This window comes from Sinocyclocheilus anshuiensis, unplaced genomic scaffold (assembly GCF_001515605.1).
Source record: "Sinocyclocheilus anshuiensis isolate Anshui unplaced genomic scaffold, SAMN03320099.WGS_v1.1 scaffold1293, whole genome shotgun sequence".
Taxonomy (NCBI): Eukaryota; Metazoa; Chordata; class Actinopteri; order Cypriniformes; family Cyprinidae; genus Sinocyclocheilus; species Sinocyclocheilus anshuiensis.
In genome coordinates this window covers 160,777-232,865 of record NW_015552632.1, presented here as the reverse complement: position 1 = coordinate 232,865, position 72,089 = coordinate 160,777, and the positions used below count along the sequence as shown (strand labels likewise).

Here is a 72,089-nt window from a genome sequence, read left to right as displayed (position 1 = left end):
TACTAACTTCTAGAAAATACCTGATGTCTGCAGCAAATCCAGCACACTCAAGTGTCTAAATTCACTCACTTGGTTTTTATTCACTCATTCAGTGAACTATATTAGTAGGAGTAATGTAGGATGTAGTGAATTTTTGGATACAGCCCAGTTTTTTATGACAGTTCTTGAGTTGAGCAAACTGATCTGGTGGCAGTGCTTAATGGTGGGGAAAATATAGGTGAATAATGACTTAAATTTCCCCCTGTTGGAAGACTTGGAAGTTGTATAGGCTACTTTTTTTTACATTATTTTTTGCCATTCAGAGCATGATAGCTTTTCTATCCACCCACCACTATCAAAGTCTTCAGCACAGAAGAAAGACAAATTGACATGAGGATAAATAAATAATAGAATAATTTGGGGGGAACTATTCATAAATTAAAAAAAAAAAACTTCTGTTTATAATGTAGCCAAGATTTTTATATCTGCATGGTGACATTAACAAAGCATAAAAGTGTGATATTGTCTCTCCTTGGTAAATGGCTATTTGGTGCTTTCTGTCTTTTTTTACCTCATCTCTCTTTCAAGACATCTAAAACGTCCAGAGAAACATCAGAACATGAGGTTAATGAAAAACAGACAAACAAACATTTTTTGGGGGAAAAAGGCAAAAATATATAGGACTATTTAGAAGAAAAACAAATCTGAGGAGGCTACAGAGGCAGGAATTGGATCATGTTGTTCTTGCACATTATCCAGAAGCTTTCATCACCGGAGAAGTCACATGTACCTGCTGTATTTTCATTTTGTACAGCAGTTATAGAAAAACACACGATACTAGTGCAAATATGTAGTCTACAGCATTAACAAATGAAACATAACTTTCCATAATGTAGATATAATGTTACATTCAGAGTAAACGAGTTGTTTATCTTCATGATAACTACTAGGCTACTAACGATCTGTTATGTTTTAATTGTTCCTAAAACTTATAAAACTGTAAAAATACATGTAGCCTACTCACCTTGATTTTCAGTGACAGTCCTTTGTATTTCGCAGATCTTGTTGCAGTAGTAAACAGTAGCGTTGATATTACAACACTGAGCACGCCGAGTGTGTTTGTTGCGACTTAGATGCGCGCAGAAGTTTATGGAAATTGATCGCCAGATCCTCAATCCTCAATCCTCATGTGCATTTTCATTCGCTTTGAACAAAGCAATAAACACGCGCGAATACAGTCGGCTCTGTGTTGACAGCTTCCTTACTGTAACAATCAAGTCTGAACGACGCGCTTGACGCTACACCTCCTATTCCACGGGCTCCACACACAACTACTCCCCACGGACACGTGACCATCCCACGGGAATAGCTCTCATCCCTCCCTCACCGGCGGCTGGTATCGGTTACACCGGCATCGCTTCGGCAGGACACGTCCTTGAGTTCGGCTTTGTCGATTCCGTTGCGTCCTTCTTAATGTCATGTGCACAGAATGTATTGGACAATGGAAACAAGTTGACAAGCATCGACAATCAAATCAGTCTGAGCTGAATACATATTGATATCGACCTGGTTATATAAACATATCGACTAAATATACATTCAGCGTGAGAACCCTACTTCAGACTTGCGTCCGTCAAAATCCCATAGCTTACAGGGGGGGTTTTCTTAAAACGTATGAGGTGTATGGAATCTTAAACAGAAGCGCACATATCCCTTTCAAACAGTTCAGTAACCACAAAAGTTAGATTACAAGTTAGTCAAAGCTGGTATTTTCACCTGATAAAAAAAATGGTAACCATGGCAACAGTAGGCTGCTCTAGCATTTTTGTTCATTTCAGGATGGCACAAAACTGTCATTAAATATATCGCAGTAAAAGACAAAAAAATTGGGATTGTGTGAAACAAACAGATTGTTTCACAAAAAAAAAAAAAAAATCCTACAGAAATTCCATTAACCCACAAGTCACTGTATTAGCCTTCTGGATAGACAATGGGTCTATTTTACACATTACACCCTAATGGGAACTTACCCAGGTAACCATAATTTATTACAGTACCAATAACCAATAACTTTAGCTGGGTGGAAGCTGATGTTCTATCTATCTATCTATCTATCTATCTATCTATCTATCTATCTGTCTATCTGTCTATCTGTCTATCTGTCTGTCTGTCTGTCTGTCTGTCTGTCTGTCTCTCCATCTGTCCGTCCGTCCGTCCATCCATCCATCCATCTATCTATCTAAAGATGTTGCTGGTATTATTGCACATTAATTTCACATATAATAACAAAAAAGTAACACACTGAATTAAACATGAAATTTTAGAAAGACTGAAATAGTTTTACTTGTAAAACATACTCCAGTTATCTTTATTTACAACCGTCAACTATGACTGTAATAATAATAATAATAATAATAATAATAACTTTAAAAATATATATAAATTATTATTATACTGTTTATTTATTTAACATTGATGGAATATCAAACTTTGGTCTGTCTCCTTACCTTCTCCATACAGATTGTGAGTTGTGAGGGCTGAGGAAGACAACTCAAGTCACTTTCTGGCACTTCATCACACTGGGCCTCCTCCACACGTGGATTTCCATGTGGAAAATCTTTGCTTGGAACACAGGTTTCTGCCAGAGTTCAGTGAGTATTCAGCATTACATAACAAGGCAGAAAAGAAAAATATGCACATGTTAGTTTATACCGTGAACTGTTATTGTCTGAAGTCAAACAAACAACTAAAGTGAAATAAACTACAGAGGAGTAGATGTACTCAAAGTAGATGCAACATTTGTGGAGCCTGAGATTTGCTCCTGGTAAATTTGAATGATGACAGAGCGAAAGCAAAACATGGAATTGCAATTATTACCGTATGACTATAGAGGTTAATGCTTTGTAAAATCCTTCATGACAGGGATGCTTTGATGTTCTACTTCTTTCTGCTAAACATTAATTCTGTTCCACATATCTGAACTTCCATTCACATTTGCTCACATCAGCATGCTTATCTAACTGTTTGACACACGTATTAAGTGCCCTGCTGTAAACAGCTGACGTGAAAACAAAAATGACGTTGTGACTAAGAAGGGTTTGGACGGCAAACAAAATGAGATCCCTTAAGGGAGCCTGCTTTTGAGAAGAAATCTCAATTCATTCACTTGCTCGGGACCCTCATGGAGAGCAGCTGTAGGGAGCGGATGGATCTTTGTAGTGCTGTCATGAATCGCCTCCAAGTTGTCATGGCGTTTTAGTAATGAATTCTTCAGCAGCCATTTTTACCTTGAGCTCAAGGACACATTTGGGAAGTTTAAAGAGTCCAATGGTTCTCTGCTAAAATATTTATACACGATTTAAATGAGAGCCCATTTACTGTATTAAGTGAGGGGCCTTTTCTGTTTCATTTCATTTTGCGTCTAATGCCAAACTCTTCTTAAACACCTTATTAAATCTTAAAATGTATTTGTGCTTCCACATTAAGGGATTGAGCCTATCATGCAAAGAGTGTCAAGAGTAGTTCTATGTAGTATGGGTAAACAAGAGCTTTGCGGTTGTGTTGTACTGAAGAAAACTCAAGGCAAAGCCTGCATATTGGATGTAGCATCCTGTTCTGATTGCTTATGTTGAATTTTGAGCAGGTACCCCATGAGCCACAGGCCCTCAAAACACTAGAAAATCTCATTGTTTCACGGCAACTGCATCTGCAAATGACTACTGTGGGCGAACTGCTTACTACCTAGCATTATAATGTAGTGTAATGGAGCCTACCATGAAAATAGCCACGGTTGGTATATAATTGCCAGTTGGACTCTTACGATAAAGGCTTTTATTCCAGATGAGCCAAAGGAGTGGCGTTTTCCCAGGGAACTCATTATCATTGAGCTGTTGACAGTAAAAGCCTGACAAATATCAAGCTTCACGATCGTTTCCCTTGCAGACAAGGACAGAAACTTTTTTAGGAGACACTCAGGAGTCTGAGGGAGCTGTGGAGAAAAACTAATGATCCAGTTATTGGATTATGCACCCTTGTGCTGATGCTTAAATAAATAAAAACACATTTATCATGTGTCACACATTGTAAACACCTTTAGGGACTGATTGCAAACCTCAGCCTGCAAGTGCATGATGAAATTGATCTAATGTTCCATTTCTTTGCTACTCGTCATCACAAATTGGCCAGCAAAAGTGAATTTAGGACAAGTGTATGTTTCATTGAAAGAAAAAAAAATCCTCTAAAAGCGGATAATAGTAATCTCAGATAAGACTGGGGTTGATGAAATACTCTGTTGAGTTGGCACTCTAGGCCGTACGCCTTGCCGGTTTACCAAAGCAATCCTATCAAGCTTTCTTCCTCCATGCTCCTAAGCAAATATACAACAGTGTGATCCAAGCTGAACAAAGGCTTGGATTTCAAATCCCACAAAACTCATAGTCAGGGTTTTTCGACCATATCGCAATCCTAGATTGTAATTTGAACAAGCTTCTTAAGTGCCTCTAAACTGTAGCCCTGGAAAAAGATTATTTCAGCAAACCTATGACACTAAATCAGCTCTTTATTCATAATTGTGCTATGCAAGTTGTGTTTTATACCATACTCCTTCTGTTCGGAATTGGAGATTACAGATTACAGCTTCAATATCGAAAAGGAAATGACATATTTTCAGAGTGGAGTGAGATAAGATCACATAATATCTGATGAATCACGCCTCTCATAGCGTGAATCATTAAAGGTTTATAAATAGTTCATCGGATAATGGGGGACTCAGGCAGGTTCTGAGCAATAATTGATGAGACACAGTGCAGATGGGCCACGCTGCCTAATTAAGTTCTGTAACTGATAACCCTGTGCTTTATTAATGGCCCAAAACTTTTTTAGAGCACTAGGCAAACTTAAGACCACTTAAACAATTAGAAACTGTGGTCACATTAGAGGACATGATGTATGCAAATGTACTAAAAAAATTGATTTTAATTGTCTCATGGTTTCTCTACAGTTCGCCTTTGTCGAGTCCAACTTCTGCTTTTTCATTTTGCTCACATTTAAGCCTGGCTGGCCCAAGGAAAAAGGCGGAAAAACGTTTCCACCTGGGATTTGTTTTTGATCGTAAAGCAATGAAAAATGTTGAAACGTTTTCTGCCATGCTTCTCTCATCTCATCATCAAAGAGCCCAAAGCTCAGTTTCAATACAACCTCCAGAGAGCACAAGTTGATTATTGCTTTTTGAATTTTGCTAATTAAAAAGTGAGAACATCACATTTTTGTATAGCTAAAGTAAGCAGATTTTGTATAGCTTCCACAGAGCAGGGTAGAAATATATAGATGATTTTTTTAGCACTAAGTGAATCTTTGATAAATCCCAGATGAGGCAATTTAATGGATTCATTTAGGCAAATATAACATTATTATTCTTTTGAAATACTATATTAATCTTATTAGGCTTTCTTGCTGTATTGCAACTTCCAAGGAAATGCATCCTTCTTAACTTGACCTTCAGATAATTCCGAGGTTCAGAGTAATTACAAATGCTGAGCTCGGCATCCCTAACCTTTCTCACATACTTCTCCAAAAGCTGGTTATTTTGAATCACATTTGGGGTCTTCTCTCAGCCGTGCATCTGCTGGTATTGGAAATGGCCCCCTCCAGCTATCATTAGCCATATCCATGTGCAGCACATGACACTGTCAGCCTCTGCGATTCAGATGGGTGCATTTATTGGATGCCAAGTTTGTGAGATTCATGCAGTTATGAGCCTGCTGCTGAATTGCTTATCACACTGGGAAATCTGTCCTTTGAAATACGAAGCGTGTAAAGTGCTGGATGGGAGCATAATTTCATTACAACAAAATGGAAATGTATGACTCAAACTCTTTTTTTTTTTTTTTGGTCTGAGAGACCGTGGAATGTATTTTTAATCCTGTATGATGAGAAACTACACTAAAAGCATCGGTTTAGTTCTTATACTCAGGGTAGTGTTTATGGACAACATTCAGTCTGACTTGACAGCATAACTAAGCAGCTGCTGTCGGTCTTGGCCAGGAGGCAGAATAGAAATCGCTGGAAAGGCCACTGATTATCTGGCCAGGTCTAGTATCACATTTTAGAAATCCAACTGGGCTGTGTTCTAACAGCATGCAGTCCTGCAAATAGAGTGACAGAATCAGAAAAGGGGTCTACTGTCAGGAAGGTAGCAGATTTGGGCATAGTTAAGGAAGACAGATAGTGACCAGTCATTTCACTGATTGGCTGCTGGCCTTCAAGGTCACCTTTTGAATGGCTGGAAATTGCTCCGACCACATCTGACCCGACGGGAAAATGGTTTTGGGAGGTGATCACTGCTTCCAGTGTCTAGAGTTGGGCTCTTTTGATGTAGGCCAGTAAAATTGCCTTCAAATTGTAAAAAATGTTTGTAATTTGTACAGAAAATTAATGTCAAAATGCTATAAAACCTTTAAATTGGAAAACTGGTTTAACATTGCATTTCATGCAGTTTTACAGAAAAATATGCAAATAAAGTAAACATAATCGGAGTATGTTTAACAAAATATTCTTTCAGTTTCAGTTCTTCTACTTCAAAATTTCACATTTAAGTAAGTGTGTTCTTTGCCATTTCTTTGTAATTGTTTCTGAAATGTATGTGCAGTTCCTGAATTAGGAATTTCTTTCATTGCATATAATTTATTGTTTGAAAAAGTCACTATATGTTTGTTTTTAGTAATGTTTTATGTTACATTTGCTTAATATTTCCATTGTTTTAGTGTGCATATATTTTGTGGACAGGCCTTTCCTAACCTGTATTGTCATGGTGGTTATCAGTACATTTTAAGTTAAACAAACAAACATACATATTTTGTTAGTTCAAGTAGCTTAGTATATTAAAATTGAAATATACATATATTTACAATATACTTTATTGTAAATTTAACATGATATTTCTTAGAGTTTCGAAACCACTCAAAATACCCTAGCAAACATTGCAACACCCTTGCGTTGTGGTGTTGAGTTGCATTCAGAATGTGAACAAATCTAGCTCATTTATTTTATTTGTTTGTTTAACAGAAAGCATTATTGTGTTACATGACAGTTGCCTACAGAAACAGAACTGTTGCTGTCTGGTGGTCATCATGACATATTTCAGTGTCTCATCCTGTCCCAGCACCATATGTTCTGGTATGAAACTCATCATGTCCAGCAGTTACCTGTAGAGCTCAAACAGATATTATATCCAACATGCCTTACAGGCACATCCTGTCTAGAAACTTTAAAACCAATCTCATCTTTAAATACACTGGAGCTCAGTCACTGAATAAATGAAGGGAAGAATCAGACTGCCGGCAGTTACGAGCAGAGCAGATATATACAGTATAAGTGGAAGCCATACTTCATTGCCTCATGAATAATTACTGTCAGGAACTGCACTGTTTTTACAAACTGGTGCTTTATCTAATATAAAGCCTAGCACTGATTCTGAGCTGTACTGTAGATGTTTGAGTGTGGCAGTGATGGACGAACAATGTGGCACACAGAGGACGATGGTAGGGCAATAAATGTACAGTATTTCTCATAGATTTATGACACATCTGTGAATAGGAAGCAATGGAATGTCAGATGACTTTTAAGGTTTAAAATAGGGAGCAATTATATCACGCTATCTTTCTGATGTATGAAATTGACAGACTCTTTGTAGTGGAGTCTTGTGGAACTTTTGGAGGTCTTAGATATTATGTGAGTTTGATATGAAAGCCTCTACAAATCTTTTGCAATCTAGAGATGAAAAGAAAGCTGAAAATGGGCTTTCTCGAGTCACAACACTGAACAAAAGCCACATTTATACCACAAAATGGTGTTGCACAGACTTTATAATGCTTGCATCATATTTACACATGAATCAGAATCACAGGAAACAGTGCATCACACACTAAATAGTAGATTTGAATTCAGATTTTGATTTAGATATTTATTCTCACGAACAACCAAGAGAATACAAGAAAATGCACAAATTTTTTGTTTGTTTGTTTTAAGAGTTAAGACATTAGTTTATTTTTTAAGCCTTTTGTTTTACGGGGACACAGGAAGTGTCCTCATAAACCATGTTTACGTTGTAGTACCCATGTCATTATACACATGTGTCCTCATAAACCATATATACTTGTACACACACACACACACACATGCACATACATATATGCTTTTATTTTAGTGTTTTGTTTTTAATTTCAGTATCAGCTTTCCCTCAGTTAATGGTGATTATAAAAATATGATATATAATAGAAGTGAGTTATAAAAAATGTATGTTCATTTTGAGATTATGCTAAAGATTACATTTAACAGTGTTATTAAATGTTTAGTTTTAAAGGCTAATTTTTGCAAGAGTTTTGTAGAAAGGCAGATGTAATCTTAACGCAAAAACAGGGGAAATGAGTATCCACAGTTAAATATCCAGTATTGGCTGATACTGATATATTACAATTTTGTAACTGATACAGTACAGATATTTTGTGCATTCCTAATAATCCGTTTCATGCACAATCTAAAACAATTTGTCTTCATAGGGCCCCCACTGGCACCCCTCAAACTCTCTCCCAGTGTCTGCACTGTTAAGCTTCTCATGAGGCAAAAAAACTTAAGACTATAAATAGACGGATGCAGGAAGCGGGGCCAAATATACCCAATTGTTTAGTGTTGTCACTTCTCTCACCAAAGCACACCAAAAGAGAGGAATGCATTTAGACTAGTCTTCCAGGAAGAAGCAGGGAAAGGCCTGTTCTAGCACTGAAAGGCTCATGGCATGATATCTTGAACAGTTGGGCTTTACAGTCGTGTGAGTGCTTTCATATGCAGGTACAAACATGGTGCCATGACCCTCTGTTCTAGTATGCTGTTATCACTGTGCTGTGATGTTGCTTAGCTGGCCTATGGGCATATCATATTGTATTAGGCAAAATAAAACCCTCACTTCACAAACTTAGGGGCAAAACTGTATACAGAGAAACAAGGAGACATTCATACATATCCAAAGGTGCAAAAGCATATCTCACCAACAAGCCAATAGAACCAAAGATGGGAAATTGTTGACAGAAATGACCCTCAAGTCTAAATAAAGTAACACTGATTCTTGAAAACTCCTAAGAGAATCACATCAAAGGCTGCATGACTCACAGAAACGCTGTGCTTCACTTCCAATAACATTAGAGAGCAAACTGGAGAATCCTCCTCAGACCGAAGCAGATGTTTAGGGCCTCTCAGCATCTGAACACACACTTCAAGCTCCAGTCAGGGAAAATAAATGATCAAAATAAAGCTGAAAGCTGATTAAACTTACAATGGAAGGTATGTAAAATTTATATGTGTTGATACTGATATTTACAGCCTTAGGCCCTGTTCCAAATTGCTCACTTTTGTGGTCTTTGTTCGCTGACATTTAACATACAAGTAAAGTCAAAATTACTAGCATTCAAAGGTTTGTGGTTGGTAAAATTATTTTGATGTTTATGACAGAAGTCTCTTATGCCCATCAAGACTGCATTTATTTGATCAAAAACACAAAAAAGCTAATATTTATAATCTAATATTGTGAAATATTATTGCTAATTTGATATATTTTAAAATGTGATTTATTTCATGCAAAGTTAATTTTGTAGCTTGCAAAATAATTTTTCAGTCTTCACTGTCACACGATCATTCAGAAATCATTCTAACATGCTAATATGCTTTTATTATTATCAGTTTTGAAATCAGTTGTGTAGCTTTATATATTCAGGGTATTTTGATGAATAGAAAGCACAAATTAACAGCATTTATTTGAAATAGAAATCTCTTGTATTAGTGTAAAAGTTTCTACTGTCACTTTTAATCAATTCAATGGGTCCATGCTGAATTAAAAGAAAAAAGTTTGACCCCAAACTTTTGAACAGTAGTGTGTTAATGATTCAGTGTTTTGCACTGTTTGGCACTATGGATTTAAATAAAAACAGCAGATTGAATTTTGTGTATAATAGTTTGCATTCATACATCTTGTGCAGTGCACTTGCCAGATTTTGTGTTTTAATTTTTTAAGAAGCACTAAATGCAAGGAATACTTCACAAAATTGTCATATCTGTCATGCTTTTGACAATCCGCAAATATGAGCTAGCAGCGTGTAAACAATCTTTTCATTTCTATGCAAATAATCTTCCTCCAAATGACAAGCATCTGCTCAGACAGACTACGCAGAGTGACAGTCACTAAAAAAATAATGCTAAGCCAAAGCAAAAGAGAGTGATGCTAATTAACTTTATTTACAACACTGGGGGTGTAACAACAGTAGGTCACAGCGTGTCCACACAGCCTTCAGTTGACATACTGTTTTTGGGACACCTTTGCCCTGAAAACACACTCCAGCCGCACTAGTACACCAACATGATGTCTGTTCATGTTGGCTAAGCATGCCATTCACACATACCAGAGGATTGTCGTCATAACTAAATCCGTCTAGAGTTAGCGGCACCATTAGCAGTTTCACCGCTGACCTAATTAGAGCGTCCTCTCATAATGTGACAGAAGAGCACATGCAGCAGCTGTGACCCTCAGAGCGTCTGTCCCCTCGTCAAACTCTCGTCTCGTGTCTAGAATGTCACCAATGCTAATAAAGAAGCAGACCCTCAGCGGGGAGCTAAGAGGATTGTCTTGACTGACCTCCGGTCAGATCGGTTGCAGCTATGAACACGCCACACAGGCTCACAGCTAAAGTTAGCTCTCGGAGGAGACGCGCACCCCTCTTACCTCAGTGAGGGGCTCTGTGTTTCTCTAGCTTACATTCCTTTGCATAACTCTATCGTGCAAAAAAGAAACTGAGCAAAACAAAGGTGTAGGTTAAATAAGAATTACGACTAAAAAAGCATTGGTAAAATCAAATGAAGTGTGATGCATGTTTGCATGGGTTCACTTTACTCTTTCCATGTTACATGGATTTGTCCCTGATGGGAAGTCTGCACCGTTTGCGTGGGCTTTGAGATACAGCTAGATATATGTGACCCATGCTAAGCTTTTTAGTAGAACCAAGTGCAGCAGAAGCCCTTAGACCTCTAAGGAAATGTTCATTCGCTCACAGCAAACAAACCATTACTGTGCTATAAACAGGAAACTTTTTCTTTGCGCAACTGAAGAGATATTGAGCGTGAAAGAGCTAAAGTGCTATGGATACTGAGCAAATGGCAAACATTGTGTAACACATTAATATCATATCATATTATATCATATTGTCATATCATATTATATATCATATGTGCCTCTACTATTTTGCTATTTTCTTATAACATAACATAACATAACATAACATAACATAACATAACATAACATAACGATAATGTAATAATATAAAAAATGTTAATACTAAAATAAAATAACCTTTACTGCTTTGCTATTTTCTTCAGCAATAATAATATTATACAGACAAATATAATAATATATTTTAATAATATAATACAAAAAATGTTAATGCCAAAAATATTAATAATGACCTCTACTGCTTTGCTATTTTCGTATAATAATAGTAATCTAATCTAATCTAATATAATATAATGCAATATAATATTAATAATAAAAATGCCAAAACTAAAAATATTAATACTGACCCCTACAGCTCTGCTCTTTTTTTTTATTTTTATCTATCAACACTCATGAGAGCTATGAGAATGATGAATACCCACATCTCCAAACAAACTTCCACACATAGTAAAGAACAAACAAAAGAAAAGCAGTAAATAAACACAAGGCATTGTGCTGTGCTAGTGTTAGTTTTGCTATTATTAGCAACCAGCTGTAAACACAAAATCAAGAATCAATGGCTCAGGCCAGAAAGAATTACAGCTGAGACTTTTTTTCCTTTTCAGTAAGACAAGAGAATTGCAGGATACTCCCTAACAGTCCGGATCCCTGGATGCTGTCTAGCACACATGCAGCTTGAAGAGGAAACACAAACAAAAAGTGAATTTGCTGAGAATGATAGTTTGCCTCTGAATGAAAGACGTAAACTAAACTCGCATCAAATGACAGTTCATTTCAAATGATTTCTGAATAACCTCTTTCTAAGCATTATTGATAAATGTAGTGAATGTGCCAATGTACTGACTTGACATTAGAGTAGCGACAGAGACTGACAAATAATAGCGCATGCTTATGTCTCTGTAACATTTTTGCTTGCATATTATACTTCATTTGAAAATAGCACCAGTTTTGCTGTGGAATCTGAAACCAGTGATTTAGGAAAGAGAAAGTAAACATATAGTGCTCTGGGCTGGAGAAGATGGCCTGGAATCAAATGAGGTGGAAATGCAGTAACAAAAATAGGACAACAGTTCCTCATAGATCTGGAAAAACCCAAAGAATGCCAACAGTAACAGCCATTGTTAAAGCAAAAACCCACAACACATCTATGTAACATTCAATAATAAGCAGATTTTGAATTATGAAACACTGTCCAGATATTAAAAGCATCAAATGCAACAATGAGAACAGTGTTTCATTGTTTTATGTCACCATTTGCGAGTTGATTTTGATCATTTGTACATATGAACAAACACATCTTACAATATAGTCAGATTGTAAAATACTCAAGTTCTTGATTTGAAATGATAATTTAACATTTTATTATACAATTCTATTATTATTATTATTATTATAGATTTCAACATAAAAGGCAAACACTAACTCACATATATTATTCTTTTTTTAATCAAACTTTATTATAATTAGGATAAAAGGGAATTGTACATTCTGAAGTAATTTACAATGCATACATAAAGTGAATGATTTCCATGATGCAATATAACAAAGATTTTATTCATGCATTCATCCTTCCCTTGACAACCATAGACAAAGTCTCAACAATAAAATGTTTTATTCTTCCATCCATCCTGTTTCATTTAGGAAATGTTTCCTAAAGATGCAATTAAAATTCAATCATATAATAAGGTGTTCCAGTATAAACAAAGCGGCTTTGAGAATTCAGAGTCCTGTCTGTTGGCATAACCACTTTTCGCCACATAATTTAGAATATAATTTAAACAAAGACTAGGCAATGAGAACCTGGTTAATGAAGAGCATAAATATAAATATCCAGCTCCTAACCGTCACGTGTTTAGGCATAAGACACATTCTTTTCTCTCTCAGTATTTCCTTTGAGAAAACATTGGATTTCAAAGCCGCTAACAGCGCTTTACTGATTTCCTACAAAGGAATGCTAAGCCTTTTTCTTGCAATGAAAGAAAAATACAAAAAACTTTATGTCATGCAGGGAGTCTTGGAACAGATGGAGATGTAGAGGTTTGGACAAATCAAACCGCAACTCTCATTTAACCACGTGTACCATAAAGTAACAAGAGCAGAGTGTTGCTCTGCATCCCACCATCAGCGTAATGATAGCTGGATTTATAATGAGGCCTACGGGGAAATGATTGAAGATGTCTTCTATTCTGAGCAGAAGAAAAAGTGAACACTTCAAAGCGTGCTGCTGCCAGAAGAATTCTTCATGAACCTTGTATGAGTGGAGCGTAAAACCTAAGAAGTGTGTGGAACAGAGGGACCTCAATACACCAGCTTAGATCTGGTTTACAAGCAGCAGAGCAGAGAAATTGTTGAGTGCCTATGGCCATAATAACAAAAAAACAAACATATCACTTGTATCTTAAAATTAAGCACTGGAACCTCTTGTATCCACACCACTCTTTTAAAGTAGATTCAAAATTGTCTTTAAATTGACTTTTGGTCTTTAAAGTGCCCCTATTATGGATTTTTGAAAAGTACCTTTAATGCAGTGTGTAACACAGCTCTAAGTGAATGAAAACACCCTGCAAAGTTTTAAATCTGAAAGTGCACCGTGTATAAAGTTATTGTCTCTCAAAAGAAAGAGTCGACTGAATCATTGAAACGAGTCGTTTTTAAACATTAGCATATTGACAGTGCACCGTGTATAAAGTCATTGTCTCTCAAAAGAAAGAGTCGACTCTGAATCATTTAAACGTGTCGTTTTTAAAACCAATCCCAAGCCGTTTCAACTTGATGTCAACATGAAACATTAGCATATTGCCCACCCACTTGTTGGTCTTTTCGTGTTGGTCTGAATGAAAATGCAAAGTCATTCTTTGCCACTAGGTGCCGCTTTTGGAGCGGTAAAAATAGCGGTTTCCCCGGTAACACTTTACACAAAGCAGCACTGCTCTCACAAACGCTGCTTTATCAGGCATTACAGGCATGATGACATGAAAATGAGACCAATCGGACCAATCACCGCAGATTAGCATCACGCATAGGAGGGGCTTGGAAAAATGAATCGTTGAGCGAATTGTTTGAGAGTCGTTGAGCAAGTAATGTAAAAACAAATGCATATTATAAGACAATAAAAGTGTTTTTTGACCTTGCGTGCATGTCAACCTGTTGTTGGGGACTCCCAAAACCAAAATATGAACCTTTCATTACCCATAATAGGGGCACTTTAAACGAACCAAACATGAATGTTGTCCAGAACAACACTGGACCCCATTGACTTTCATTGTATGGGAAGGGGGAAAATAGACTGTAAAAATAGATTTTTCGAAGTTGTAAATAAAACAAATATTATTGGAGCATGCTTTCATGAGTGAAATTTGTTTCTGCACCCTTTTTTAATATCCTATTTTTGTGAATTCCCTTTTTTGGTGAACTATTCCTTTAACTCTTTGCATGTTGTGTGATGACAGATTGATGTGGATTGGGCTTTATTTTCCAGGGTGTCATTGAGAATCATCAATGACGGGCCTTAAACGTGTCAAAGAATATGTGGAGTCTGAAGGCTCAGATCACACGGACGCTCAGATCTGACAGGAACTTTGACCTCAGTCAGATGCTTGACAGCGGCTTGACTTTGAGAAGACATAGCAGGTTCCCCTGAAGCATGTCCACTGACTGAGCTAAAATCACTCTTCTGTCTTGCTTTTAAGATCTGACTCAAACGCTGAGCTTCAGGTGCGAAAGCCTGAACAATCCTCAAGCTGTGCTCGCCAGGCCTGAAAACAAGCAGCGGGCAAGAGTGAATTCATATACTATATGCTCTAATCGGAACATATGGTCTATGAAAGCCATTAGAAAATCTGGATGATGGCATGTGATATCTCTTTGCCGCTACAGAGTTTTCATGAATGTTAACCCTGTAAAGCCTACTGTCTCATACTTGATAGCCTACACACATTTCCAAGGTCTCTAAATTATTAACATGAACAAAACCTTTGATGAAAAACCTATTGTACACAATCTACTACATGCTTTCTGTCATCTGATTGATAATTTACACTTTTTTAGCAAGTAAAACGCATTTTAGTATAATTGTAAAAAAAAAAAATGTTCACCAAAAAAAATGTGTCGTGGAACTTTACAGACTTTCATCATGTAAATGTAAGAATACATTTTATAGTGTCAGTAATATTTCAAGATGAACTGATGCAACTTGATTATCCATACATCACAACAACAACAAAAAAAAATCAAATAAAAAATGTTAATATTTGAGTATTTACTGTACCAGTAAACATGGTACATCTCACATCATCATTGTACTGTATTTCACTGCACCATTGCATTATATGTTTTGCCCCTCGCAAAAAAAAACAAAAAACTACAGAGCTTTGATCATAAAACTAAGCAATTTAAATATAATCTTACAACGCAGATATATAATGATGATCAGAAACTGCACCAAATTGCATTTTTGTTGCTCAGTTTATAGTTTTTCTCTTATATCATACTATATGAGATGATACTATATCAAGATGTGTTTTTGTGTGTATATATATATATATACATACATACTCATACACACATGCGCGTGCAGGCAGTATATATATTGTTTTCGACTTATGTCAAGGCTTAATGCTAGAGTTTTTTAGCATTTCGTAATGTCTTAACTAATAAAGTTGCAATGTAACGGAAATAGCAAGAGATCTTTTCTTCCATATTGTGATGTACATCTGAGATTCCAAGAGAAAAAGATAACGATTTACCTGATAAGACAAGGGATGAAGCCGCATAAATTGGGTCTAATATCAGGACTGAAAGAATAATGACTGATTTTAAACAAGCTTGGATAAATTAAGATGGGATATTATAAAGCGTTTTAATACTGAACAGCTTTAAGAACAAATGATCCAGTAAGCACACATATGTTGCCAAAGTGTAAGTGACAAAGCAAATCATTTGAAAATCACTGTGTGCTATTTTAAAAAATAATATTTTGGGTCAAGAATTCTTAAAAAGAGTGGATTCTCATATATTCAGAATCACAAACACCATAAAACAGCTGGATGTTGATTGTTCTAGCATGCGATTTTGCACATTTAACATTTTAGCATTTTTAAAATGACTTATTTAAGATGAAAACACCCAGATGTCTTGGTGATGTGCTATCATTATGAAGGTCAAATCGGACGTTTCAAACATTGTTACAACAACATGATGGAAATGACTGGTGTTATGTTTGTATGGATGGACCACATAAATCTGCAAACTTTAACAGATGCTTTATGTCTCCGAGGACTCAATCCACATTTGCTCCTCTACTGGAGATGGCCTACCAAGACTTGGTGGAGAATTAATCACTTGCTTTCAGCCTGAGGCAAATCCATCAGCGCATGGGAATACTGTGGTGTGTTCCTTTGTTAGAAGGTATTTTTGATTTCCCTGAACAGGCTCATATCTATTTAGCCTTAAAGATGTATGCATTAAACTAGGGCTGCACGATAAATCGCATGCGATATTTAATGCGCATCTTAGTGAAGGTTTTGCGCAGCTCGTCAGTGAACAACGGCTCTGTGTAGTTAATGCTGCTCAATGTGAAAGCCCACAGGTAATGGAGATTTACCGCTGATTACAGAACCGGCTTTACCGATAAGATGCGCGTTAAATATCGCATGCGATTTATCGTGCAGCCCTACATTAAACTATAGGACACCGAAAACTAACCTTGAATCGCATTTCTTCCTCTGTCAGCTGGGAAACATTTGTGGAAGACATGCTGTATGGAGAGCCAGGCTCACTCCCTCATCAATATCAGAGGAGAGAGCGACATCTAGCGTTTGATTTGACAAGTGCAACCAAACTGGAGCAACGTGTTTCTACATTATGATTTACTGCAAACCTTCTTCAAACGTAACACAAATGCTTGAGAATATCAATGAACTATTTGCTTTTCTGTCATTTGTTCATGAACGGAAATATTAGTGTTCAGTTATAATCATGGAAATGAGTACTCTTGGCACTCCAAATAAGTTGTATCCCGAGGAAAGGATCAGAAGGAGGAAGCTGGCATGTTTGTGTTTGTTGTGGTGTTGTGTATGCCACATAATCAGTGTTGGGAAGGTTACTTTGGAAATGTAATAGGTTACACATTACAAGTTTACCCTACTTAAAATGTAATAAGTAGTGTAACTTTTTAATTAATTTGGCCAAGGAATGCTGTGCAAAGCATTTGGCTCTGTTGTAAGAGCTCTGAACTATGAACAGGGAGATCTGAAACCAAACACTGTTTTAGGAACTTTGACTGTTTGTGATGAGTACATTTTGCACCAGGCAGCCTTCCCATCTCTGTCCTGACTCTTTCTGTCCATGTCCCAAATCATAAACACACAAAACTATTATATACAAGGGTTAATTATTCCTAAATAAACTTTCAGTCCAAAAGGTGGCAGCAAAACTTCAGTTTTCACAGCATGGCTTCCAGCTTTAAGCCTGCAGATAAAAAAAAGTAAAAGAAATTTGAGTATAAATGCATTAATTATTAATGTCTTAAATGACTGCCTTCTGACATTTAAGCAATACTGGGTGAGTGGTAGTGCTATATTATGAATATGAGTATTCAGTATATATTCAATTATTATTATTATATATTACAGTTTTTCTCAATTGCTTTGGCTCAATTCTCGAATGACGATAACTAGGTTTTGAAGCATGAATTAAATGTTTTGGGTGAGTAACTACATTTTGCAGACATGCATAAAGTTCTGAAGTTCCAGCAAACAGTTGTGACATTTGCACTCACAGTTTAGAGAATGTTAAGATTGTTTCGAAAAATGTGCCAAAGCAATTGAGAAAAACTGTATTATTAAAACAGTAATTTTAATTATGAACCTACCTGAATTTGGATAGATTTACGGCTTAAAAGAAAATCAATTTACCAATAGGGTAACAAAAATAAACATAGTTCAAGATATATTATCTAAAAATGTCAAGCAACTGCTTTTCAAGGAAATGTATCTTGTTTGAAAGATAATTAGTTTTTTTTTTTTCCTGGAAAACATGAAAAAATACTTTTTTTTGTGGGGTGCCTTATTGTTTTTCAAAATTACAAAGTTACATATTAAAAATGATTAAAGATTGCAATATTCATTCAAGAATATTTCATTAGTAATGTTCATTAAGTGGCACATTTCTGCTAAAGGATAGAGTCCCGGACAGGTGAACAGGTGTTTTGTGTATTTTGGGACAGGAACACTGTATTGACCAATCAGCATTCAGGACAGGCACCATATGTTTTTATACTGACTGCAGAAAAAAAAAAACAGTTAGTCAGTAGATATCGAACAAAAAATATCACTCACTTTAGAACTTACTGACCTATCATGTGCCATTTACATGCTGAAAAGCAAATTATTTGGACATTTTAGGCTGAGAAGAGTGCACTATTTTAAACATAAATGTCTAGATATGGAAGTGATAATTGACTTTTGATAATTGGGGAAGTCGTGGCCTAATGGTTAGAGAGTTGGAGTGAATGCAATACCGCGCTCTCTCCCACTTTCAATACCACGACTGAGGTGCCCTTGAGCAAACCCCCAACTGCTCCCCGGGCGCCGCAGCATAAATGGCTGCCCACTGCTCTGGGTGTGTGTTCACGGTGTGTGAGTGTGTTCACTGCTGTGTGTGTATTCACTGCTGTGTGTGTGCACTTTGGATGGGTTAAATGCAGAGCACTAATTCCAAGTATGGTGACCCATACACCATACGTCCCCCTTTTTTTTTTTTTTTGACTGCTGACCTGTATTGTGTGCTTGGATTGATCACTGCAAGATTGTGGTTTTACCTAAACATGTTTACATCTCTGCAAGCCGTGTTTTGGAACAAGACAGTTCCACAGTTTCATTTGATTTAATTCTTATCTAGGCAGTGATAATGACAATAAATCAATAATAACAAGCAAAGGCCTGCTTTCCAAGCAGAACACAGCATGTTAGCCTGGATAACAGTCACTGTTTGTCTTTGCATGCATAGAATCAAAGTATCAAGGTAAAGCTTTGGTGTACTGTACACATTAGGTAACATTCAAAGAGAGCATTTGTATTACACATTCTCCAGCCTCAGGCACCTGCTGTATATGCAACCCGTCAGTGTCACATTATTCACCCCAGGTTCAGTGTAACAGTACAGCAGGGAAGGACTGGGACTACTGGGACTGGGAAAAAAGCCCAGGACCTTTTCCGGCCCAACGCCACCCACAGTGAAACATTTTCCACCGTATGTATTCTGTGTGCACATAAGGCAAACCATTGCTTGCTGCATTATATATAGGCAGCACAATAGCACATTTAAATTGCAGAAAAATATAAATGATTATATATAGTGGAAAATTGGTATACATACAGTATATACATATATATATATTCCACCATATCTTCTACATACATAATAAAATGTATTTTGTGTGAAAACCATTTCTTGATGCCTTATCTACATCTATAGCTTTCTATCCATCAATCTGATCGATCGATTGGTCAACCTATCCATCCCTTTCTCTCTTTCTCTCTCTATAAACCACCAGTCAAATGTTATGCTCACCAAGGCAGCATTTATTTCATGAAAACTACAATAAAACAGCAGTATTGCAAAAATATTATTATTTAAAGTAACTGTTTTCTGTTTATATGATGCTGAAAATGTAGCTTTGATCACAGGAATAAATTATATTTTAAAATATATTGAAATAGAAAGCAGTTATTTTAAATAGTAAAAATATTTCACAACATTACTGCTTTTGCTGTATTTTGGATCAAATAAATGCAGGCTTGGTGAGCAGAAGAGAATTCTTTAAAAAAACATTAAACATCTTAGTGTTCACAAACTTTTGACTGGTAGTGCACGTAATGTAATTTATTGCTGTGATCAAAGCTGAATTTTCAGCATCATTACTCCAGTCTTCAGTGTCATATGATCCTTCAGAAATCATTCTAATATGCTGATTTCCTGATTTGATTTTTGCCGCTTAATATTTTGTGAAAACTGTGATACTTTTTTTTTCTTCTTCAGTATTCTTGAATAGAAAGTTCAAAAGAGCAGCATTTATTTGAAATAGAAAATTTCTACAAATCAGATTTGAAGGATAATGTGACACTAAAGACTAGAGTAATGATGCTGAAAATTTTAAGTTGGAATAATATTGTACACACGTCGTACTGTTTTATACTGCATTTTTGATATCACGTCAGTTAATCTGTTTTTGCAGTAGGGCAAACGGTCCAGTGTTCTCTGATGACAGATTGCACTCACCAAGCCTATACAAGAAACTCTTCATGTTTGTCTTTAAAGCAATCTCTCGTGTGACGCACTTGATGTTTTTTGTTCTCAGATTGTGTTACAAAACCTAAACACTTGGATTCAGAGATCTTATTCAGCATATAATGGAATCATTTCATATCCCACACTGTTATTCTCTGCACTTCACTGCTTCTGCCAGCAGAGGGCCAAATAACCAACCCATATGACCCCATGCTGGCAAAGTTCTTAAATGCACCAACATGTCTCAACCGCTTTACACACTCAATAAAGCAATCATAATTCACCTATTCTCTGCTAAATTAAATTTCTTGAACTCCTATTAAGGGGCTTTCGATAAGTCTTATTACACCATAAATTACATTTCAAGAGATGATCCAGAAAAGCATTTAACACGTTATTAAATAAGCACAATGCATTGAATTGAGGAGCTCTGTACTAGACATACAATGCCATAATTAAACATCATATTATATAGTATTATCAGACTGTCAAATTTCAGAGCTGGCTCAGGCAGAGAACTGGCCCTACAGTAATAACATTTGCTTTATAATCGGTCTTTGATTGAATTTCAATGGAAAGTTCAGCTACCGATGTGACGAAATCATATTTTACACATTTCAAACATGCTCAGTGGAACATTGGAAGGTGTTCGGAGAATTTATTGACCATTGAATGATTTTTAAAGGATGTTTATCTCATGTTAAGCAATATGATAGGAATCCTATTGACGCAAAGTTCTAAATCTGATTCACATAAATCTCTCCCTGAAATAGGAATTTAATAAACAAAACAGATAGGATTACTGACCTTTAACCATTAACAAATAATGCCAGAGAATAATACGCTAATAAACAATTTCTAAGGGAAATTAAACACTTTTAACTCATACATATGGGTACTTAAGCAACATCTCTCTCTTTAAAGGGCAAGGAATGGGAAAAAAAACTGGTAAAAGGCAAACAAGACTGATAGAAACATTTTAGCGATGAATCACTGGACACAGAACACTGCACACAAGCAGTATTTGTACCAGCAGAGTCGAGTCTGAATTTAATAGCCTTAGGAAAGCGAGACCAAACTAACTAAAAAACTACATTTGTGTTGATATAAACAGGGGAAGTACTATGTGTTTGCTCTCTTGCAGGGTTCCGCCCGTGGCAGCACTGAAGTGCACATGTTAAAGAGCATGCTTTTACTCCTTTCCTAACTTTGCTCCTCCCTCATTGTGATGTTGAGGGGAAAGTAGGCGGGATCTTTTTGTGAAGTGACCGGCATGCTTTGCCAATCAGAGCGATTGCTCCTCCCTCTTTTCCAGCCCTCTCCTCCATCCCTCCATCTCCTCTCTCGCTATCTGCACTGTATGCACGCACAAGGGCAGGGAAAAGTACGGGGCAGGAGACAGCGAGAAGAAAAAAATCAACAAAAAAACAGAAGCAGCTTATGGGTTTTCTTTCAAACGCATTCCCACTGCATCATTACCAGAGAACAGGCACCCCCGGCTCATAAAAACCTGCGTCGCGTGTGCGCACAACTCAGTCAAGGAGAACCAACTCACAGAAGATTCTTCTCCTGTAGCACCTGGCACACTTGGTGGACTTGAGAAGGAGGCAGGTGCCCTTGAAGATCACCTGGGAGCAGGTGGAGGAGAACCTGTCACAGCTACCGTCTGACTCCCACGTGGGGGGACTTGTCCTGATGTCAAATGAGGAGTGCCGTTCGCCCATCGGCCTGGACTGCTGCAGCTGCTGTCTGGATCTGGCCAATGGCTGTGAGCCTGAGCCGGGCCGAGCGGGTCACACCAGCCTGGGAAGCCCTACGTCCGTCAACCACTTCAGACAGCTCCGAGATCAGCTTCACTTTCAGAACCTAAACACAGATAAGCTCAACAACATCATGAGACAGGACTCGTTGGAGTCGGTGGTCCGGGACCCCTGTTACCTGCTCAACGAGGGCATCTGCAACAGCAGCATTGACCAAACCATGCTGTCCATACTGCTGTTCTTCCACAGGTATGTGAAACTACTCGTGCATTCACACACCTGCTCTGGAACACTCGTCTAGTTCAGCTCATAAAAACCGCAAAAGTCTCTGCCAGAGCTGTGATTTCCAGTTAATGGCCAACGTTGGGATGTTTGAGTTTGATGACAACAACATGCTGTGGTTTCACTTGTGTAATTCTGGCCACCTCCTGGCTGACTGGTTATGGATGACTTTAAGTGGTAACACTACCATTTAGTTTAAACCAAGCTCATTTGAATGTAATTCATCATTTATTAATTGTCAACCACCAGCCAACACAAATAAGTGTTGCACAAACACTGAACACTACTAGTTATTTACATTTCTTGATGATTAACATGATTAAGGACCACGCTCAACTGTGTTATTTAAGAACAGGGTGGCTTGCAGTCTCAGTAGGGTTCCAGGAATGTGTAGATTGGTATGAAGAACACGCCTTTGCACAAACTTAAGAGGATCTTGAATCTTGAGTCAGTCCAGTTCTCACTTCTTAAATACACCCCATTCATTGCAACTCATCAGGTTCATGCAATGGTTTTGTGCAAATATTCTAGTTTTTTTTTGCACAGAAAGTGCATGTGGATTTTTCTCCCCAACCAGTCCGATTTGCAAAACACACTTACAAAACACATGGGCAATTTACATACCATTCTGGCATAGTCTATCGCCCCATAGCTGAAGTATGCAGCAAAACAAATTCCTTTCCAGGTAATATGCATGTTTATAAAATTTAATGGTCACAGGAGTTTCCAAAACAACCATGGATGCATTAAAATCTCATAAACCTTCAACACTTGCTTCAATCTCAGTGTGTATGCATAATATTGAATTTTGGAACAATCCGATGTGATGTACTACAGTGTCAAAAATGGATCGCAAGCTATCCACAGCAGGTATTTGGCAAAAGTGTCTAATCAGGATCAAGCTCACAGCGCATTTTTCCATGAAACCATGCTCTCCAAACTGAAAATAAACATATATGGAACATATATCAGGATAGTTTGCTAAAATCCGATAGTGTTTGAAATGTTTAGTCTGCAGAAGATTTAGAGATGAGGACTAGTGGAAAAATAGACAGCTAAAGCCTGAACTATATTTAATTGACATTTGCAGCCAAATGATAAGAATGTATTCCATGTGCTGTTATTGTAACACACCACCTTTGGATTTGACTTTGGAAATATTCACTGTCAGCATAGCTAAATGTTTATAGCTAGTCTGTCGTACTGTCTTTGACGGTAATAGCTGATTATTTTGCCACTTTTTTCTGCACATCTACTCAAATTGCTATCTTAAGTTTTGACAGCAGTAGTAAAATTGGTTAATAACCATCCAGATATCAACAGTCAGAAAATCATTCTTTCTTGGGGTTATAAAATTCATATTTGAAACAGCTATTGTAAATGAAAAGATTGCAATCTGAATGACTAATGAAAGGAGCATGGCATGACATAATAATTAGACATATTGCATATGAAAAAGGGAGTTGCCATAGCAACTCTTGTTTTAAAACTATCTCATAATATTGCATTTAAAAGAACAAATACGCATATGAAAGTAGGGATGTCAATTGACATTTTTTTTGCAATTAATTTAATGACATGCTATGTAGATAATGATATTATTTGATATTAATTAATCACAATAATTTAAAAAATGCATAAAATAAATAAATAATCCAACAACCCCAATAAATATTTAAAACAAGAACGTTTAAAGTTCTAAATATGATGCAATATATATATAAACATGATATGCAATATAAATGTATTCTACTGTGGAATCTTATTTATGGCTGTTCTGATTCTTAAAATGCGATAAAGTTGCTCAGCATCTAATCTTGTCTGTTTTGCGACAAGACAATATACCTCTTAAACTTACTGGGATGCCTCTGAAACAAGATTCCTAGTGTGCCGGTTAATGTTTAATCTTCTTTATCGTGGTGTACTCAGTTTTATACGTGGCAGTGAAAGGTTAGTCTACATAATTAGGTTTTCTTTATGAGCCTGGTGTCGGGATGCAAACAAGAGCAGTCTGCATGGGACCTCTGGCCCAAAGACTCTTCACAGTCTCAGTTACTAAATACACAGAGTTCAACAGCCCTCTGTTCTAATATCATCAAATAGCCATTGTTAGTCTGTACACCAACCCATTCTTGTATTCCATGACAGGAAAAGCATCTTTTTCATGTTGGACTGTTCTATGCCATGGGATACTTTCCCTGTGATCCATGATTTCAAAAATGAACACTCTAGTGTCTTATTGATGAGATGATTCCTTTCTCTCATCCTTTACACTGTATAATATTTCATATTTCACACCTCTTGCAGACTAAATACCGACTTGTTTGTTTCACACAAAGGTCCTTGTTGTCTTAAGAAAGGAACATAGTGTTATTGATGGAAGAATGAAAAGAAAGGTGTGTCTTTTTAGTAGTATGCAGGATACAAAGTAACAGAGTCCTGCCAACAATAAGTCCTGTCCACTAAACCCTCAGATAAATTGCAAAAATGCCAGTCTATTTACTTAATATGCAGAAATGTAATCCACATCTCCAGGCATGCAGAGACATGGATCCAGACATGCCAAGCTGAACAGCTCATGATCTACACTATAGTGTCTGGAAGCCAGTGTTTTTGGCAATTATCCGTGGGGATTTAAGTAAAAGGTGTGTTTCTGGTGCCTGGTGAATGGAAATAGGTGATTGCATAACACATTAAAAGTGCACTATATATGTATATGTGTGTGTGTGTTAAATGTTTTTGTTTTAAACATGTATTAGGGCTGTTGGATTATTTATTTATTTTACACATTACTTTTTAAATGATTGTGATTAATTAATTTCATGATAATGCAATAATATCAGGTAATCTCATTATCTCCATATCATTTAATTAATTAATTATATATATATAATTAGTAGTACTTAAATTTTTAATTTACTAATTTTAATTGAATGCTATACTCCAAATTTCTAAAATACAAAAATTAAAAATACATTTTTATTGCATTAGTTTAAAAAAATATATTATTCTGACAGCTCTAATCTTTAAAGGGGTCATATGATGCGATTTCAATTTTTCCTTTAGGACGATATCGCTTCGTCATGCCTGGAGCTGATCCCGTGCTGGTCGCTGAGGAAATACATCAACTTCGCGCTGTCGATTGCCGGATCGGCTTTCACCGTGGAAGAAGCGGAGTCTAGCCCGGGGTCGTCACATGTGGCTGCCGCAGGCATCACAATATGGTAAGGGACGTAACATTTCCGTCACACGCTTGAGGAATTCGGCCAATCACAACGCACTGGATAGCTGGCCAATCAGAGCACACCTCGCTTTTTCAGACCGATGAGCTTTGTAAAAATCGACGCGTTTCAGAAAGGCGGGGCATAGAGGAGAAACAATAATGTACAGTATGTGGAAAATAATGTGTTTTTTGAACCTTAAACCGCATAAATACATTTCATTACACCAAATGCACAAAATAATGTTCTTTTTAGCAGCATCAACCCCTTTAACACAAACAAATATTTAAATATCCTTTGTGAGCTCTAAATATAGTGCAATAAATATAAATTTTTATACCATATATATTTATTCTTCAGTGTAATTTTGTATGACTCTTCTGATTCTTAAAATGTGAAGTTGTTGCTTAGAATCTGATATCACTATCACTATCTAACTGGTTTTATGACAATAAACTTCAGACGACTGAGAACTGACATATAATGTCCACAACCACTACACCACAAAATATCTGTTCCAAAAAATGTTAAGCTCATATTGATGCAAAAAATATGAACAACATATGAAAAACATATGAAAAAGAAGGAAAAAAAGTGTGTCGTGTCATTATATAAGCCAGGAACATAAACAAAAATTTTAAGAGAATTGAGAATAAGGCAGTTCACCTGCAAAAAACACAAGACTCTTGGGAGCAACGTTCTACTTAAATCACACCCCAAATCCATGTCCAAATGCTGAGTAGGCAAAACCTTGCAAAAGGCTGTCTACGCCCTCAAAAACATCATGAAAAGACAACACTGTGCCACCCTTCAAGGACGATGCCCATGTGAGATAACATCTGAACCCTCAGCCTTGCCCAGACTGACCCCAATATCTCTGACCAAACAGATTAACAAACAAAATTCAGAACTGCTCGTTCTCAAGCCTCTGTCCCAAGTGAGAATTTTTGGCTGCTCCTTAAAATTATTTTAACAAGAATGTTGAATATGTGCTACAGAGATTAGATAGATAGATAGATAGATAGATAGATAGATAGACCCAATATCTCTGACCAAACAGATTAACAAACAAAATTCAGAACTGCTCGTTCTCAAGCCTCTGTCCCAAGTGAGAATTTTTGGCTGCTCCTTAAAATTATTTTAACAAGAATGTTGAATATGTGCTACAGAGATTAGATAGATAGATAGATAGATAGATAGATAGATAGATAGATAGATAGATAGATAGATAGATAGATAGATAGATAGATAGATAGATAGATAGATAGATAGATAGATAGATAGATAGATAGATAGATAGATAGATAGATAGATAGATAGATAGATAGATGTTCACTCAACTATCATACAAATTCTTTGTCTGCAGCCAGCACTTTGTCTGCAGCCAGCATGTAAAAGGGAGCCTCTTCTAATAAAAAGCATCCAGCACATCACATGAGGAAAGAGAGCTAATGTTGTTCACCACATGAGAGCTCTAGCTTTTTGTTCTTTCTCAAGACGTTGAAGACTTGTTGAAGCAGAGACTTGAGCAATCTCTATCAATATACGTAAGTAGTACTGATATGCCAAAAATACTAACAATGAACCTCTGTATACTGCCAAGTCTACAGCAGAGGACAAAAATGTATCAAAAGATGCAACTATTTTGCAAGAGGTCCTCCTAAAGCCTGCAGGATATTTCCCGGAAGGGAACACACAGCAGACTGTTACATAAAACCCCGGGGTCATCAGGGTTTCGGTGGTTTTGGCTGAGTGGTCTTTCTCTCAAAGTTGTTTGGAGAATGTCAGCCTGATCCTGCACTATAAGCGTGAAGAAATCAAGGCTTTGATAAACCCATTATTCCCATCCATCCCTGGCTCTCTGTGGCCTCACAGGCCTATTTATTTGACATGGTCATCACTATAAAGAAGATCAGCTATACACACATTACACCGCAATCTGAAGACATGCTTACAACTCCCAGCTGTGTCAACAGAAGCAGGAATACTTCAATAAGACTTCTGTTTCAAAAGAATAGCAACAATCTAAATGCTGCTTGGATCAGATTTGGAACAATCAGTGACGATGTGGAAAATGAACCACAGAATGCAATGCTGTGACATAACATTTAGCTGATATACAGCACTGGGGTTTCATTTTTATTGTTTATCACTCGATTCGCAATAACATACTCTTACTATTTTTTATGCTTTATTGTATCTGAAATATATCGCAGAAGTAGCAAGAGTAGTATGCTAGTATACTATTTCAAATTTAGCCACTGTTTGAAACACCATTTTGCATGAAAAATTGGCAATGCCACTTCACCTTGGATAAGAGCATATAATACTAACATAATATGAGTACAGAGTTATAAAACTGCGTTTACCAACCTGCGTTTATTTCACCATCATGTGCTCTATGTTTGTGATGATGCTAGATGAATGGAAATGCACGAGCCTAACACTGTGGGGTTTGCTGCGAAAAATCATGCTCAGATTCACAGCAAATGTGCACACTGTGAAAACCACCAGTTTTTGCATTAAACATTAGCTATGTTTTCTTTTTAGTCAATCTTTCTGCAGGATAAATGAATATGCCAGTAGGTGGCAACAAGTGACAGGAGTCATTGACTTATTCAATTTACTATTTAAAAACATTTACTGAATTCTTGACATAGAAAGATAAAGAAAATACTAAGCAAGTGAATAGAAAATAGCAAATAGTATGCGGTTCCAGCAATTAATTTACTGAGGAATGATGCATCATTCACTTAACCAATTAATTAATTCTGAAACTAAATTGATTCTCTTTATGATTGAATCATTCACTCCGCCAATTTGTTAAAAAACGCTGATTGATTCAGGAACGTCTCTAGCTGTGTTTCATTTCGTTGGCTGCATACATCATCGAGCATGTCTCATTTTAGAAAAACAGCCATTATAAAATTGATTGTTGCCATTGTGAGGCATAAATTATTGTAATTTCCTTTCTGCTTTATAATATAATGGTTATTTTTCTGTAATGAGACAGTCCCAATGATGTATCAATGACAAATGCGACATTTGGTAGATTCAGCCTTTAAAATGAGACACAACATGTGTGTCTGAGGCTCAACAGCTTGTTAGTGGAGCAAAAGTAAACGAAGTAACTGGCAGTAGTAGCTAAAACTATGAGTTACTCAATATTAACTTGTATGTCTGCACTATGTTTGTACTTTCTTCTACGCTGGAAGCTCCTGTCGTCAAGTCAAATTCCTTGTGTGTGTAAACATACTTGGTAATAAAGCTCTTCTGATTCTGATTCTGATTCTGAACTTTGTGTTTATTAAACTGTTGTATAAAAGCAAAAACAATCTAAAAATACAGAGTAGGTAAGCACATCCAAAGCCCAAATAGAAATAAATAAAAACGATGCCTGGTAAATACCTGACTGGTTGAAAAATGCTACACTGCTTTATGAATAAACATTCTGGAGCTTATAGTCTACAGTCATATCGTTTTTCAATAGAAGCAATCAAAATTGTGCCATTGGTCTGAATAGCTACACGGTTCTTGTGTGACGTTGTTTATGGCACTTGCCCCATTTCAAAAGAAACATTAACGCTGCTTTAAATTTAGACCAGCTTACTAAAGAGAATAGCGAATAGCAGCACATGCATTCCACCCGCCTTAGATCATATGCCATAAATTTTCCCTATCATACACATAAAACCTAATGAATTGATAATGTCTCCGCTAACTATTTGAGTGAGATGCAGCCTTTTGATGTAACAGCTGGTCTGAAAATTAAACCTCCATTGAGCTCGTGCTGTGAGAACAAGTCATTTGCATTGATGATTCTGATTATGAGTTCACACGCACTTCTCCGTGTAGCGAGCGCTAGCCTCAACACAAGCTGTTTGAAATAAATGACTTGCAGACAGTAGATGGGGAGTTGTAATAAAATGCAACAGGTGGATCAAGTTTCACAGTGGCTTAACAGGTAAATTGTCTTCATGGCAGAGGCTTGTTCAGTAATTTACTTGTCATAGTCAGATAAACACGCACAGAGGTGTATAATATCCATTTAATTGGCTGACTGAATAGCAGCATTGTTGTGACTGGGCCGGTGGAGAGTTGACAGTGAGCCAGAGGCTGGGGGCCAGCCCAGGCTTTGTTGTCTGGTATAAGGTGCTCCTGTTCCCAGAAGCAGGGTTCAGGGTAGTGACAGGCACTGTCTGCAAGCCCACCCAGCACTGGCATTCACTGATCCACAGCGGCCATGCTACTGTATAGCCAAAACACAAACATACTTATTGAGGGCACTGGAGTGCCTCAGAGTCCATGACCTGGGACAACGGACTAAATGTTAAGACAGGCTAATAAAGAGTCATTGTGCTGTTATGTAAACTAACAGGGACCGAATAATGTCACTGACAATCATGTGATGTCATTTTAAAATGGAAACAAAGGTGGGGTTCATTCAAGCAATGAAAAAGGAGGCTTATAAATGTTGCCTAAAAAAAGCTTACTCTAATAGTAATTGGTGGCATTTGTAAACGACAGGTAAAAAAAAGCAATGCATATTTTATACGCACCATCAAAAGGACTTTATTTCTTCTGTCAGTCACAAAAGGAGACCTTTTGAAGAATGTACTTGTCGCTCTTTTCAGTTCAATAACAATGAAGGCTTTCGAGCTTTAAAAAGGATGGAAAAGTACTAAAAGTATCATAAAAGTGGTCCACTTGACTCATATGCTGTATTCCAAGTCTTCTGAGGCTATATAAGAAAACTTGATATTTTATTATTATTTTGTCTTCCTCTCCAGTGAGCTGATAACTGGGAACTCGCTCAAAAAAATAATTCATGCACAAATCATACACTGTTAGTTCTCTCACAAGCACCATGGAGAGCTACAGTAAGATGGATTTTTCAGTGAATAATGACTTTAATTAAATGTATTTATTTATTTATTTGTTTATTTTTTAATATGCCTATTTTTATTCAGCAAGAACACAATGAATTTATCAGAAGTGATAGTCGAAACTTTAGATTGTTTAAAAAACAAAGAATTCTACAAAAAAAAAATGTATTGCAATTTCCACAAAAGCTGTTTTCAGCATAATAATTATATACATATATATTAGCATTTTAGAATAATTTTTGAAGGATCATGTGACACTAAAGACTGGAGTAATGATGCTAAAATTCAGAATGAATTTAAAAACATTAAAATTACGTCAGTCCCAAGAGGTCATGGATTATTATTTTTTTCTTTCTTGTTTTCTCGCGATCATGACTTAATTTTTTCTAATTTCTATTGTTATGTCGAGATCACCAGAAAATTAAGTCATGATCACGAGAAAACAAGAAAGAAAGAAAAAATATTAATGTATGACCTTTTAGGACGTTTGTATATACAATAGAAAATAGTTTTTTTTAAATACCTATATTTTACAAATATATATATATATATATATATATACATACAGTTTTTACTGTATTTTTGTTCAAATAAGTCAGCATATGAGAGACTTTTACCAAACACAAACTTTGAATTGTAGTGTCAGTGTACCATAGTTTGTGCACCAGGTTTGGGATGACACAAGAGTAAGTAAATGATGACATAACTGTCATGTTTGGGTGAACTGTCCCTTTAAAGCCAGTGTTCAAGGTGTCTTTCTGGGAGGTAACATCATGTTGTTAATTGTGGCAGGTCAAATTTAATCTAACAAAAATCTATGTCCACAGTATTAGCAGAGAGGTCAGATCATTTGCTTGTGAAATAAAACTGCCCTGGTAGCATGTGAAACAGCCTCATGGGTTCATGGTTTGTTGACTTGATAAAACACTCTTTTGGATAGCTTCAGCTGTGTTTACCTCGGGCCAAAAGAGAGGTCTGATCATGTTGAAGTGGCTGCCAAGGCAGACATAATAGCATTATGATCACAGACATTCGGGACTGTATCCTTAATTTCCCCCAAGGCCTTTTTAATTGAATGCACTGTACAAAACACCTTCGCTGCAGTCAAAAGTGAAAGGACAGTTATTCTATTGTACAACTTAGTATTGAAAGTGAAAAAAATGACAGTCATTGGCTGAAAATCAATGATCGAACAAACTCTGAAAAATCTGTGGCCAGAGTTCGATTTCATCCAAGGCATTTGTTTTTATGACCTCAAAAGTCTCTGCTGGTAACTGTCTTGTAGTGGAATAACTTTCACCACTTCCAGCGCTTGCATAATGTCCTGAAAAGAAAAACAAGCCCCAGCCCTTTTGCCTTTATTTTAAAGATACACTCAATATTTTCTCATTTACGAACAAATAAATGAATAGCACTTTTGAAAAGTATGCTTAAAGTCACATATCAACAGTAATATTGGTAGTTCAACAAAAATATATTTTTATTGTACATGGAGCAGGTTGCACATGGAGCACATGACCTATTATATTATATTATATTATATTATATTATATTATATTAAAGGAACTGTTCATGTGAAGACGCAAATGAAGACACATTTATTGATATTTCCCAGTGATTTTGTTTTGCCTTTGTTTATGAGAATGGAATGACGTGGAAAGCATCTGCGGTTGTTGTTTATATGATGATACAGAGGTGAGTCCTGCGAAAAGTGCTTGTCCTTTAATGTCTTATCTGCTCACACCCTGCCAATGACGTCCATTGAGATTATGACAGAACCTGTCAACAGTAGTCTGCCCTCTCCAGCGTTTGCCCTTGTTATATCAGCGCCTGGGAGCCCACGTGGGCCGAGCCGAATCTGTGCATGACTTGGGCCTTTCTCACACCACACACAAAGCAGCGTGTAATTATTTAAGCACCCATATTAACAGATTATAGTATTCAAATCGTCCGCCCTAGCAGAGCTGTGCTGTATACTGTATCAGAACCATAGCAAAAGGCGCAAATAGAGTTTCGCTGCTGAGTCCACCATTTTTTCCACACATAGTGAGCTGAACTCAGCAGAAAACATGTTGAAATGCACTATAAACCTATACGTCAACATTATCTTTTGCAATATGGGATTTATGAAGGAACATAAAATAATACTGTAATTTACTACATTGTTGGATCAAAAAGCTAGAAGTTTCTGTATTGAAACTGAAGTTCAGTTGAATGCACAAGGTGAGCATGCGGTTGTCATGCTTTTGCTTTGCTTTCACACTGCTTGAATGTCTGGTTTGAAGAGAATTTAGCCATTGTATTAAACCTAGCCATATATGATGAGATAAAGCAATTTTGTATCTATTGCATCACACTGGATGGACCCAACCAAAGTGAAATCACGCTGTACATTTGTTATGCATTAAACATCAAATTAATTTTTTTATTTATTATTATTTCATAATAAAAAGTAGTGGTAGTAAAATAAATATTTATTATTATTAATAATAAAATTATTATTATTCTTATTATTAAATATTCTTCTTATTATTTTATGCATATTTTAAATAACAACAACAATAAGAAGAATAAGAATAGTAAAAATATTAATAATAATAATAATAACATGTATTATTGTTATTATTATTATTTATTTGTTTTTAAATAATAATACCAATAACAAACATTATTATTATTATTATATTTGTATTTTAAATAATAATAACAATAATAATAATAGTAGTAAAATGTATTATTATTATTATTATTATTATGTTATTTGTATTTAAATAATAATAATAATAATAATTTATTATTATTATTATTATTATGCTCAGACAAATTAGCTTTCATCGAAAAAAAAAATAGTCATGAATGCACATAAATTCTAAAACTAAGGATCTATACTTCAACTGGCACTTTTTGTCAGTGTAATTTAGTCTAGTTGATTCAGTCTTTTTAAATAATGCATTTGTCTTACATAAAACAATTTTTGTTTTAGCTGTTACCAATCACATTTTAGATTCCCTGACAAAACTCTTTTCACTATGACGTATGACAAAGAACACTGTACTGGCAGAGCAGGCCTCTATGGAAACCTCTATGTTTTTCCATTATGCTAGTCTGTAAGATTAACTGTGACACACCATGGGTCATCATGGTTTTGTCTTGACTGGTCTGGAACACGGTGTCCTCTGAAACACCTACAGAGTGAATGAATCAGCTTGCTATTACAGCTCATCCTGCTCGGCTGCAGGCCTGCGTAAAGCTTCTGCACAGGGTTGTCGCGTTGCGTAGCATCCAAGCAGGATGTACATATGGACTTTGTCCAGTCTTCACCAGTCACATGCTACAAACCAGCGACGAGTCGCCTCTGCACTGGCGTGTTGGGCATGTGTACAGCAGGTTGCAGTAAAATATGTGTGCGTGTGGCTACGCAGTGAACAATTTCCAGTCCAAAACAGCCCTTTCACAGTAAACAACTCTCCGTTTTGGTTTCTTAGATTTGGACGGCTAATTAAAGGATCTTGGTTTTTCAAAACACTAGTCTCATGCAACAGAACTAAGACTATATTTTAGGCAGTAAAAGCTGAGATTGTTTTGTGGCGCATAGAGTTGCCAAACTTTAATAAAGTTGCCAAAGTATTATGTTGGAAACTTTGAGTCAACATACAAAGCTTGTCAAATGCATATTATGAGTTTATCTTGATGTACTGAATCAGGATTGTGGATATGGTATATGGATGCCACCCGCATTAATTTTGACTGATAACATACATAACATACAACCCCAAAGCATTTCTTTCCATAAGCATGTAATTCATTATAAACGTCAAGCTTGATGAAGGAAAGGCACTGTCTTCACATAAACGAAGAGTGCTTATGTGAAGGGATGTTGACTAATTGTTAGATACTGCTAAAGGTAAACAGATATTACTTACGAGCTTTATTTACGTAGGTTTAACGTTTGTTGCCGTCACTTCTCAAAGACTAAGAGCAGAAGAAAAAAAGAGTCAACAACACTGATTCATCAGGCTTGCTTTTTCATTTGAATCAACTTGTTTGCATTAATAACCCAAAGTACTGCTGTTCTTAAGAAACCTTAACTCTCCTTTTATCGGAAATGTTTGGGCGTCCTGGAAAGCCATTGTAAAGCTCTTTTGCCAAGTATCCTTCCGTAACATGCCCATGCCAGTAAACCGCTCTGTCTTTAATTCTTATTGACTCCAACAGTCACTGTGATAAATGATAACCGGGTTCAGTGTTGGGTTTCTTGTAAACCGGATGAGGTTGCGCAATCAAGCAATAGCAAGAATAGGCGATTTTAATTACTCTTCACCTTTTTTTGTGCAGTCTGATCAGTAAAAGGGTTGCGTAAAATAATAGTAAATTTGCGTAATGTGAGTCATATGCTATATTTCAAGTCTTAGTTTTGTGTGAGATACAGACGGAACATGTACGACTTTATTCATTGAAAACATCCATAGCTCTTAGTTAATTAGTGTTTATTATAAAGGTAACAAATGTCTTTTGTGTAAGATTTCTTCAATGAATTGGTCATTTCACAAATCTGATGATTTTTTATCACATTTATCAACTATATATTTTTTGCGTTTTAAAGCTTGGCAGTCCAATTCCTTATTTACCTGCATTTAATGCACAAGAGTTGCAAAGATATTCTTCAATGTCATTTTGAAGCTTGGCAGCCCAATTCCTCATTTACCTTCATTAAATGTACAAGAGTTGCAAAGATATTCTTTAAAGAAAATCACAATTTATTTGACTTTTGGGTGACCTACCCCTTGAATCACAGAAGTTAAAACGTGGCCCTGAATCAAAAACCTGTGAACAAGACGCACTTTGTAAGCCATTGTTTACAGTATCTGCCATGTTAAACATGCATGGCTAGTGTTAGCGTGTAGTTTGTTTCTGCACTTCTGCGTCTTGTGTTGTGCTAATTACCAGTGTCATTTACCATGTTTGTGGTAGCATTCTTTCCACTGATATGTCATGGAATGGATCATCATGATGGGTTGGTCATGCAAGCAAATGCAAATAGACAAATGAGTAAACAGAACAATGAACTCTGGGACAGGCTAATGTAACTTACGAAGCTCTGCCAAAAAAATCAAAGACACTGAGATCTGGAATGTGAAACACGCTGCTCTTAGCCTTGTCCAATGGGGCAATTGGGTTCTTGTTGGACTTAAACTACAGAGCTGTGGTCCAAATTTGCAATCTCACAGGGCCTGCAATTCATGATGTGTCATTTGTTAAAGAACTGGGCAGCTCTGATGTCCAATAACAGCAAAGAACGTTCTAGTCTGTCTTCATAGACTAGAACATACATATCCAGAGACAGCACAGGAGGAGGAGATGGGCCTCCCATACAAAAATTAATGGGGAAATCATAAAACCTCAATATGGCAGCAGCAGCAATGAAAATCCTGCCTACAACTCAAGAGCCAATCAGACTTTTTTTCTACAGAACATGCAGCTTGATTTTTTTTTTTTTTGCATGATTTAAGCTCAAGAAGTATCGATTATGATAGCATTGGTTTCAGTTTATATTGATTTGACTTATACTTTTGAAATGTATTATTTAGGAGACTGGCTACATAGAAAAATACTGTTTTGTGACAGGCGCAGAGCGATCTTATGTGCCTTTGACTTATGCAACATAACCCCACGCTCTCTGGTTTGGTGATGTAAGTTCCTCACTGAAGAAATGCATGATCCTCCATATAGCTGTGCCATGTATAAATATGTTTGAGAGGTTCCTCAAACGTTCAACGGGAACACGCATATAGTGTTTGAATGCATTGTAATGCTATATTTGGATGGGAATAGTTTTCCTTATAGGTCGGGTAAATAAGTGTTTTATTATTTTATTTTATTTTGTTTTGTTTTATGAAATAAGTCATTTATAGTAGTAGTAGTAGTAGTAGTAATAATAATGATGCAACTTAAAACATCTGATTTCTATTTTAATATATTTAAAAAAATGAATCTGTCACTTCAGTCGTCACTCGTCAGTGTCACAGCATCCTTCAGAAATCATTATCACAGTTGAATATTTTTGTGGTAACCAAAGATTGTTTGATTAATATAAACACAATATAAATAAAAAAGACTGTATTTGTTTGAAATAGATATTTTGTAACACTATAACTGTCTTTACTGTCATTTTTGATCAGTTTAATGCTGAAAACTTAAGAATTGAAAAACTTATCCCGTTGGAATAATGCTTAAGGTGCTTTGAAATACCTGCCAAATACGTAAACATAAGTAAACATAAGCATGACATAATTATTTTGCAAAATATACAGTCGTTTTCAGTAACTGAGGAAAACAGGTGACATAATATAAGTTACATAAAAAAAGAGTAATTAGTTTTCATTGTGTCGTTTGAGACAGATGTTTTACATTGGATTTCCAGAGGTGAATGTACTTAACATCAGTCCAAAGTTCTGGATGATGGTTGGATTTACAGGACATTTATCTTTTCCTCCAAAACAAATATTTAGTTTAAAATGATACTATGCCAGTCCACTGCAGCCCAGACGCATGGAAATGATTGTAATACTCGCACAGAAAAAAAAAGAGATGGATTTTCAAGGCAAGACATACTGATAGCTGTTCATTTTTCCCTTTGTTGCTTGAAAAACAAGAATTACTGCATTATGTAAGCCTGACGGTGCATATGTAAATTTGTAATGTAGATGAGACACACCTTTCTATTACTTTAACTAGTAACAGTTATGTTACTAGAGCAGTTTGACAGACCATATCTGAGAGTAAAAGACCGGACTTGCATGAGAGAAATGTCTTGGCATGTTAAATGGATTGCAACAGTGTTTTGCATATCTGTTCTTAAATGGAATCCATTACGTAGGACGTAATGTTTCTTTATACATTTCTTTTGAGTTACTGGGCAAATGTCCATAAGAGACATTCGAAGCACATTGAAATTCAAAAAGACGTTATCTTTCAGGTTTTAAGTGTTGCCATGGTCACCTGGGGAATCATGGGTGAGGGCCCATCGGGTGCTTTTGTTCCCCTCAATTAGTATTCTAGAATAAGTTCCTTCCCTTCAACATCCTGGCCAAGTGCAACTAGCAAAGGGTCACTTGTGTAGAACAGATTAAAGAATTATAGCGTGCACCATAAGCTGATCTAGATATAAGAAGCACATGTCAGCACTGTCAGCATTTTCACTCGTGATGGGAGACAGCTTTATAAGAGGATGAAACTGGAGTTAATTCTTGTATATCTAAAGTATATCCACAATAATATGCAGCATGCCTTAAATATTTAAAATATAAATGTAAAAAAAAAACTAACTTATGCATTCAGATTTGAGAGAAAAAAATATAATAAAATATATTGGTGGAAATCCAGAATGAGTGTTGCTTTGCATACTTCCACCTTGTCTTTTCATAAAAAGGCGTTGAAGGTAATTGTGTTTTGAATCTTTTACCTAAAGAACTGGGAGTACAGCCAAGTCCACTATCAGAGGAAACACAGCAGAACAACAGCTGTGAAAGCCCTCCCACCCCACCGCTTTCTCTTCCTCATTTTTTTCTTATTTCCCTGTTTCTGTGTGTGCTCTCCGTCTCTCTCGCTCTCTGTCTTTCTAACGCTCACAGTCATCCAGATCTGAAAGAGACACAGGACATCCTTCAGATCAATTTTCCATTATATTACATCACATGTCCGTTTAGATCTTGACAAATGATATAATAGCATGAATCAGAAGAGAACTATATTTGGAAAAACCATGGAAAACTCTTAAGGATTAATCACGACATCAGCTCTCACAGAATAGTAGTAACAACAACAATGGCAAAATAAAGAACACTTTTAACTATTTTTACTTCCGTAATATGACATTTCCAAGTGAAACAGGATATTCAGGGAGCAAAACTCCAGAATGAGAACTTTTATATGATAAGATCTTTAAAAATGAGTATTACATATCAGAATTGTGCCATCCCTGATACTAAAAAAGTGCTTTGCTAGTTAGTATCACAGTACATTAATAGAGTTATTTTGTATAACACAACAGAAACAGAACAGAAATCTAAATAAAGATTAGTCAGGTTCAAAATGCATTGTTTAAAAAAAAAAATAAATAAATAAAATGATATATGACCAAGGCCTTTTGTAAAATTAGGAATATAGGAATAAAACATACAGGAAAAAGTTTGGTGCATATGTTTTTTGAGAAAAGATATATTGTATTTAAAAACTACAGACATCAATAGATAAAGTGTAATTAAATAAAGACGTGTATTTTAGATTTTTTATTTTAGATGTCTAAAAGAAGACATCATGTAAGCAAAATAGCCCAAAATCTTAAAAGTGACCAGTGCATGGAAAACAAACAAACAATGCTTTTGCTATTGTTTAAGAGACAAACTAAGTTATTATATTTGCCAAAAAACAAAACAAAAAAAACTTGGAATGACACGCAGCAATGAATCTTTCACAACAGGACTAGGAATGAATATTATAAAAAGTAAACAGGATTAGTTTAGATTTCAAGTTGGCTTTGAATGTAAAAACCTGCAGGATAACACATTTAAGGTGCTTCATTTTGTTCGAGTCCATCAACTTTGTTTTCAAGAGAGCAAAAAGAGTAGTCAGGGTCTTGCACGGCAAAAACCACAACTTCCATGCCAGAGTCTATCACAGAATGTCTAATAATAGGGCCCATGTCAACCAGCTTCCTTGTTGTCCTCATTTGAGGGTAATTTAGAGTCTCTTCCTGTGGTCTGTTTACTTGGGCAGAGTTTCTGAGAACCTGCTGGTGACCATGTTTATGTCACAGGGCCGTTTGAAGTGAGTCTGGCCTTAGAGGCTCCCCCCACAGTCAGAAGAAGCGAGATGAATGTTTTCCAGGGTGTTGTGAGGACAGTGAAGAGAGTTCTGTTTAGCAACAGAGAGCGGCACACCGGTTAAAGCGGTTCATAACAAACAGCAGGGTGAAGGTATCCAGGTAGAAGTGACTCACCTTGTTATAACCCTGCAGGTACTGTCAGTGTCACACCAAACACCTTCGCTCATGCCAGAAATAGCACCCGAGCCAGACAACAGGCAAACACTTGCAGACATGCAAAGCATGGAGCAGGGAGGGGCATAAGCAAAAGCACAGATGGGATGAGCTTAGTATGTAGACAATTGCTAAAGCGTTTGACCTTCACAATCTGTGCAACTCCGAACATAAGGAATGCTTTTAGGGCAACTGAAGGTGTTGGAGCACATTTCTGAAATGACAGCTATATTGCAGTCTGCTGTTTGACTTGAGGTTCTGCCTTTGTCATTTTACAGCTTTAATTCCAGTCCTCGAGCTCTCCAAATGTGTTTTTGTCCCATGGTTCGGCTGTGCGTTGCGAGACGATAACCAAATCACTCCATGAAAATGTTAAAGGGCTAGTGCACCCAAAAATGAAAACTGTCACTCCCGATAGTTTTAATGAGATTCATGTCCCTCCATTGACAGTCTTTGCAACTTACCACATTGATGCTTTAAAAAGTTCATAAAGAGATCATAAAATGAATTCATATGAACTAAGTGTTTTAGTCCAAATTTTCTGAAGAGATTCAATCGCTTTATATGATTAACATATTTAATTTAGTCTTTTATTCACATATAAGATTAATCAGCGCACACCTCAGTTACAGCAAACAGAAGCGCAAGCATGCTTGCTTGTCGTGTGAGAACCAATGAAGTTCATTCTTGTGTGTTATATTAGAGCTTCCAAAAGAACCAGTGAGGTTTGTTCTTATGCATCAAGCAAGTACTGTTGAGCTTCTGTTTATGTTCACTGATCAATGTAAATATGTAAATTAAAGCCTAAATTAAATCTGTTCATCATGTAAAGTAATTGTGTCTCTTCAGAATCTGGACTAAACTGCTTGATTCAGATGGATTCGTTTTTTGGCCAAGTTAAACAGTATATTCAGGAAGGAAAATGGGTGGGACTTGATTTTTATATTACACCTTAGTTACACCTAAATTATCTAATAGCCCACCTGGAGTAAGTCTAAAGGGAAATATTGATGGGGAAAAATGAGATGGAAGAAAATTATATTTCAATGCTTTTGCGTTCGCTTGAAAAACGTTGCATTCCCTCAGAAACCTCGCATTCACTCCCTCAAGAAAATGATGTGATGATACAATAACAACTGTATTTAAATGCTTTTATGGGCAAGTTTCTCTAGGGAACGCAGTACTTAGAGAATAGAGAACTCAAAGGTTTTGCAAGCAAATGCAAAGTTTCTTGGGAAACGCAAGTTTTGTGAGTGAGTGCGAAAACATTTAATTATCATTTTTCCTCCATCTCATATATTTTTTTCCATCACTGTGTCCCTTTGAAGGCTCTGTAACTAAGTGTCGTCAGAAGAAAAGGAAAGGTGTCTCAGAGAAGGAGCAGGTTATTTCATTTTGATTAATGATTACAAGGACTCTTTTTATGAAGAATACCTTGCATGGATGAATCATTCACAATAACACTAGGAACATGCATCAAGGATGTAAATGTGGTCAAGTCTTATTTTATGTTGAGTATGCACTGAGAAAAAAAGAGTTCATGTTAAAACACATTATGTGTTAATACCTTTAAAAAGAACTCGAAACAGAACAAATCTAGATGCAGCTGGTGTTTTAAAACGGCCTTCTGCACTTCTGCATTACTCTGGGTGTGGCAGTTGACTTGGTTCATTGTTATGTAAAACCATGTCTGTGTGCCTGCATATCTGAAAATAATAAAGAAAGTGATTCATATTTTAAATATGAATAAAGGCCATACAGAGATATCAGATTCTGTAAACATGGAAAGCTTTGATAGTATAGTGACATGAACAGGACGTCCTTCACTGCTTCTGATCTTTAGCGTTGTGCCATATATTGGAGCTAATCACTCCTATCAAGTCATAATTTTTCAATTATATCTAATAATATATTTAATTTTTTAATCAAATGAAAAAATCATGGACAGTGACTTAGAGAAAGTAAAACTGTGTGCAAATACACTGAACTTGCTTTTACCCTTTGTATTTGCATCAGACTGAAACTTTCTATTAACTGCCTTGTTTTTACAGTGACTAAGAACTGCAATCAATGTCTTGAAAGACATTCTTGACAGCATTGATCCATTTCAATCTCAGTATTTGGAGTTTGCAGAGTAGAGTCAAACGGTTGCATGACGATACAGTCTTTCAACACACACTATTGGCACATTATGGAGCAAATGAAAGTTGTGCCACTTTTGCGCACTCTAAAAATCTGTGTGTTATTCAATAACTATCTGCAATCCAATTTAGTCAAGCACACTATCCGAATTTTATAGCCAACTGAGTTGCCTGCATCTCATTGCTATACAGTCGCAATAAAGTACAGCAGACTGCGTTAGTCTGCTACGTGCAAGAAATGCAAGAAATTGCACCGTGTAAAATGCATTCAACACTAATTAATGGGTGTATGTGCGACATTACCTAATTTGCATAATTCATTCCCACCGATGTACATTACATAACCTAAGGTCATCTGAGGCCAATAGGCGGCCTCATCGAAGTTCAGAAGCCTTGTAACATGCGTCTGCATAGCAGCGTATGGCCTCCACCTCCCCTGACTGCTCTGAACATCGCGTGTTTCTGCAAAAGTGGCTGCATGCCAGCATATCAGCATTTTTTGGACAACTTTCTCAAGTCTGACTAGGCTTCTAGATTGTTTTGGAGATATGCTGACAGCTAATTGGCTCAAACGCTGCCTACGTGTAAAAAGCCTGCACATCAGATAAAAACATGTCTGGACTGCTTAGTTGACCTATGTATTTCTGTCCGGTTGGTTGATTTTGATCAGAGCTTTTACGTCACCGCCTCTGTTACCTGCTCATGTATCATCTTTCAGTTCATACCTTTAAACGATTTAATCCTTTTGTGCGGAGAAGATTAGGAATGCACAAAGCCTCAAGATAACACATTTTCATTCTGCAGAGGTAATTGCTTGAATGCACATACATAACCGTACGCAAGTGCACAAACACCAGTACTCAGGCGCAGGTGGCGGTTATGGCTCAAGGTGAACAAGGTTACTCTATTTCTGGGAAATTCCTTTCTTAGCTAGGATCCATTCAAGATGAAGACAGAGGAATGAGTTTGGGGCAGTGAGTTTGAGGCGGCCCAGGTGCTGTAAATCTTCGCTGCCTGGCTGCCAGCTTTATCCAGCCAACACATGGATCTCATCCGGCCTGATATAGACTGAGAGGGGGAGGATTTTGTGTGGATTTCTCTTGTCTGTTTGTGTATATCTTCAAATGTGCTGTGATGACAACATGTGTGCGAGCTAACACTATTTCTTGACCTTTGCTCCTGTTCCGTAGTTATTTAGACATCAGTGTTTGCCTTAAGGTTTATGGTTCAATTGTGTCAAAGGCATATTGTCTGTGTTGCCTTTGGAAACCATCCGATGACAACATCATATGATTTAGTGCAGATAATACAATGCAAGAAAGTAAATAAAGAATGATTGTTCTCAGTACTCATTTAATGAACACAGACGCTTTGGATGATTTATGGTGCCCTTTTATTGCACAGATTAACACAATTATGTTTTAAATGGATTTACTTTTGTTTTCAAGCCTCATTGGTCGCAGAGAATACAAACAGGCACTTCCCTAGCCAACAGACACTGAAGTGTACCTGATCAAATAAATTAGTACCGCTCCACACACGCACGTTTTGTTTTCAGTTGAGATGAGATGCACTAATGAATGGATTTAGCAGGAGGCCCGTTGCCAGGCTCTGCACATTGTGTTGATGCCAGCTGATCTACGTTAAAGCGGATGTAATGACCGTGCCTTATGCTCCACCCTCCTCCTGGCATGTCCACTTATCTTCTGAGGCCAGAACACTGGAGCTTCGTTTGTATTGCTGCCACTTTGCAGGCAGGGAAGTCTCTGTCTCTGTAGCTCACGTCAGACCACCATCAGACACTTTCTACAGCTCTCGCCTCCTCAAGAGCTTTACAAACAAATAATGCTTAGTTTAGTGAGATTATGATGATGATGACCATTCAAAAGTTTGGGGTCTGTAATGTTTTTGAAAGTCACTTATACTCATCAAGGTTGTATTTATTCAAGGAAAAATACAGTAAAAACAGTAATATTGTGAAATATTACTAAAATTTGAATTGAATCTATTTTCTATTATAACATATTTTAAAATGTGATTTATTCATGTGATGCAAAGTTAAATTTTCAGCATCATAACTCCAGTCTTCAGTGTAACATGATCCTTCGAAAATCGTTCTAATATGCTGATTTGCTTAAGAAATATTTCTTATTATTATCAATGCTGAAAACAGATGTACTGCTTTATATTTTTGGGGAAACGGTGATACATTTTTTTGGTAACATTATATGTCTTTACTGTCACTGTTGTTTAATTTATTGCATCCTTGAAAAGTCAAATAAAAAAAAATCTATTTAATATAAAATTAATTTAATTATGCAAGATTTAAAAACATACACAAAATGTGTTTTTCTGTGGGTGTAACTTTAGAATAATATCACATGAAACTGAAAACCTAAAACAAGTTTGTATTGTAGACAGTACAATTACAATGATGACGTCAATGCTGACTTTAATTCTAGTAATTATTTTGAATACGCGGAAAACCACTGATGTTGGAAAAACATTGATGGAACATATACAGAAAACTTATATTAATACATTTTTATGATTTCACTGCTGTAGAAAAACTGCTGCTGACGATTGGGTACATAAGCCTTCCGGGGCACACAAGACCCACTTTCTGAGGGAAGGTGCTCTTCCTCATTGCCGAGCCCATGGGAGGTCACGGCCCAGCGAGAGGCATTGATTAGTATGACCTGTGAGCAGCCGTGCAAGAGTAAAGCGCTCTGACGGCTCTCTGCACAAATCAATGCATTATTAATTAAGAGTGTGTGCAGCAGTACAGCCACACCTGGTGTGATCTCTTTTCATGTCTGCACAGCAGGGGCCTCTTGAACACGTGGATCATTGGTACATACCGTACAGAGCTGAAGACCCATCCATTCACAGTTTCACCATATCATATTTGTATGAGAAATTAGAATAATCACTTGGAGACTGCTCGTATTTACACATCCCACTATACCAATTTGTAAATGCATGAATGAAAATGGAGGTTTTATTCAATGTAACCTTGGGACTAATGTTCTGAGGTTATGATTATTATATTAATAATGATGACACTTGCGTCATCAGAGCGCTCTCTCCTTTTGCTGCTTGAATAGCTATGACAGACTAATTAGAGCAATTTGATATAACTGCACAAACTGCAGAACAGCCATTTTTGTTGGACCAAAGGTTCTCCCACTGGACTCCATTACTTTGATTTGAAATCACATCTTGCACATTTTGTGAAAAGGACACAATCTTCTTGAACATTTTGTCAGTCTGTGTTACTCTAGTTTATTGCTGGGACAATAATATTCATAGATTTATGCCAAGAAACATTTTTTTGGAAGCAGTCATGACTAGCCAGTTTGTTTCTCCAACAATGCATCATACTGCACCCCAGACCGACACAGAATCATTGGCTCATGCATGACTTCAGGCCAGGACTATATGTTTGATGAAAGATGGGTGGGAAAGATGCAGAAGTGCAGAAGATGAGTGTTTAGGATTTTAGGAATTTAATTTAGTGACTTTACCTTTAACACCAGTTTTCTGTTATCAACACTCCCATTTAGAGAAAGACCGACATAACCTAATTCATGTGTGACTCCTGCATTTCATACTTTAACATGCACTTTCCATGCATTAGTCAGATTGATGCAATTGGTTATGCAATTTGAAAATGGAGACATGGAACAGACAAATCATTTCCATAACATTTTGTATGCGCAGTAATAAGACTGCAATGTGCATTCAAGAGAATCAAATATTGCGTTACATAATATTTAACTGCTCCAATCAACAAATAAATATGAAATTATGTAGCTAAAACACTACAGTTCAAAATCAGCATATTAGAATGATTTCTGAAGGATCATGTGACACTGAAAACCGGATTAATGATGCTAAAAAATCAGTTTTATCATCACATGAGTAAATTACATGTATCTATACCAATATTTGAGTAATCCAGGATGAGCCCAGCATTGTTGTTCCTTGTGAATCTGAAAATAAATAAATGCAAGCCCATAAAACAGAAGAGGGCAGTAGATTCTCTTTAGTGGGTAAAGACAGATGAGTGCATTTGCTGAGCTGACACAGAACTCAAGCGTGTGTAAATATCCAGCAGGAATAGGGGCATTGAATGTCTGCAACTGCCTCAAGTGGCTGACTCAATGTATTACAGACTCGGGCTTTCTGCCATGAAAAAATGAGATCTTTAGTAGAGACTGTGCAGAATTTCCATGAGGCCGTTGGAAACAGAGTAACAGGTGTTAGTATAACCTATAGGCACTGCAGTCCACACTGAGTCTTGTCTAGACAGATAACAAAGCAACAAAGAGGGTTGGATATGTGACACACCTGGGCTGTAAAGGTACAGCACCTGCTAATACTTGCTTTATGATTACAGGTGGTTTTATAACTGTTCAAATGTGGTCTTATGTAAGCAGCTCCTCCATGCACAAGGATAATAGTGCCACTGACATTCTGACCGTTCATAATTGCTCAGTCAGCCAATGCACGAAACTCAGAGCATGAGTGATGTATTGACTGGTTTTGCACCTCATTTCATCCCATGCCAGTGAAAACGTGCATTCACGAGCACTGCACAGGACCGCAATCAAACTGATGCTACCAATCAAAACAAAAATTTTAGATTATGCATTTATTTTAAAAGAAATAACTTTTACTCAGCAAGGATGCATTCAATTAAACATGACAGTTAAGACATGTATAATGCTACAAAAGGACTCAAAAAAATAAATGCAATAGGTCAAGTCAAGGGTTCCTGTGAAAGTACAATACATGGGAAGCCATCCTGACAAGGGAAAAACAAGCAAAAAAATACCTACTCGCACATCATGTTCAAAAGGATGGTTTAACTTCTGGAACATGAAAATTATTTAGCTTACAGATGCCAACAAACAAGCGCCTTATTTGCCCACAGGCTGACCTGAATTATGTCTGTAAGAATTACTCATGCGTTCTTGACTCAGGCAATCAGACAATTTAATGTATCCAGCGAATTAAAGTAATGATGCCTAATCTCGTTTTACATAACACATTGCATGCACATCTCCTGTACCAACATGTTTTATGTAGGCAAACAAACACCCAGCCATACGCTGCACGTACAGCAAAACTGCTGTAAGGGAAACAGGTCAATTTAGCTCAAAGGGAATCATTTAAAATGTCTGTAAGGAATCTCAGTCTGTTCTTTGTCTCAGAGGTGGGGGGAAAAGTAAATCCGAAGAGCTCGTGATCGTGATTACTATCACTGGTTTACATGTGCATCTCTTTGACCATTAATCTTGTTTACTTGCCCCAAAATTGACAATCTCCTTGGAATTGTCAATAAGTGTTCTTTTGTTTAAATGCTGTGAGTTACTCAAAGCTGCTAGTTGGTTCAGGCTTGTGGGGCCAAGTTCTGATTTACGAACATCCTGTGTCTTGGGCCTCTGTGGAATTCGGCTCCTCATGTTTCAACCATGTTTTGACCAAATCTTAGATTGTCTGATTCGGTCTGATACCCTACACTGCTTTGTTGCATTTCAGACTGTCAGACGCACAAAACAAAGCTGTCTGCTGAGAAATGAGCACGCTACATACATAAAAGTTGAAACATGTCTTTTCTCTTCCAACAAAAGGGAACTTAAACTTTTAAAACACATACCATAAATACACATGGAAAATTCGAAATGGAAATTTAACATCATCTGTAATGAATATTCTAGGAAATTCCAGATTGCAACAGTGAGACTTCATTTGTATGGCATTGTCATTTTGTTGACTTTAATAATTTATCATCCTCTGAATATTCTGCTCTCAATCCTGTCGCAATGAGAGTCACTAATCAATCTTGCCATGTGCAAAACAGAAATTCTGGGTATTTGTCTCAAGAGAACAGTCGGACAGAGAACGAAGGGGAAAAAAGACACAATATCATTGCATGTCCACCTCCTTCCCATCCAGCTGAGAGAATGGGACATTTTTACTCCATCCACACTGCTGATCTCAGGCTGCGTCTGCAGTTAAGTGACTATCTCAGAGCAACGACCATGAGTTTGCCACCTTTCTACTCACCTAGTCTATTTAAGAAGGGGTAAGTGTAAGAATAATGGAGTCGTGTGAGTGTATCATTACTACTGACAGCTGACGGATTAATTGTGAAGGTGTGAACGTGAGTGAGTGAAGTTAGTCTCGTTTAACCACTCAAACAGGCGAATACAGTCTTGCTCTACAAGGTGTAAAAATCGTTACGTTTCAGTCAGCAAAGTGCGTGACAGCGTTTATCATCTGCTGTGGATCATGTTAGAAAGTAATCACAGATGGGTTATGCACATCTTGCATAACTTGTTTTTGTAGGATACAAAGTCAAGAGTTTACACTGTAGATGGTGTTATTTACATATTTGATTCATAAGTATGGTGAAGGTCTCTCTCTAGCTGTCCTCCCAAGTAAACTAGATTTAATTTTTTGACTTAATAAGCAGCAACTATTCACGGAATGCAAACTTGACGGACTGAAAATGTGTCATTCCACACATACCCTAGTTGTAATTATTGGTGTGTCCCTACGTATGCAAATGCTAACCAAGTTTACCAAGTATGGTTAGGTGTGCTTTGTGGGTTTTTAGTAAATCAAGTTTAACTTGTTGCATTAGGAGTTCAAGTATAAATAATGAGCGTTTCTGAACTAAACCTATAATATATACACTAAGACCGGTCTTAAAGTTTCCAAACTGTGTAGTAGCAGTGTAAAGGATTTCATACAGTACAAACTGTACAAGCGCTTGCCAATTACCGTGACTACAGCTCACCAGGAGTTCAGCATCTGTCAAACGAGAAGACGTTAACTTCCTTCTGGGGTGTCCCTGTGAAATCTAATCTGGCAGCATTACTAACTCTGCATGAAATGGAAAGTGACAGCACTAGGGTCACTAATTTGTGCTTTTCTGTGAAATCTCATTAGGTGGATCAACTTTAAGCCGTCACCTTTTCAAAGGGCTTCACTGGGATCTAGACAAATTCTTACTCCACTCAGAAAAGATGATAGATTGTAGTGAAAGAGTTGATAATGTGCATATAGGATGTAATTTTGTTACAATGCATTTTCATAACATTGCAGAAACTTTGTGTAACGTTGCTAGCACATGCCATCCCTAAAAGTATTTACCAATAACATAAAACAATATTGAGTGAAAGAAAGAGGGATAGAGAAATTTGAGATTCCAGTTTTGCTTTTTTTTTCATAATAATTAAGAATTTAAATAATGTCATAACTTTAAGTAATAATCTATATATTTTAATGCCACCTTACCTAATGCATAACGTACACATACATACATTTTTGTGAGACTTTTTAAAAGTTGAAATAATTTGTAGTGCGGTAGAAGTGTATTAATTTTGTCTTGTTCCCATTCATTTTTTTTTTCTATTCACATAGCTGAAATTTTTATATTATAGTATACTAGAAGGATTCTAAATTGTATTCATTGTATGGTGTGTTTTCTATGCCTTAAAACATTTTTATATCACTGGAACATTGTAAAATGTGTCAAATTTGGTATGAGCTAAAATAAACTAACGGACCGTTTAACACTTAAGTTTGTTTACATTCTGTGCGAGCAAAATGTGCAAAAAACAGCTTATTGGTGACTTCGATCCCAGCCTTCAGGTTGAGCACATCGGTCGTACACAGTTTGCCCAGTAGAGGCACTAAAGGCTGAGGTCCTACTGTGAGAAAATTCTATTGTTTAAACTCATTTCCCATCCAATTCCCGAACTGTCTTGTGTATGAGCTGTCAACTGCACAACTGTAAACTTATGAAGACCTGGAGGCATAGATTGTGTAATTTTAGCTACTCTTACCTGGACAACACAAATGAATTCTCGTGGACTATCTATTTCACGAGGCTTGTCATAACTCGGCAAAACGTATCACTTATCAAAACATGATGCACCATGTAACGGTCACTTGTTAATGTGTTTTGAAGGTTTGTCCTGCGGCTCGCTGCCGCTGCATTCTCTTTGAGCGAGTTCAGTGAGAGGGCCTCATTTGAATAATACATGCATGCGTCTTGCGACGTCACGGCGCCGAGTATAAAAGCCCCGCTGCGGCAGAAATAGCATCACTAGCCGACAGTGTTTCTCCGAAACCGCTCCTAGTTCTTTCATAGTGCCCGGCTTCTCTGTGCGCGTCGCAACAGAGCAACGAAGCAAAACAACCAGGATTTTAAACTCGTGTCCAAACAAGTCGCAAACGTGGCGAGAAGTATTATTCAGACGGGTCTTGTCCTCAACATGAGCACGGAGATGTTCAAAACGCCAATGGAGCTCGCAGTCTATCAGCTGCACAATTTCTCCATCTCCTTCTTCTCGTCCTTCCTAGGAGGGGATGTAGTATCAGTCAAACTAGACAACAGGTAGGCCGATTTTATGGGATTATAGGATGTATTTTAATTTTTTTTGTTGACAGTCGATAGGAATTACATCGCGGACTTCGCTCGGTTCACCGCGCTTCGACTAAAAGAGCTTGTTTACTACTGCAGTGCTGAGCTGCGTTCTAATACCTGGTTTCTTTGTCTTTTGCAGTGCCTCTGGCGCAAGCGTTGTGGCAATTGACAACAAGATCGAACAAGCAATGGTAAGTTGTTTTAACATCACGATCAGATCCCTACTAGAATGAGCTCACGACTGTAGAAGTGCAGTGGAAAGTATCTAGTTTCTGTGTAGGTTGTAACCAGAGCTGTGGCACGCTCTAGAGCTGCTGCATCTACCTTCATTGCCTGTGCTTTGTTGGCCCACCTGCAGTAAAAGTCAAAGGTCACCATACAACAATACATGCACCCTTTTGTTTAAACCATGTCTTTGTTTTACCCCGTTTCACCCCTCTAATTTACCAAAGGTCTTAATGTATTGTTCATTAAAATATGTATTAAATATTACTAGATAGGTAACAATCAGATCAATAACTACCATATTCAGTACAAATAATCTTTAAACATTAATTTATTAGTGTTTTAAGATTGCTCTTACAGTATATAAATCATGCTCACAATAGATGTAAACATTAGTTAATCCAGAGCCACATTTGAATAACTTGACTGTAGATTAGGATGTTGGAAAATGTAACTAAAATAAAGAGAAACATGCATTTATTTTTAGATTATGATTTTCATTTTAGTAAAAGTGTTTTTTTTTAAACCCATTTAATCCTCCTAGTAAGTAACCATTTAGTACCAATTAGTACAGACTATTTTTGTTTATTTATTTATATTTAACTGTAAATTAAAGTGCAGATCCAAAACAACCATATCTTGTACACAATCTTATTTTTTTTATATATTAAGATTGCACACCTACAATATATAAATCATGCTCAATAGAGTTAAATATTTGGTAATCCAGAGCCTATTTGCATAATTAACATGATTCACGTTAAAAAAATTCAAAATGTAAGTAGAAAATTAGAACCATGCATTCATTCTTGAATTGATTCTCTTTCCCCCTCAAAAAAGGTAAAATTAATAATTAGAACATAATGTACAGTCAGCTGGTCAGTATTGTAAAACAGACCCTGATGGTGAGATCAGGACCCCTAAAAAATAACATGTAGTTTATTTCATTGGACTATTCAAGGAGTAATATTTGGAGCCTCATTTGGAGCCTCATTCTACTCAGTTCATGCATTACAGTGTAAACAGATCAGTTGCATTGTACTTGATGTCTTGTTGTGATCATGGAAACTCAACTCTCTCATATTTTTTTCCTCATAGGATCTTGTGAAGAATCACTTAATGTATGCAGTCAGGGAGGAAGTTGAGATCTTGAAAGAGCAGATCAAGGAACTGGCAGAGAAGAACAACCAGTTGGAGCGTGAGAACAGCCTGCTGAAGAACCTGGCGAGCCCAGAGCAGCTGGAGAAGTTTCAGTCACGTCTGCCCTCAGACTCCAGCCTCCCCCTGGAGCCTCTGGAGCTGGGGTCCCCCGAGGACGGCGAGCACCAGTACAACAGCATGGGATCTGCTGTATAAGTGGCTCTGCCATGGGGCGGGCAGAGCCACAGCTCTCACCTGAAAAAGACCTCCAAATATGCAACTTCAAGATGAAGCTGGCTGTACAGATGAAAACCTGACCTGAAATGAAAGCATTGCGACAAGTGGCCTAGTTCAGTAATATCTGACAATCTCTTCGGACTAACGTGGAAAAGAGAGAGTGATGTAGACGTCCGAGGTTACTGTACAACGGGACTGACGTGCCCCTTGTCAGGAAGGGGGCCCAGCCTTGCTTTCCCTTGGTCCCTCTCACGAAGAGACGGAGAGGGGTTTGCCTGATGGAGCTGGCAGAGAGCGCATCTTTGGCCTATCCAAGTCAAGCCAAGGAAATGTATACGTCCCTGCGAGACGCCCCCACAGCTCCACCTGACGCAAGCTATACGGGACTCACTTCATGCCCTCCATTGATCCCTAGTGCTGTGGACATTTCTTAGCTCCCGTGGTTAAGGACGTTCGAGACGGACCTGTACGGAGCGCTGGTCCTCTCGTCCACAGTGGTGACTTCTGCCATATGATTTGTATAGCATCGCTTGTATCTCTGCAGATGTGGCCTGCTGCTTATGGGGATTATTGCTTGTTTGTGTTGTGAAACGGAACAAAATCAACTTGTTTATATGGGCTACGTGTAAAAAAATGATGTTTTTCTTATTGTGGGAATGAAAATCTGTATACATTTGCATAGTTCTGTAAATCAGCGACTGATGTAAAGAGAAATGTTCTAAAACAGAGGCTGCGAATGTTCTGCTGACATGTCGAACATCTGTTCTGTTGACCTTCTATGCCAACCAACTACCAGGCACAACGGTGTCTGAAGAGGGCCACATGTTTTCGAATGAACTTTGTATTTTCTAACTACCAAAGACTTGCCTAATACTCACAAGCCAACAGGACCATGTGGAACTTTTCACAGGGAGAAGTTTTTTGACCGCAGTCTTTTTGAAACATGGGTATTGTTGCTTCATTGTGTCCATTTTTTTTTAAATTTTTTATTTTTTTTACAAATTATGGATGCAAAATGCACATTGGAATAAACCTTATGTTTACACTAAATATGATGCTCAGGTCTTTTCTTTTTCTTCATGTAGGACAAGGACATTTCTCCAGTTTTAGATTGAAATAGTAGTTCACATGAATACATATGACCTCTAACATTTTAGATATCAGATTCTTAATTTCTAAAAATTCCAACTTTAAATGTTAATTATAAAATTTGCACGATCTTGATTGGCCTTAATATAGGTATTAGATAAAGTGTTTGATACCAGGAGTAAAGTTCAGGCATTTTTATATAATAAAAATGAGGTACAGTTAACCAGGCAAAATAGGCCCCGATGATGAGAACAGCACCCCTAACAAATGGCATGCAGTTTATTTCACTGGGCTATAGAAGGAGTAAAATACAATTAGATGGGCAAAAATGGATTTAATGCAGTTCATGGCAGCCTCATTCTACTGAATTCATGCATTACGGTGCATGCATTTTTATATAATTAACTTAATAAGTAGAACATAATGTACACTTAGCCAGGCAAAATAAGCCCCAACGGTGAGAAGTTTATTTATGCAGTTCTCAGCCTCATTCCACTGAATTAATGCATTACAGTGCAAACACATGAGTTAGCACTTGTAGTTCACATGAATGCTCATGACTTCTGTAACATTTTAGATAAGTTGCCGTCAGATTATTAATATCCATAAAAATTCCAACTTCGATGTAAAATTGGCATAATCTTCATTGGCCTTAATATGGGATTTTGATAAAGTGTTTGATATCAGGAGTAAAGTCCATGAAGATAAGGCCTTCACGATGCAATTATTTAGCCCAATATTGTCCCCTTAGCATGCATGGTAGTTTATGATTGACATTTACTATTCAAATATGCAGTGGCATCTCTCACTGCTCACATTTTATTACATGCAATGAAATCTCTTTATAGGAATAATCAAATTCTTTCAGGTAATTACATATATATAAAGATACAGTAAATGTCATTGACTTCAGTGAGCTCTGCATCATGTGCATGATTAAAAACTATACATAGTTTGAGCTTTCCACTGAATTGTAAAAATGGCTATTTAAAACTATACGTGGAGTAAAGACAGGGTTTAATAGATCTAGAGGTAATTTCATAATGGCTACTGTGCTGTAGTAATCCAGAAGGCTTTGAGAAAACAGAGCAGGCGTGTGAAACCCTCACCTTTCTCTCCTTAGGAAAGCCAGGCTCAGTGTAACTCAAGCCTCTGAGAGGTCCCTGGGGTAAGACTTCTACGTAAGACCCAGTTTACATGAATGTGAAGACTCATGCTTTGATGTTATTTCATTCTGTAATAGTCAATTTAAGTGTCTTTTGGTATATAACTAAGTAACAAATAAAATGAAATTAAATGAAATAAAACTTTTTTCATGGTATTTTTTGACTGGGTCAAAACAACCTGGTGTAAACACTGTTCAATGGAATTCACTGGTGATTTGGCATTTGCTCTTCTTCCCAAAACAGCTGCTAGACCTCTGCTGTTATGCAACTCCCAATCATCTGCTTCAGTTTGGTGTAGTGGGCGGCTTTCTATGTCAAGGCCTGGTGAAATGTGGCCGGCTTTGCATGCGAGCGAGTTACATTGCACTGAGAATTGTACTTGTTTGTCCTCTCATGTAAATATAGGCTCACAGTAGGCTGTTTGTGCCATTTTTCAGCAGAGTGACATTATTTCCTAAGCCTCAGATCTAATACCCTGTTGTGGAAAGTTATTGAGTGTGATCCGCCGTGTAAACGTTGTTACCTCATTCTCACGTTATACAAACAGCCTCCCTCTCGCTCCCAGGTGCATCCTGTAGAGACAGAATCAAACGCGACAGATGTTTACTTCGGGAATTTTTTTTGTCGATCCTTTAGAAGAAAGTTGACAGTATAAATAGACAAAGTCATAATGAGCTGAAAGTGTTTACTACTTTTATGGAATGCACTGACTGGTGTTCAGCTCCCAAATAAACTAATTAAAAATATTACTTTAAATTACATCACAGCATCCAAAGTCCAATCCAAATGAATACATAAAAGAGTTACTATACACTATATAATTCATAAAAAAAGGCTATATAAAAATGCATTTGAAAATCATTAATATCCTCCCTTGCAATGGAATACAAGAATCATTGTACAAGGATTCTAGGGCAGTGCTAGGCATATGGTCAAGCTGCTTCTGACATACAAGGCAAACAAATACATGACCCATTGTTCAACTAGGGTTGCATGTAAGTCATAACCACAGACATGTAAAAAATGTCCATTGTACAATTACAAACCACATTTTCAGATTCTTTGTGATGTGACAGCAAGATTTACGTTTGTGTATGTACTGACTCATGAACTTTTGCAGTCAGTATGCATATAATATCTCATATATTGAATCTTTCTCCAATTATTTGGGGTGTTTTATCTCAGTATTTACCCTAGCCGGCCTAACCCAAATAATTTTGATCTCAAAGTGTCTTATGATTTAATATCGACCTGTCATACTTCAAATACAATCTTTTGAATGGTCTCACTGTTTTGCAAAAGCAGTAAACAGTGAATAGTTGGAGACTAATGAGTTTAATTTGTCTCCAAGAATAATATACGACAAAGTTCTGTTTATTCCCATAAACATACACAGCTATCTATCAAGACAGAGCATTTTGTGTTCACAAGACCAATGGTCTGTTTATTTGAGGTAAGCCACTACGCTCTTGTTTTTACACGGGTGTGGGAATGTGATAAGTTTACCACACTCCACCTATAGAAAGAGGATTTGGAAAGCAACACTAGTTACTTTCACACGACCATAAAAGGATGTTGCCTCACAAACACATCTGGGTGGTAGTTCCTCCCTAAACGCTTTACTAATCCCAGGGCTGGTGCAAGAGGTCAAATATACCAAGCAGAAGTTGCCCAATGACTCTTGCCCTTCATGGGTGATTGGCTTGAGCACACAAAACATATGTTTGCTAGTTCCTCAGCTTGATGAGTTGTAAATGATAAGTGTGTAAAAATAGCAAGAAAGATCCTGCAACTTTATCTGAGTGGCTTTTATTAAGCTCTCCTCAAAAAGAAACCCTTTGTAAGTGGCTGAAGGGAAGGTGCTCTTATTTAACAGTGCTGGAATTCTTCCTAGACACATGAGATCTGAGAAGAACTGTGTCCGTCTTTCCCCAGGGGTTTGGAAAACACTGTGAATCGCTGTCTGTGTGAGAGGTTTGCTCCTCTGTGGTACCAGCCTCGCAAGGAATGTGCCTGGAACATCTTATTCTGACCAAGTGGGGCAGAACAAAGGCCACCAGCATGAGGCTGAGGATTTCAGAGGAAAGTCTTGAATTCAGAGTCCTACCATGGGACAAGCACAGCTTGTTTTCTAGCACTGACATGTGTCATGGGGGAAATTGAGGCGCCCTTATTACATAACCTGAATTTTTCCTGATGAGCCTTGAGTACTTAGAAATTGTTGGGCTTCTGAGACTTGTTTTTTTTTTTTTATTTGACTAAAGATATTAAGTATTATGCCATGACAACTTCCAATTAACTCCTCGGATAAACTGCTCAGGAGTGGGTGATATGAGAAATGTTTAACCCTGTTGTTTATATGCATAACCATTTCAGTCATACACATCACCAAACAGTAATTAAGCTTGTCACGACACTTCATAACTCCTAATATCACCTACATCAACTTATACAACTACTATATCTATTTTTACCCAGGTACATGCAGTATACCTGGTTAAGCAGTATGTACTGTATAGCAAATATTAACTGCTTGATTGTTATATAATCGCAAAATGTAAACTATTGCACAGCTCTATATATAAAGTTGTATATACATCCACTTACAGTACACTCATGCAAATAGATATTTACTGTATAGCAAACCTCAACTCCCTGATTTTTTTTCTTTGCAAAATGTAACTATATTATCCTCCAGCTCTTTATATAAAGTTGGATATTTACTTGTGTGGGGTGATGTAACTACGATATGTAACTATACTATTGGCCAGCTTGAATCTGCTGAACAGCACTATAAGGAATGAAGATATTAAGATATTATAAACATTAACATCAGAGTTTTCTGTAAAACTGCTTTGAAGAAATTTGCCTGTAATGTGATATACTGTATGTGTGCCAGACAGATCAACTTGTTTTTCTGCATCTAATGACTGAAAGGATATAGTATTCTAAATGGCATGGTTTTCTGCTTCAGATTGTAATCTGAACAGTTGAATTACTGGAGTATTGTTGTTGTTGTATAACTTTATGTTGAATGCGTGCGAGCACAGGGATAGGTCGACTCTGGGTCAGATGTCTCACCTGGGATGCACTACAAAACCAGCTGAACTGAACCCTTTGACCTCTTTAGGTCCCCTAGGGCAAGTTCAGACAGTTTTAATTTCACACGAGTGGAACAGTTTAAGTAGACATGTAAAGGGCAGAAAACAGACAATTGTAAGACTCAATAATTATTGTTGGTTGTGAAATTGTTCTTGCTACGAATCTCTCTTTTAAGAGACTCATATGGCCAAGTGCTGTTGAGACCATCAAAGAAAAGCTTATTACAAAAGAAACCTTTGTATTCCATTATATAATATGCATAGAATTTAGTGTTTCATAATTGAATTTTTTTTTAGTTGCAATTATGTGGTGATAACTCATGCAAATACCATAGTCATGTCAGTTCTTGGAAGTGAACGCATTTGTCTTCAGGACACCTCACGATTGACAGTACGGCATTTAACCTTCTAACCTAGTCTAGATACATGGCAAAAAACAAAAGGTCTGTCAATAAGAAACAAAGGAATGCCTTACATTACTTGTGGAATTGCCAGCATTTCAATTATGAAATTTGACACTCCTACTTGATTTGCATGTTGAAAGCTGTAAGGTGCTTTCCTTACACTCACATGCAGCAGCATGACTGAACACCAGAGCGTCTGTTTGAGCCGAGTGTGACTCTCAGCCAATCAGCACTCGGATCCCCTGGGAGTGATATCAGCATGTCTCCTGCCATAAATACTCTCTCCAGTCCCACACACAACCCACCGGCCATCTCAAAGAGACAGGAGGTGTGAAAGCAGAATCCATCCATCCATCCCTCTGTTCGTTCATCGATATGTCTGTCCATTCGTCCGTCCTTCCATCCATCCATACGATATCTATCTATCTGTCTGTTCATCCATCCATCTATCCATCTGCTCATTCTATTCGTCTATCTATCCATCCATCCATCAAATATCCATTTATTAATTTGTTCATCTATCTATCCAGCTGTTCATCCATCCATCGAATGTCCATCTATTTATCCATCTGTTCGTTCATCTATCTATCCATTTATTCATCATCCATCCAAAGAATATCTATCTATCTATCTATCTATCTATCTATCTATCTATCCATCCATCCGTCCGTCTATCTGTCTCTGTCTGTCTCTGTCTGTCTCTGTCTGTCTGTCCGTCCGTCCATCCATCGGCTTATAATAAGTTGGTTGTTTGGTTTGTGTTAATGCAATTTCCCAAAAAAGATCTTATTAGTTGTACTTGAGATAATATAAGGTCATCTGCCACAGAAGTATATCACTCCTTAAGATTCCATATTATTTCATAATATTGCGTGTTAACAGCAGTCTGGCGTTCTTTTTCAGGAATCATCATCTAAAATCTAATTTTGCAGATCTCAGATGCTCACACAGAGAAAACTGAGAAAAAAAAATAGAAGAAAAAAAAAATCACCACCAGAGTTTCTTGAGGCTCATTTTTCTTGGAATGCTTACAGGTTTGGAAGATTAGTTTCTGAAACACACGGCTCCTCGATTACATTCCATAACAACAGAATAGCTGCTTAGAAGATGCTGGAAAAATTCTGGAAACTGGGCTTACCTCACTTATTTACACTGTATTAATGATGCGTGTAGCATAATTGTAAAATTCTGTATTTTTTGGAAATTGTTTTTTGGAGCCTGTCACGACTGTGGAATAATCAAACTTGTGGATCTGCTTGGTTTGGCAATGCTGAGTCCTACAGGAAACTAAATGCAGTAAACAACACTGGATATACCTCAAGGGTGGGCATTGTTAAAAGCGAGTGTTTTCAAAACACAACCCGGATGTTCATCTCTTCCTTATGACGTCGGTTCAGTCCAACAACAGAGGCCTTGGAGTGCAGTGTGCCTGATCTCTGCACAGGTGAACCATTCTTGCCATTGTCTGTACAATTGCTTCTAAAATATAAAAGGAGGACAGCTGGGCCTATTCTTGTTGCTCTTTAGTCCATCAACATTTGCATTAACAGTAGGATTATGACTTCACCTGGTCAATGCTTGCATGTTATAATTTGTGTCCTAAATAAGAACAATATTAAATATTTTGATCTGGTTGCTAGGTGTGGAGGCCAATGAGTGTTGTACGTACAAATCTCTCATGATATTCCCACCACGAGTGAGTGTATGTTGATTTAGCTGGCACTGAGAAAGTACAATTTATTTCTGATCACTTAAACCATTCAGTTTTACCTGCCTCAGGAAACTCAGGAGTCATAAGCTTCCAGGCTAGATACTATTTAAGGAAATGTTGCCCCATGACGTGGGGAGAAGTTCACAAAAATGCTTCTAAACAATGGTGCGACATAAGGTAAAATTAAGGCCTGAACCACCAACGCAATGACAAGGCCATTGTGTTATCTCTCATGCTGTACCTATGCAAAGAAATGTATGATTTATTTACCAGAAAAATGATATAACAGGCAAAAGCAATGCATCCTTTCTAATAAATGAATCTGCAGTTAAGTGCAGTAGCACAATGCTTACTTGTTTCATCCAGTGACTTTTTCTCAAGGACTATTTTTATGTTATAAACCATGAGTTGTCACTGTTGAGAAATCATTGAGTTTTTGGGAGAACAAAGAATTACTTCACTCTGTTACTTTCTAATGTAAAACATAGATGGGTTGCTCAATTCTGGTCCATGTAATTACAAGGAATAGGGACTGAAGCTTTGCAAGCATGAAAAAGGATGTAAAAGCACCATAAAAGTGTCAAAGTAGTCCATATGACTCATACAACTGTATATATTCCAAGCCTTTCGAGTCATATAGTTCCGTGTGAGAAAACGTAGGCTGTAATTCAGTGATAATCTTCCCCTTCAGCAAGCTACTGGGACCAGCTCATTGAGTCAGTGATTTGAACTTGAGAACTGGAGCAGTCAGATTCATAAACGAATCAATCAGATCAACTGGACAAAGTGATTAACTGAAAAAGTCAGAACTAGGGCATATAGTATATAAATAATGTCAGCCAGGTTTCATTGCTAATACGTAGGGGTTAGTATGAAACATTTACAGGTTTGATTGACGCTGAAATGTACAATTTGGACATACTGAAATTTCTAAAATGTAAACATTAATATGTATGCACTTTCAACCTTTTAGCGATAAATCATTTAGATTTTTATACCCCTGATCCCTATCCCAAAACCTAAACATTACCATTTTAAATATAGAATATAAAAATATATAAAATGCAATAGAAATGTGCAGGAAAATTTGCAATACATCAATATTGTACATTTCAGTGTCAAAGTAAATAAATCCATGTGTGGTAGAACCACACTTGACAAGTCACATTGACCTCTTATATGACACTTTTATGGTGCTTTTTCTCATTTTGGAACTTCAAGGCCCCAGTCCTCAATAACATTTTAATTATATACTGAAAAGAGAGACTGAGAAAATCTCCTTTTGTGCTCCACAAAAGATTTTGCAACAACACAAGGGTGAGTCCTTTAATGTGTTACTCCTGAGGGCAAGGCCTGCGCTCATTTCTAAAGTAAATCTTCTTAGATCTGTTTGCCTTAGTGTGGAAAGTGAGAACACATAACACACATTACAAGAGAGGATTAGAAACTAGTTCTATCTTATTCAATACAAAAATGTACAAGCTTGTCTACACATCTAAGACATTTGGAGTCTGAGGCAAGAGAACATGCTAATCAGACAGTTATATAACCTACCATCGTTTCGTCCCATGTCTACAGCAATAAAGAAGGTATTAGTGTAATGGACACAATTAAGCCTACCTTGGCAAGGTACACACTTCAACTCAGCTTGAGCTTAACCTGCTGTCTGTGCGCTCATGTCTCCTAGTTTTCAAAACACAGTGCAGCATTTTCCTAGTTATGAAATCTCAAAATATTTACTACAGCGCCCCCAAAATGTAGCCAAAGAACTGTACAGAAGTCTCCAGATTAATGTGTAGACAATGTTTTATTATTGATACCTCACTAACAACTCTGCATTTACACTTGGCAAAACAACCAAAGTCCAGTCAACGTGCATGTGCAGTCCTACGCATCTCAGAATGCTGACTCTTTCTATAGCAACCAGAGCTTCTAACGGCAGCTGCAGTGATGCGTGACTCTACCAATTGGCGATTGGCTCTTATACTGAGAAGGTGGGACTATTCCACCATATTGCACTTTGCACTTTCTCCCATTCATAAGTTAAAGGAGTGCACCGTCTTTGTATATCTAAAGTCAAAGGAAAGACACACTGACAGGTTGCCAGGTCTGCAAAACAAATCCAGCGCAGTTGCTAGTCAAATCTAGACAAATCACTTTTTTTCTTTCGGTGGGGGTCCCCCTCCATCGAAATAGTGAGGGGAGAGATCGCTTTAACCTAACCTATGGACGAACAAACTACCCACGGCAACAGTGTAAAATAAGCCTAATGCTGCAGAAAAACTATGGACTTGGCAACATTGAACCTGAGGTAACATCATTTGCTGCTGTCACTTTTTGTCAGAATGATTCATATCAGATTTATTGCCACACTGTATGAATGAGGCCCGAAACCAATCGGAGAATATCGGAATCCATGCACTTTTTTCCTGCTTACATGTTTGTGGGTCATATACGATCTGTGCCACATAAGAGGAAATATTCTGAATTTGTGTCACTTGAACTATGTAATGTAAATGCAGACAAATAACTTTACAAGTAGTTTTCAACTTATTCTACTAACCCTAAAGTGATAGTTCACTCAAAAAAAAAATTTCTGTCATTAATTACTCACCCTCATGTCATTCCAAACCCGTAAGAGCTTTGTTCATTCTTCGGAACACAAATTAAGATATTTTTGATGAAATCTGAGAGCTTTCTGACCTTGCATAGACAACAATGCAAGTGACACATTCATTGTGGTACTCTTGTGAACTTGTGTTGAAGGAAGAGAAGAAATTGTTGAATAAAGTCGTAATTTTTGTTTTCTTTGCATACAAAAAGTATTCTTGTAGCTTCATAAAATTACGGTTGAACCACTTATGTCACATGGACTATTTTAACGATGTCTTTACTACATTTCTGGGCCTTGAATATGTCAGTTGCGTTGCTGTCGGATTTAATCAAAAATATCTTAATTTGTGTTCCAAAAATGAACAAAGGACTTGCGGGTTTGGAACGACATGAGGGTGAGTAATTAATGACAGAAATTTCACTTTTGGGACAACTATCTATGGAAGCCCATTTCCGCCACTGAATAAAAAATAAAAAAAGGTTATTGCGACTTTTTATCTCACAATTTTGACTTTTTTTTCTCAAAATTGTGATACAAACTCGCAATTCTGACTTGTTTTCTCAGAATTACGTGATATAAACTTGCAATTGTGAGTTAAAAAGTGATATTGTGAGATACAAACTCGCAATTCTGACTTGTTTTCTCAGAATTGCGTGATATAAACTCGCAATTGCGACTTAATGTCTTATAAAGTCAGAATTGCGAGATAAAACCAGTTTATATCTCACAATTCTGACTTTTTTTCTCAATTGTGAGATATAAAGTTAGAATTGCGTGATATAAACTCGCAATTGCGAGTTAAAATCCAATTTTGAGGGGAGGAAAAAGACTGATACGTTCTCAGAATTGCGAGTTTATATCTCAATTCTGACTTTATAACTCGCAATTGCATGTTATAAAGTCAGAATTGCGAGATATAAACTCGCAATTCTGAGAAAAAAAGTCAGAATTTCTCAGAATTGTGACTTAATGTCTATGTTTATATCAATGTTATATATCACGCATATAATAAACTAATAAACATTTATATAAAGTTCATATCACGCAATTCTGAGAAAAAAAAAGTCAGAATTGTGAGTTAAAAAGTCGCAATTACCTTTTTTATTTTTTATTCAGTGGCGGAAACGGGCTTCCATAACTATCCGTTTAACCCTAACCAGTCTACTAATATTGTAATATTCTAATTCTAGTTGTCGTGTAGTTGCAAAGGTATTTATAGTCAAGAGAATGTCTAAAGGGGACCATCAAAAGTGAAAAAAAACAACGACAACAACAACAAAAAAACTAAATGCTTGTTATTTATTTATTTATTTATGAATGAATGTCTTTAATGTGAAGATGTGTTTTTGCTGAGTGGTGAGGTTGTGATCTAATCTGAGCTCTGCCAAATCAGTTTCTCTTCCTGTTTACACCTTCAGGGGGAAGAAATGCCTCTAACAGACCAGCAGTGGGAAATTTACAACATTCCTTATGTCAAGTAAAGCGGCTGCAACTTCTGCAATTCTAATCACTCAAGTCTCTATGGTGAAGTGGGGCAATCTCAGTTGAATGTGACACAATGAAGATGAATTACCATGAAAAAAAGTTACGAGTATTACATTTTGAGTCTTAAAAGCCTTGAAATAAGCTGATTTTCAATGCAAACACATCCACATCCAACTTGTTTTTGCTTTTTGTTTTGATGCCTCAAGCACCGTTAAAGATTAAATATGGGAAGTCATAAAATGAAGCCATGGTGTAATAATAAGTATGAGGAGTGAGACTAATTGCATGGTGCTTACACGACACTGCAGGCTGAAGTCGAGCTGGTATGGCTCTCTGTACATTTCTCTGTTTGCGTCGTCATATAATTTGACACAGTAATTATTACCCACCTGTCCCATATGCTCAACATACAGCATTTTTCATCCGACTGAGGAGGAACACAGAGTTGTCTAGAGAGTTTTACAACTCTCCCGCGGTTTGAGAAAGGCAGCGCTTCACACAAGCATGCTAGAGATTATTAGTGTGCTGCAACCCTCAGTCACACAACACTACAATCCTACACAAACACATGCACGCTTCATATTCGGGATGCAAGACTCTTGGGCCAGGGCTTTGCACAGACAATAACATGAACATTGGATTATTTACTTTTTTATATAATGCATTCATTCCCTTGTTTATTGACAGCAGATGGGGAGATGTCCTAGTTTACAAACGGTTCAACACACACCTTTCCTGTATGCATGATAAATATATTCTTATCTCATCAACACAGATGAAAACAGTTAAACTGCAAACTGCACGAGACTTAAACTGCAAGGAAGATGCTAAAAACAATCCAAGCATGAGAGATGTGTATGAGAGACATTTTTATGTGAAATGCCACAGGGCAGATACGTGGTACTGAAGAAAGCACTACAGTATGTAATGGCCAACTCTACTCCACTTTATCATACACTGTAAAAAATGACGGTGAATTTAACGGTAAAAGACTGTAAAAATGCTACAGTAAAAACCTGTTAAATGGTTAACGGTAAATTCCCCTACTATATACGGTGAAAAACTGTATTGGACATTACATGTATCGGACATAAATTTTACGGTAGTATACCGTTTTTGGAAGTGAAAAATACCGTTTAATTTACAGTGAATAACCGTAAATTGACATTCCCAGAATTCCCTGCGTTACATTTCAAATTTGATGTTTTTTTTGTTGAAATAACTATGTTTCTTCTTAGTTTTTTCTTATCAGTTTTGTATATTAGGGTTGTGTGTTACACCTAATGTTGTTAAATGAATGTTTATTGCATTATTTCAGTTTCATGTGTGTTACCATGATGGTGTTTAGCGTTTGTGTGAATGACACTGTGCACCTTCTATATATGTTATTATTTAAAAGCTGCTTGTGATGGGCTTTGGTTCATTTTGGAAGTGAAAAATACCGTATAATTTACAGTGAATAACCGTAAATTGACATTCCCAGAATTCCCTGCATTACATTTCAAATTTGATGTTTTTTTGTTGAAATAACTATGTTTCTTCTTAGTTTTTTCTTATCAGTTTTGTATATTAGGGTTGTGTGTTACACCTAATGTTGTTAAATGAATGTTTATTGCATTATTTCAGTTTCATGTGTGTTACCATGATGGTGTTTAGCGTTTGTGTGAATGACACTGTGCACCTTCTATATATGTTATTATTTAAAAGCTGCTTGTGATGGGCTTTGGTTCATCATGTGACTTTCTCATCACCACCTGCATTTGGTGGTTATCAGTGTATTACAAAGGTACAAAACAGATTTCAGTACTTCAATAGGTTGGTATATTAACATTATATCAGTTAATGAAATTGCGGTATTTAACTGTAAATTTAACTTAAAACCGTAAAACCTAAAACGTTGCTAACGTATTTTTTACAGTAAAATTCCGGCAACCACAGCTGCCGGTTTTTTACCGTAAATTTTACGGAATTTTTTTTACAGTGTAGGAAGTGAATGAAGCTTGCAGGTTCACTGAACGTTCTGGATAAAGCTGGATGAAACTCCATTAAAAGATTAAAACTGCAAACACATACAAACCAAAATGACATTAAAATGGATTCAGTGGTTGAAGGAAATAACGCTATGTCTGAGGTATTCATGTGTTGCCGGTTTGACAGGTAGAAATGCCCAAACATTTTAGTCTCGCCATTTAATGTTTGACAGATTTAGCAGACTTTAATTTTAGTGAAACATCGACTTCAACTGAATTCAGGAAGCCACTGGCAGAACACCTGGGCATAATAAAATTACAGCCTCGCTCCTTCCCAGACTTTCCACACTTGAGCAACAACATGAGTACTGACATATAAGCCAAAAATAAATAAACAAATAAATATTACCATGCCTGAAATGAAGAACATTTTGCAAAGGGATTTTTTGGTCTTTATTTATAGCCAAAATAACTAACTAAATACTTACATAGATACACACATAAAAAAACATTAATTTTGGTAATTGTACTATATAAAATAAAAATAAAGAATTAAAAAACAATGAAAAGCAATGATATGAGCATAAAGGGGCCAAGTAAGTGAATTTTATCAACCAAAAAAATAAAAATACAAAAATTATTTATATAACAAAAAATTCAGTTATGAAAGAAATTGAACTAAATGTTTAGTAACATGTTTGCAGCTTCTCAATACAAGTCAACAAATGTCTTGTCATCTACTTTAGACGCAGACACATCAATGCAGAATTATTAGCAAAGCCTGTATTTCATATTGAACTCTTTATGTAGCTATTTGTTCGAAAAACTAGACCCGAGGCATTAAAAAAGTGTGGACGGTTTCTACATTCCTCTAATTCATTTAACTTCTACAGAGCTGCTGCTAATGCTATTTCAGTTAAACCAACACTATGAAAAAAGATTACTGGTCTGACATCACTTTGAGCATGCAGAATTAAAAGTTTCATGAAAGCTTTAAAAGTAAAAATACACACTTTGGCACCTCAACCACAGCTTGGAAAGGATGATTAAATACAACAGATTTTAATATTTACTTTATGGTTGTATGGTTTACTGCAAAGCGGTGATTTTGCAGCTCAGTACCACATGTATTTTGTGGTTTTCAAACGTTTATTTGATTTTTAGCATGTGCACTGTATCAAGTGAAAACATGTTGCTCTGCAAATTTCTTTGGGATGATTAAGTTTACAGCTAGAGACTTAAATACAGTGAGCTTGTTGAAGTGTTGGGGGAAAATAACAGTTTCAGCTAAGAAATTAAAATGACGACACACAATGGATCTGACCTTTCAAATTAGTACACACAGGCTTCTGATCCAAGTACAAACCTCCACCCCACATGCATTATGCCATGCCATCCACAGCCTACATCATTAAATAGGAACTTCTGACCCAGTGAAACCCGAACAACTCTAATGTGTTTCCAAGCGGTTGCCCTGTTTGGCACTCTTGCCTGCTAAGACGCTCTGATCTTTTGGATTTAATGGGGTAGTTTTATTTATACGCTCAAAGGTTTATCTCTCTGTCCTCAAATAAAAAATGACCTGATGCAGCAGTAATGCCTAATTATTAACCACATTCGTTTTTTTGCTCATCATCCAGTTTTACACTAGTTGGAGGGGCTCCAGTGCTGGCGCATTGAATATTCTGCACACTTCTAATTTAAACCAGCATTTTGGCAGAAGTAATGCATTCAGATAAAATTAGAAAACAAACAAGGCTCAGGCCTACCGAGGATTCACACTCTCCTTCAGGAAGAAGAAAAATTTCAGCTTTCACTATGCTAGGCAGGCAGAGAAAGCTTTTACACTGGGGAGCACAATTGGTTCTTATTAAAAAGTTAGAAAAGAGTGCAAATGTGAGCACAAAGTGTAAATCACCAGCTAGGCTGAAGGAAAGGGGTGCAATGCTGATAAGACTGGACAAACTGTGGATAGAGGACTTAGATCCAATCACAACGCAGAAAGAGCTGTGTTAGTAATGCACAAGTGCTCTTGCTATAGACTGCAGATGGGAGACACAGTACAGGGGTTTTCATATATATACAGTCTCAGTTTTTTTTTTTGGGGGCCGTTGCTATTTTTTAAGGTGTACTTCTAAGGTGTACTTTCTTAGTAGATCATATATATATATATATATATACACACACAGGTGCATCTCAATAAATTAGAATGTCGTGGAAAAGTTCATTTATTTCAGTAATTCAACTCAAATTGTGAAACTCGTGTATTAAATAAATTCAATGCAAACAGACTGAAGTAGGTTAAGTCTTTGGTTCTTTTAATTGTGATGATTTTGGCTCACATTTAACAAAAACCCACCAATTCACTATCTCAACAAATTAGAATATGGTGACATGCCAATCAGCTAATCCCATGTCAATTAGCCATTTTAATAATTATTATTCATTATATTAATAGTCAGTTTATTTATATGTAATCTATATTACTATTTTAGTGTGTGTGTGTGTGTGTGTGTGTATACTTATACATTCAAATATGCTGTATTTTTTGTAATTTTTAATTTGTTGTAATTTTTTATAAGTTTTCTGAAGAAATGTACAATGTACACAAGTTGCGGGTTACTGAGATAAATGAATCAGAAGATCCTTAAACTTTTTAATAGAGGAAAAAATACTGAGCTGACATTTAAATGTTTATTTCATTGAAGATCTACTGAAAACATTTTAAAGCATCTTTTGAGTTACAGATAATCTCATTTAAGGTGTACTAAAATGAACCTGATTGGTGATGCTTTGTGCATTCCAGCTCAGTCAGAGTTCTTTGCATAAGAGACATTAGAGAGGAGGTGAAACACACGCATGCAGCACAGGATTAGAGTATCAGCCCTCCTCCCCCTCTCTACCCAGCACTGAAAGTCCAATTTGTTCAAGAGAAGGTGCAAAACATTAAGTCTGGCCATCAACAGCTACTGCACAGCAGACACCAAAGCCAATAACAAACTCAAACGTTGCATTGATTCATCAGCACTGCAAAATGATAGCTGCGTGCACATTTATGCATGTGAGCAGACTCGTGCGGTACATTCTGTCCTAGTTGGAGAGACGCCCGCGCTCCCTCTCTAAATCCGCTTTGTGTCCAAGGAACTCAATCACACGGATCATGTGCGGAGAACTACTGCTGTTTTGAATGAGTGGTGAAGTTCAAGCCACTTCTAAATTAAGCAAACAAAATTAGCTTTATAGCATCAATAAATTCCCAGAAATGCATGGACAAAAGTCCCTCAATCCATCACTGTTTAAACATCATCCCAAGGACTGTTTCCATTGACAATTGTTGGAGTATTTGTCGAGAGGGGCAGATTTTGTTGATCTTGTTCCTTGCCCATGGAGAGAGAGGAAACACGTACTGACTTCTTTAAAGTGCAGCCCAGAACATTTAGCTGACTTTGTCTCCCTGTTACTTCCACCTCAAAGCTTCGATTTCAGTGTCGGAAGCAGAAAATAGCTGTCATATTGTATGTTTAGTGGGTCACAATCCTTTCAAAGCTTAAATGAGACATTGGCCTTTGTAATGTACACAAATTGTCACGAAGAATAACCACCATCAAAGCAGAACAAAAGTGTGACAGCCAAGTCTCGGAAATGAAATAGAAAGGACATGGCAAGGTTTCCTTTGAGGAAAATGGCTGCAGGGCAAAGCGCCCACAAAGAAAACAGGCCAGACAAAACAACCTGCCCTGTAACACACATTTGTTACAATGGAGCTGCTGGCAGAGCTGAAGCACCCAGTCGTATTCCTGTCACAACGCGCTTCCTAGCTTTCATGTACCATCCAAGACCAAACACTGGAGAGGTTTGTTTCCATAGATCGGAGTAGTTGTGGAAATGCATTTGGGGTTAATGCGCTCGAGCACAATCATCAAACTGCACTTGCCTAAAATTACAAAAAAAGGTTAATCTGACTTCAAATCTGGACTGGATTACATTAAAATACAGTTTAAGCCGCTTAGCATGTTTGGCACTCGGCAAGACAAGATGGCAATGGATGAATAGAATTCTGTAACGGTCACAAAAATATAGCCATTTTAAGCCAACAGTCCACAGTGGTTGCTTTTTTTCATGTTTTTGGTTGTAAATGGATCTATAGGATCTTAAAAAAATCTGTTGTTAATCACATACAGCTTGCAATTTATTTAAGAATTTATTATAATATAAAATATAAATTTAAAACGCATTATTATTATTTTCACATTCTCATTTTAATATTATTATGTATTTAATACAATTTGATTTTAATATATAATTTGTGATTGACAGCATCTTTTTATATATATATATATATATATAGAGAGAGAGAGAGAGAGAGAGACAGCATCTTAACATTATATATTATAGTAAATCAAACATTAATATATATTTTGAATAAGATTTTAATATTATTGTATTGCATTACTATATTTAATATAATGCATCTTAAAATGCATCACTGCATCTTAAAAAATGTGGTAAACATCACAAAAGACGGTGAAAAACAGCAGTATGCAATGTAACGGCTACTTGCATGTGTACATAGACCAACAATTTATTTGGTTGTTGAAAACAAACAACCAAAACAAAGCAAAGCAAAGCAAAGCAAAGCAAAACAAAACAAAACAAAAAACTAAACTAAACAAAAAACTAAGCAAAACAAAGCAAAGCAAAGCAAAGCAAAACAAAGCAAAGCAAAGCAAAGCAAAACAAAGCAAAGCAAAGCAAAGCAAAGCAAAGCAAAGCAAAGCAAAACAAAGCAAAACAAAACAAAACAAAACAAAACAAAGCAGAGTGCTGTGGACAATATATGGACTTAAAAGCCACGTTTTGACATACAAATTGTCTACATTTGGAGGCTTTTCACAGCAAATACTGATGGATCAAAATAATTGCATATCATGTAATTAATTTTGATTACAATTTTAATTGATTGGCAGTGCAGTCTTGTGCGAAAACTGCAAAAACTGACCCAGTTTTTTCAGCTCTGAGGCTTTTCAAGCATCTGACTATGACATCATCCTAATTATGGCCAGTTCCTCTTGTGTGTGTCTATGTAAAATTACAGTAATTGTGCTTCTGTCTGGTCAGCTGATGTGACCTGAAATGACATTAACCAAGGCCCCTATGAGAATATAGAGCATGTCCTGACCTACGACTACAGTACAGGTCAAACTTAAATAAGATATGAAGCAGATACAGAACAGGCTATAGAACTGAAAGGGAAATCAGACATTCATCTCAGCCTTGTCTGGTTATAATCTAATCTTTTCAGCATTTCCTCACACAAAAAGCAGTACAGTGGGTACGGAAAGTATACAGACCCCCTTAAATTTTTCACTCTTTGTTATATTGCAGCCATTTGCTATAATGGCTGCAATATAACAAAGAGTGAAAAATTTAAGGGGGTCTGAATACTTTCCGTACCCACTGTATATGATATCAGATCCTTTAAAACATGAGCACATGGGTTAGTTGCACAGTTGGCAGAATAGCTTTAGAAGTGTGATGTTTACTGAGTTCTTTCAGTGTGTGATTTTACAACTGCAAACCTATAATGTGGTTATGCAGAAGGGCATCTATATGTTTCTAATTTGATTTTAATGCTCATTATCCTCGCAAGATTAAACAAAAAATGTTTACCATCCATCTTTGGTGGTCCGTAGGATTTATTGAAACTAAGTGCATTTGCAGTCAAACTAGATTCATAAGGCTGCAAACTAACCGCTCCACTTTTAGGCTTACCATGGACTATATATGTGTAAAATACCTTTCCCATGATTCGATTAGACAAATCTGGAGCCTGGTACGTTGCATAACAGGACAATTTTGTTGTTGAAACCCTTATGCATAAGCCAGCATAAATACATAATATGATATTCGACTCAAGCTCCTTCTCACAGAACCATTCGCCTGTATTTCTGGAAAAAAAAAAAAAAAAAAAAACTAGCAGCATTCTGGGCCTCTGCTATGATTCATCCAGTTTATCCTTCGATAATGCAATCGAGCAGATTGTAATAATGTGGTTAAGCTTTCTAAAGCTTAATGGAAGTGAAAGACAACAGCAGAATTAAATCAGTAGAGAAATCCAGAGCTCACTCTCAATAGCCCAGTTTGGAAAGGAGATGCAAATATGAGGTTTCCCTGGGCCAATCAGCAACAGGAAGAGAGAACAGATTTAGGTGGTGAGTTGCATACCAGTTGAAGCAGACATGTGAGAAGGGCGCTGTCTGGGGCTGCAGACGCTCGACCGGCTCAAATCGAAAAAAATGTCACACTAGCGTCCCTGAAACCACCTGTCCTCATGATTCCTACACCATCTCTTTTGTTCATGCAGGAAAAAAAATATTTAACAAGAGCTAAAAGAGTACAAACAATTTCCATTATCTGCATCAGAACTAGACATTTCCATAATGGAAAATTCTTAAACGGACATTCAACAAATACAAAAACAAAATGTCCAAAATGAACATTTTGAAGAGGTCAGCAGCATATGTAATTTCAAGATTCGTTGCAATGGTGTGGAATTAAGGGAATTGAATATACTATCACACTGTTCATCAACATCTCAGACTGGGGGAAGTCATCAAGCCAGAGCCTGTGAGTAGGAG

General features: G+C 36.8%; 1 protein-coding gene across 1 annotated transcript; it reads left to right on the top strand.

The window, feature by feature from the left end:
* Nucleotides 1-21,878: 21,878 nt before the first annotated feature.
* On the top strand, nt 21,879-52,951 carry LOC107666597 (uncharacterized). Its single transcript, XM_016458003.1, has 3 exons — nt 21,879-22,545; nt 50,449-50,500; nt 51,633-52,951. The coding sequence occupies exons 1-3, from the start codon at nt 22,232-22,234 to the stop codon at nt 51,888-51,890; spliced, it is 624 nt and encodes a 207-aa protein (XP_016313489.1). The 5' UTR covers nt 21,879-22,231; the 3' UTR covers nt 51,891-52,951.
* Nucleotides 52,952-72,089: the final 19,138 nt, after the last annotated feature.

Excerpts from the sequence above, each read along its gene's own strand:
- LOC107666597 (XM_016458003.1), top strand. The coding sequence starts at position 22,232 with ATGTCAAATGAGGAGTGCCGTTCGCCCATCGGCCTGGACTGCTGCAGC. Across the intron at positions 22,546-50,448 it reads ATACTGCTGTTCTTCCACAG|TGCCTCTGGCGCAAGCGTTG; the intron begins GTATGTGAAACT and ends TGTCTTTTGCAG. Across the intron at positions 50,501-51,632 it reads ACAAGATCGAACAAGCAATG|GATCTTGTGAAGAATCACTT; the intron begins GTAAGTTGTTTT and ends TTTTCCTCATAG.